Source organism: Capsicum annuum, unplaced genomic scaffold (assembly GCF_002878395.1).
Source record: "Capsicum annuum cultivar UCD-10X-F1 unplaced genomic scaffold, UCD10Xv1.1 ctg3537, whole genome shotgun sequence".
Lineage (NCBI taxonomy): Eukaryota > Viridiplantae > Streptophyta > Magnoliopsida > Solanales > Solanaceae > Capsicum > Capsicum annuum.
Window position 1 is genome coordinate 150,149 of NW_025842280.1, and position 57,723 is coordinate 207,871.

The following is a 57,723-nucleotide window of genomic DNA, read 5'->3' on the forward strand; positions in this document are numbered from 1 at the left end:
GTTGTTTTATTTTTTCTATTTCCTTTTTTCTATCTATTTCTTCATTTTCTTTTTCTATTCTTACCATATCTGTCAATTTATCTTTTAATTTTAATTCTTCTTTTTCTAACATTAAATATAAATGTTCACCTATTTTCTTATACCTTCTTCCTAGATTAGAAAATAGTATTTTTATTTTTAATCCTTCATGGTTTTCATCTATTATAAATTCTTCTTTGTTTATTTTTTATTTAATTGTTAATAGATCATGTTGGTATGTATATTCTAGACTATCTATTGTCCATTCTAAATTTGATATTTCTTCTTTTTGTGCATTTATTGAGTTTTTACTAACTCCGGTAATTGTGTTATATTGTAGTCTTTCTATCATTATTTTTAATTCTTGACATTTTTCAGATATTATTTTCTTTAATTCTTTATATTTTGGTAATTTTTGTACATTATTCATCTAAATAATATTTTAGGGAATATCTAAATCTAGTTTTATCAAATAAGTCATAATTAATAAATTAATCAAATATATCTAAATATATACTACTTACGTAACTTTAAACAGCATAGGCTCTGATACCAATTGTAGGGGGGTGTTTTTTTTTTTTTTAATTCAGCTTTTTACATATAAGTTTTAGTTAAATTGAAATTTCTATTTTTGATAGGAGATTAATTAGTTATTATATATTTTTTATAGAAAATAATTTTTTTAATGATAGTTTAATCTGTTTTTTGTTGTAATAGCATTATTTAAGTTAGAGTTGATAGTAAAAAAAATACCAGCTTTACTTCAAAAACAGAAAAAGAAAAAGAATTCTCAGCATCTTGCGTCTCTTATTCTATAAATCATTTGTGTTTTCATCCGCTAAGTTCTTGGCTGTCCTTGCTGTTTTATTTTTCTTTAATGGTATTAAAACCAACAATTGGTATCTAGAGCTATTTTTCTTAAGGAACCTATGAGTGAAGAGATGTATTCTAAAAATAGTTTTTAGGGAATGGCGCCATCCATTTTTTATGTTGAAAATTATCAATTATGAGCTGTGAGAATGAAAACTTAGTTGGAGGCTCTTGATCTTCAGGAAGTTATGGAAGAAGATTATAAAATTAATTCGCTGTCAAATAATCCCATCATTGCTCAAATCAAGAGTCACAAGAAAAAGAAAACCAAGAAGTCTAAGGCGAAGGCAACTTTGTTTGCTTCTGTTTAAACAATTAGTTTTACAAGAATTATGTCTCTTACATCACCAAAAGAAATTTGGAATTATCTAAAGAAAGAATATGCTAAAGATGAAAGAATTTGAGGAATGCAAGTATTGAGTTTAATAAGATTTGCGGTGAATGAAAGATTCCGAGATAGTCAAAGAGTACTTGGATATATTATTTGTCATTGTTAATAAGGTAAGATTACTAGGCACTGAATTTAAAGATTCAAGAATTGTTGAAAAATTTCTTGTTACAGTGCCTGCAAGTTATGAAACATGTATATATAACTACCTTGAAAAATACACAAAATATGTTCAAGATTATCCTGGCAGAGTTGTTAAATTCTTTTCAGGCATTGGAGCAAAGAAAACATATGAGGCAAGATGATATGGTTGAAGGAGCCTTAGTAGCCAGCCACAAAACTCAAAGTAGGGGTAAAAAATTTAAAAATTACCCATTTTGTGAGCATTATGGAAAAGTGGATCATCCACCATACAGATATTGGAAAAGATCAGACGCGAAGAGTAGAACGTGTAATCAGCTTGGCTTTGAAGTAGTGATTTGCAAAAACAAGTATGAGAATCATCAAGTAGATGTACATGTGGTCAATGAAGAAGAACACTATCTTTTTGTTGCAGCATGTATCTCAAGTAAGGTTTCAACAAATTTTTGACTGATTGATAGCGGTTGCACCAACCACATGACTTATAACAAAAGTTTGTTTAAAGAATTAAAGCCTACTGAAATATCCAAAGTTAGGATCGAAAATGATGATCAGATTCTTGTTGAAGAAAAAGAAACTGTAGTCATCAAAACAAGTTTAGGTAATAAAGCAATTTCAGATATTCTTTATGTATCTGGTATTGATCAAAATTTGTTGAGTATTTGTTAGTTGGTAAAAAAATGACACAAAGTATCCTTTGAAGATAAACATTCCTTCTTTAATTATGGTGCTAGAAAAGAAGTTTTACACATTAAGATAAGAGGTAAACATTTCTCGTCTAATCCCATGGAAGATATTTCTGTAGAACATAAAAAAGATCATAAGATGAAAAAATTAGAAGATGATCCTCTAATTGAAAAAGCACAAGCAATATATGAAACTACTAGGTTTAAATGAGCTTTCTATGTTCCTAAAGGAATTGAAACAATGGAGGAGTTATCTATATTTCAGAAAAATAACAGGCGTAAATTTAAATTCAAGATGCAAATGAAGCCGGAAGACATGTCAAAACGTTTTGATAGTCAAGAGTTGTATTCAAGATGAGAAGTGAATTTAGTTTACTACAAGCCAAAAGATGAATCTACAGATTTATTCACAAGGTCACTTTCGATTATCAAGTGTGGAGTTCTCAAGACAGAAGACCAAAATTTTGCAGTTTCTAAAGTAAAGACGAGTGTTAAAAGTTGCTTTAAAAAATAATGCACGTGACTTATTTTTTATTTTTCTCAAGCTATTTTACATATAACTCCTTGTCAAATTGAAATTCCTATTTTTGGTAGGAAACTAATTAGTTGTTATTTTTTGTAGAAAATATATTTTCTTTTATGGTAAGTTTAATCTATTTTTAGTTGTAATAGCACTATTTAAGTTAGAGTTCGTAATAAAAAAAATAAGCAGCTTTATTTCAGAAACAGAAAAAGAACAAGGCTTTTCTGCGTCTTGCGTCTCTTCTTCTATAGCTCATCTCTATTTTCAGCTGCTAAATTCTTGGCTCTCCTTACTGCTTTATTTTTCTTTTAATGGTATTTAAACCAATAGTGTCAATATTCACCAACATGAGGATGCTAATAATACCTATGTCCATATATATCTCCATCACGGTGTTAAGTCTCAAAACATAATCAAGGATCCTATGAAAAAAAACAGATATTAGATGTAACATAACCATAGGTGTAAGATGTGTTAGAACAATAATGATAATTGTACAAGAAATTCAAAATAAAACTTGTCTGGCTTAGAGGCACGATAATACGCTTCTTGAAGATGGTTGGAGTTTCTCCCACGAGCAAATGGAAGAACTAGTGACAACTTTATCATCGGGATTCAACTAAGCCATAAAATAAGTAGCATTCAAGAATGTTGCTCTTCTATTCTTGAATTGGTGATTTCACCATTTGATCAATGTCTCTCAAGTGTTTTTCAAGGGGAAAGTAGTTTTGAGTGCTTGTCTTTTCCAAACAAAAGAAACACTACTTATATGGTAAAATTTTCATGCAAGTGAGAAGTATTAATTAAGCAATAGTAATAGGTTCATGAACAAAAAATTGTCTTTCTTTCAAGTTTCAAGAACCTAAAATGTAAATGAATTTACAACTGTTAATGCATTTGTAACTCAAGATGCATTTGTTTCAATTGTAATTTTACATTCATTTTCTTTGTAACTAAAAATGCATTTGTTTCAATATTGATTGAAACATAAAAAACTTTTAACCGATACACTTATTCCAAAAATTTGATTGAAACATAAACTTCAGTAATAACAATTCCCCACTTATTTCAAGAAATTTTATCTTTAAGAAACAAAATTCTTTTGAGACATTAATCTAGCAACATGCATCAATAATGGTGTCTTTTAGACTTGAACCATTAGCTAGTGAAGACTTTCTAAATCATGAACTACTTAGTGAACAAATCTTGAACTAAGTGGTTCATTGAATGAAGTAGAAAAATACTCCACGCATATTGATATGTTCTGGTGAAAATCAAAATCCTTTGACACCTTACGGTTATGTGTCCCGAATCCTTTTAGCTAAGTGCTTTAAGATTTCCCTGTTAAAATCTTATTGAAGCGGCCTCAACTTCGCACTTAGTGAGGTGAATTCATCAAGAGTAACTTTGCATACTCCGACTAAGTAGTCTATGAATTTCATTAAGAGAAATTAATCTCATCCTCCTTTACAACAAAGTATCAATAAATCTATCAAGAGTGTTCCTAAACACTCCAACCGAAATCGGTGTATAGACTTAATAAGAGAATATAATCTCATTCTTTTCTTTTGTAGGAATACTATCAAATCTATCAAGAGTGTTATTATTTACTCCAATCAATATCAGTCTTATAGATTTATCAAGAGAAAAAATCTCAACTTATGCACATCTACTCACTCTTTAGGGAAAAAGGAAATTTTTTTGATGTGCTTCACAATTGTAACTTTACTTATTTTTTTCCTTTGTACCTAAGATTACATCATTAGGTAGGGTGACCATAAAGTACAATCAACCTACAACAGGCTTTATTCCCATCCCATTACAAGTTTGTACCACCAATTCCTTTTCTAACCCTTTAGACAAAGGATCTGCTAAATTGAGTTTAGACTTCACATATTGAAGTGATATTATGCCATCATCCAATAATATTATCACATGATTATGTTTGATATGAACTTGTCTTGAATTGCCATTGTAGAAATCACTTGAAGCCCAAAATATAGCAACTTTATTATCACAATATATAGTCAAAGGTGTTATTGGCCTACCCCATAATGGAATATCTATCAGCATACTCCGCATCTAATCAACTTCTTCTCCAAAAGAAGACATAACAATAAATTCTGACTCCATGGTTGAGTGAGTAATACATGTCTGCTTCTATGATCTTCAAGATATTGCTGCTCCAGCCAAAGTGAAAATCCAAGTAGTAGTAAATTTAGAGTCATTCAGATTAAAATTTCAAGTAGCATCACTATAGCCTTCAAGAACTACTGGAAAGGTAGAATAATGTAGGCCAACATTAATTGTACCTTTCAAATACCTTAAAACACGAATTAAGGCATTCCAATGCTCTACGCCAGGGATACCAGTAAACTTGTTCAAAGTTCCTACTGCATAACCAATATCTAGCCTGGTAAAATGCATGGCATACAGAAGACTCCCAACAATTTGAGAATAGTCAATTGATCAAGAATATTGCCAGAGTTTCATACTAGTTTGATGCTAGGATCAAATGGTGTAGGAGCAGGCTTGTCGTCAAAATGATCGAACCTCTTTAGAACCTCCTCAATATAACTTAATTGAGTAAGAGTCAAACCACTTGTTGATCTTACAATTTTTATGCCTAAAATTACATCAGCTTCTCCAAGATCTTTCATTTCAAATTGAGAAGTAAGAAAATATTTTGTTTCTTTGACTCTTTCAATATCAGTTCCAAAGATCAATATGTAATCTACATAAAGAGATATTATAACACCAGAATTTTCTTGAAATTTACTAAATATGCAGATATCTCCACCATTGATTAAGTAGCCATTAGAAATCATAACTTTTCTAAATTTATCATGCCATTATTTTGGAGCTTGTTTTAATCCATAAAAAGATTTAAGAAGTTTACAAACTTTATGTTCTTGACCAGGATTGACAAATCCTTCTGGTTGTTTCATCTAGACTTCTTCGTCTAGATCTCCATTCAGGAATGCAGTTTTCATATCCATCTGATGAATCACAAGACCATGAATTGTTGTTAGAGCAATCAAGAGATGAATAGAGTTCATCCGAGCTACAGGTGCAAAAGTATCAAAATAATCAATATCTTTCAATTGAGTAAATCCTTTAGCTACCAAATGGGCTTTGTACTTATCTAAAGTACCATCGGATTTCATTTTTTTCCCTAAAAATCCATCAACAACCAATTGGTTTACATCCAGGAGAAAGATCTGACAATATCCATGTATTATTAGATAATATAGAATGCATTTCATCATCAATGGATTTACGCCAAAATGGAGCATCATGTGAAGACATAGCTTCAGCATAACTTTAAAGATCCTTTTCAAACAAATAAGCTTGAAAATCAGGTCCAAAGTCTTTTGATTTGGCTTATCTTTAACCACGTCTTGGTTGACTTTTTTTCAATGGCTCAACTATTTTCCTTTTAAGAGGAGAAATAGGAGAACTTGAATCTTGTTCAAAAGAATCTTTTTTCTTGGGATATATATGCTAAAAAAAGTTAGCATGTAAAGATTCAATAATTGTGTGAGGACTTGGGGTATTAAGATTTAAAAATCCATAAGCCTTACTGGTTTGTGAATAACTAATAAACACACAATCTACTCCTCTATAGCCAATCTTGGTTAAATATTGATTTGGTAATCGAACATCAGCCAAGCAACCCCATACTTTAAAATAATTTATATTTGGTTTTCGATTATTCCAAAGTTCATATAGAGATGCATCATGATTCCTAGAAGTAATTCTATTCAAAATATAACATGCTTAAAGCAAGGCTTCAGTCCACAAATTTTTAGATATACCAGATCCATAAAGCATAGAATTAACCATTTCTATGAAAGTCCTATTTTTCCTTTCTGCTATACCATTTTTTTGTGGTGTATAGGACATGGTCAATTTTTTTTTCAATGCCTTATCTCTCATAAAAATCAATAAAATCTGACTTTAAGTACTCTCCACCTCTATCAAACCTAATTGACTTAATTTTCACACTCAATTTATTTTCAACTTCTGCTTTATATCTTTTGAAAGTCTCAAATGTTTCAGATTTTATTTTCAATGGAAAGAGATAAGTATATCTTGAGTAGTCATTAATAAAAGTGATAAAATACCTCTTTCCATGACGTGATAAATAATCCATCTCACAAATATCAGTGTAGATTAATTGCAAAAGTGTGGAAGTCCTTTCAACTATCTTAACGAACTTCTTCATAATCTTGCATTTACTATAAGTAAGACACTATCTTAGTAGTATGATTCTTTTCATAATCTTTTATTAACCCATTATTCACCATAAATTGAATTGATCTAAAATTCACATATCCCAGATGTTCATGCCATAAGTCCAGAGACTCCACAAGATAAGCAGAAATATTTTCATTTTCAATATTGATTTTAAACATTCCATTTGCAACATAACCATGCCATTTTTAGATAAAATAAACTTATTTGCCTCAAAAACCATTTTAAAACCATGCTTCGCAAGAAGCGTACTTGACACCAAGTTCGTTCAAATATCAGGAACATGCAATACGTCCATCAATGTAACTATATTTTCGGAAGTAAACTTCAGTTCAACAGTTCCTTTTCCCACAACTTTAGTAGAAGAGGAGTTTCCCATATATACAATTTTACTGTCCCCCACTAATTTATAAGTCTTGAAAGAATTTTGGTTACCTAATATGTGACGAGTTGCGCTGGTATCCATCCACCATTCCACTTGATCTTTCACTATAAATGCTTCTGTGACCATTGCCACAAGATCATCTTTTTTATTTTTATTTATTTTTTCTTTTTCCTTTTCAGCTTTGAGAATTCTACAATCACGCGCATAGTGACCAACTTTCTGACAATGATAGCATTCACCAAATTTAAAATTGGCACCATTATGCTTGAAATTTGTAGTCTTCTTTGCCTTTGAAAAATTCTTATTTTCTGGTTCCTTCTTGTTTGATTTTTCTTCAACCATATGATCTTTCATGACAGGTTCCTTCAAACAATTATTATTGCGCCATCGTGTCTCTTCTTCAATTTGCAAGTGTTGCAATAATTGTTCAAGAATCAAATATTTCTTTTTGTATAAGAGTTTGCTTCGGTACTCTTTCCAAGATGGAGGAAGTTTTGACACAATAGAACCAACATGAAAGTTTTCATCAAGAGCAATTCCAGATATAGCAATTTTATTAGCTATAAGTTGGAATTCTTGTACTTGTTCAGTGATTGACTTGTCATCCACCATTTTGAACTCCATATAATTTGAAATGAAAAATTTCTTAGAACTCGCCTCTTCTGCTAAATAAATAGCTTGAAGAGTGTCTCATATGTATTTAGCATATTTGTATTTAACATAATATTGATCATAATATTTGTTGGAAACTTCTCCAAGAATATAATTCTTGCACAAATAATCATCATATTATCATTTGGCAATTTATTCTTTAATTAAAGTATCCTCGTCAAATGCTACCTCAGAACCAGGAGCATTAGGACAAGGTTCTTCAAAAACATATGCCAACTTTAATCGTCTTAAAAAGAATTCCATCTTTCCACGCCATCTAGAAAAGTCTTTGCCATCAAATATTTCAAAATTAGGATTAAGCAAAGATGGAATACTATTTGATAGTGATGTAGAAGCCATAGACAACAATCTTCAAATTGTTAGAACAATAATGATAATTGTACAAGAAATTCAAAATAAAACTTGCTTGGCTTAGAGGCACGATAATATACTTCTTGAAGATAGTTGGAGTCTCTCCCACGAGCAAACGGAAGAACTAGTGACAACTCTATCTTCGGGATTCAACTAAGCCACAAAACAAGTAGCATTCAAGAATGTTGCTCTTCTATTCTTGAATTGGTGATTTCACCATTTGATCAATGTCTCTCAAGTGTTTTTCAAGGGGAAAGTAGTTTTGAGTGCTTGTCTTTTCCAAACAAAAGAAACACTATTTATATGGTAAAATTTTCATGCACGTGAAAAGTATTAATTAAGCAATAGTTAATAGGTTCATGAACAAAAAATTGTCTTTCTTTCAAGTTTCAAGAACCTAAAACGTAAATGAATTTACAATTGTTAATGCATTTGTAACTCAAGATGCATTTGTTTCAATTGTAATTTTACAGTCATTTTCTTTGTAACTAAAAATGCATTTGTTTCAATATTAATTGAGACATAAAAAACTTTTAACCGATGCACTTGTTCCAAAAAAAATTGATTGAAACATAAACTTCAGTAATAACAAGATGTACTATGGGTAAGTCTTAATTGACAGTGTGAATATTAGATGCACCACAACTGTAGGTGTAAGATGCACAATGGGTAAGTCTTAATTAATGGTGTACGTGGAGGGGATCTATATGCATCAAACAGAATCAGTAATCAATATGTCCATTTCAATATTCAGCAATGTAGGGATGCTAACACTACCAATGTCCACATCTCTTCCACCTATTAGTACTACCAACACGTTTCCCTCTTTGATCAGTAGAGGAAAGCCATCACTACTTATATCGAAAGTTTGCCTCTCTACAACTGCTGATGATGGCATGAAAGCTAATAGGAATCATGCTAGGCATTCAGGGAATTACAAGCCGCCCTTGTGGGATTTTCAATATGTTCAGTCCATTCACAATCATTATGCGGTACTTGTATCTAATAATTCTTGTCATTCAATCATATGCATAAAATATAATGGTAAAAGCAAACTTAGAACTATCAATAGTTTACTTTTCTTACCTGAACAATGATGATATTTAAGGTAGAAAAAGAGAACAATTGAGATAGTTGAGAAGTGTTTTGATAAATTTTGTTGGTGATTATTGTTGTAGGAAACTCACACACCTAATGATTTATGTATGAAACTTGAAAAATCAAAATACTTATTTAGATGTCTTTTCGAGTACTCTCCACTCTAAAATATACACTTTCCATTTCAGTTTGTTTGTTTTACTTTCTTGGTCAATTTTAAAACAATGTCCATTTTATTTTTTATTTTTGGGAAAAGGCATCATTTCCACCCCATACTATACAAGAAAAGTCTAAGCCACACCTAAATTATATAAGTGACCTATTACACACCTTAACTATATAAAAGTGATATTATTACCTCCCCGTGACCCCTTTTCTAAGGCGCGTGTGTCACACCCCTTTTTCGACTCCCGAAAGATATGGTTATAAATTAATGTTCGAAAGGGTTTTAATTATTAAGTGACAAGAAATAAAAATTTGCTTCGGAAAAGGATTATTTACATTTTTTACTCAGAGTCGCCACTTGGCATAATCTGGTGTGCCAAGTCACCATTAGATAATCCTTTCCAAAATCATTTGACTCTTTAAACTGGTTTGCGAACAGAGATTTCGGCTAAGAAATTTTGTTGACCGAGGGGAAGGTGTTAGGCACCTCTCGATCCCGTGGTTCAACCACGATCGCTTGATAGAGTGTATCAACTATTTTTTGGCACTAAGAAATGTATAAATCGCAAAAAAGCACGCAAAAAAATAAAAAAATAAAACAATCCGAAATGTAAAGTCCAGTCCAATTATTAAAATCCAAAATAAAAAGGGACTGAAAGTAAACCTACGGTAATCCTAAACAAATGCTCTACCCGACGCCTCGGGACATCACCATGAACGTACTCCGGGTACATGATACCTCTGGGAATTCCCCGGTGAATAAATATATACAGATACTTCGGGGCATTCCCCGGCCAAATTATACAATTGAATTAAATACGATAAACTAGAAAGCAACATTCACACGCACATTCCAACATCCAACCAAAACATCAATCTTAAATTCTTGCCTACCGGAACCTATATTGCCTATTCATTTCAACCTAAACACGATCCAATCATGTTCACAAACTTAAAATTTTATTTCGAATTAAACAGAACAACCGACAAACTAACATTAATCTAAAATCATTCTTTTTATCAATTTCTTGATCCCGTCCCGCTAATTTCATTTTTTATCAATCACATTACACATATAATCATCACATCAGAACTTCAACAAAAATCCACCGACCATGGTTGCACCAACATAATCAAGACAATTCAACAAATCAAGGTAAAGAAAAAGGGAGTTAAGAAAGTGGACCTTTTGATAATCAATTTCAGTTGAATAATGATGTTAAAGAAGCCCGAATTTCGAATCCCAACTAGAAGACCTCAATCGAAAAAACTCCCAAGCTCGGTATCGCCAAAATTAAAGCTCTAAATTGGTTGTGGGAAGCAGATTAAGACAAAAACGGGACCCCAAGACTCCAAACAATAGCAAACCGATGAACCACTGTATGTTTCGACATTTTTTTTGGCGACATAGTCATTAGAGTAAATAACTGGACGCGAACTCTACCTTATTTCAATGCGTGTCTCGATTTCCGGTGAATCTAAGCTTCAAATGAGCTTTTTGTGCATCGAATTTCACAATCAAAAGATGGAGCCCTAACCCGAACGTCGACTAACCGGATTTTGAACCAACAACGACGATAAGCCCGAACCTATTTTGCACCCCTAGCTACTGTTTCGACCGATTTTCGGTAGACTTCACCAAATTCGAACCAACCACGACAATAAGCGCGAACCTATGTCACACCCCTAGCTACTATTTTGACCAATTTTCGGCAGACTTCGCTGGATTCAGGTCTGGTTGGGCCAATTTCAGTCACAGATTGCTTTTCTGTTCGTCCCCTTTCTCTCAATTTCACTCTCTCAACGTCTCTCCCATCATTGTTTCTTTTGAGCTCCCTGTTCTTGTGGAGAAGAAGTTGTGTCTCTCCTGTATGTGTATCGTGTGTCAAAGAAAAAAAATTGGTTATCTCTATCATGTGTTAATGGCGTGGGTGTGAGTGATGATCGATATGTTTTTCTGTGAAGGAATCGTCTATGGCATGAATATTTTGTGAAAGAAAAAATGGACTCTCTGTTATTGTGAGGAAGAAAACGTCAAATTCATCATCGGCCCCTTTCTCCTCTTGTAGTGGTCTGATGTATATAGAATGTGAGGGGGTATGGTAGGGTAGTGGTGAGGTGGGGTAGAGTTTGTTAGGATAGGGTAGGTAGATGTTGTTTTTTAATTAGAGGGATAAGGGTTAGGTGTCTATTTTTGTTTGGGTAGGTTGCTAGTAAGACAAAATTAGTTAGGGGATTGTTATTTTTTGTCAATTTGTGGAGGGATTATCATATGGGTGAGGGTACACGGTAGGATAACATAAAATGGGTAAAAGTGAATAAAATTTGAACTTTAAGAGGACGAAATCACGTGTCTACATCATGCCCCCTTTGGATGTAAACACATGGTGTTTTCATACAAAGCAGTAGACAACGAGGCGGAATTTTGTCCTAACCTTTATTTAAAAGCACGGAGCAAGATGAAGGAGGAAAACCAGGTCTTGACTTAGGACATCCTACCCACCCTAGTTATGAGGGGATTAAGTGACGAATATCTCCAAAGATTGGAAGGAGATGGACTATACCGAGTTGGAGAGTCGAGTGAGGTTCCATCGAGGTTCCAGTCCGCGGCTCTATTATTACATCCAAAAATGAAAATTACAAGTTAAAACATAAATAAAATTACAAAAATCCTATCTATATAGCCTCTGTTGGCCCTTGACTCAACTTTTATCACCCTATTCTTTGGGCGGGCTCCTGACTTGCAATTTCTTCCAACTTGTTGCTTGGCTTTCAATTGCTTCGCTTTGTTGCTTGACTTTTCGTTTCTTCACCCTATTCTACAGGCGGGCTCCTGACTTGCTATTCCATCACTTTGTTGCTTGACTTTTCATTTTCTTCACTCTGTTCTCCAAGCGGGCTCCAGACTTGCTATTTCATTACCCTGTTCTTCAGGAGGGCTCCTGAAACCCAAAATTAAAACTAGAATAAAAATTATCCCAAACAAGAATTATAATAAAGCAGTATTTCATTTTTGAAAGCGTTGTCCCATTTTCCCAAGAGGGTCTTGAACAGAACGTAAAATCCCATTTTTCAGGAGGGTCCTAAATTGAAAGTAAATTCCCATTTTTCAGGAGGGTCTTGAACATAAAGTAAAATTCCATTTTTCAGGAGGGTCCTGAATAGCAAGTAAAATCCTATTTTTCAGGAGGGTCCTGAACAAAAATTAAAATTCCATTTTTCAGGAGGGTCCAGAGGGTCCTGAACATAAAGTAAAATCCCATTTTTCAGGAGGGTCCTGAACACAAAGTAAAATGCCATTTTTCAGGAGGGTCCTGAACATAAATTAAAATCTCACGGATGTGCATTTCCAATGGTAGCTGAATTAAGTGAAGGGAATTCGCCCCAATTTCAACAAAGAAAATTTGTCAGTTAAAAACTTAGTGGTGGCTTGCAGCTCTTGGCTTCTCAGGTATCTGCCCCAACACTCATTCTTTTCATCTTTATTCTAAATCGCTAACACCTGCCCTATCTTGCCGCATCATCGACTCGGATCCAGATTGAGGAAAGTGAGTTCTAACTCTAACAATGGGATTCTATTTTACCATGCCTCTGTGGTGCACCCTTTTCCCAAATCTGAATGCTTCCACGAATACAACAGTCTGTCGGTTGATAGACTTCCTTTGCTTCATGTTGAATTACGATAATATTTCTTTCCTGTGTTGTTCCTTGGCTTTTCCTCGTATAATTGGAAAGACTGGTAGTAAATTTTAAAATCCTTTCTCGCTTGTTTTGACACAGACTTGACTTAAAATGTAAAGAAATGATGGTGACTTTTATTTTGATAAATGACATAAAAGACAAAAAGCATGAATATGTAAATGAAAGAAAAGGGTAATGTCCTATATTAAAAAAAGAAAACTTATCTGAATACGACAACCAACTCCAATGAGTATGACATGCATTTTGGATTGAGCTGCCTGATCTTCCTATCCAAACTCCCCATTTGTTGTTGATTTTATGCCTTTGCCGCTGAGCCGCTTCTTCAAATCCATTGGACTCATACATCACATTCGATTGACGACATCTTGAAAGACTTTCACCAACAAATCTCTTTCTTTTTACTTTTCACTTTTCTCTTGAACTCTCCATCGCCTTACGGTACTCGTGGGGGTTTTCACCATTAAAACTCTCTCATTTTTATTTCTCTACACTCACCATCGCCTTATGGTGCCTGCAAGGTTTTTCACCAATAAGACTCTCTCATTTTCATTTCTCTCAACTCATCATCGCCTTATGATGCCCACGGGGGTTTTTACTAATAAGACTCTCCCATTTTTGTATTTCTTTCCTGATTTCTTATGCTGAGGGAGACAAGTGGTACCTCACAATGTATCATCATATCCATTGTATGCTTAGCCTTAAAATTATCAAAAATTGATCTGACGGACTTTCTTTGCATGTAACTTGGCTTTTGGTTAAGGTTAGAAAAGATGGTAAGGGGCTCAAACGATACTTGAAGTGGGGGTGGGACTTACAACCTTTGGAATCGACTCAAACAACACATTAATTCATGCCCCAGCTTTGTTGACTGGGTGAATCTTAAATCTTTATTTGGTTGGACTGAGCCCAAAATAAGGCAGCCTACGTATCTTACTCCCGAGAGAGGAGAATTAGGTCGGACGTAGTTCCATCAACTTGTTCTTTGTTTTGATTTTTTTTTATTATTATTTCCTCGACATTTATCTTTGACTCCATTTTTATTCCAAAAGAGGGATATGAAAGAAAATTAAAACGAAGCTCAAACGGGTAAACAAAGGATGACACAATGTTTGGATAGAAGAATAAAATGCCTTCATCATATCAATCTTCAAAATGCAAGTACTAAACATGCAATAAAATCAACAAAGGATCAAATATCATACATAATATCTTTTGACCATATCAGCATTGATAGCCATTTCTGCCATTTTGCCTTCAGTATCTGTCAAATATAAGGCTCCATTGGGCAACACTTTCTTCACAACAAAGGGACCTTGCCAGTTAGGGGAGAACTTGCCTTTCGCTTCAACCTAATGAGGAAGGATACGTCTCAATACCAACTGACCAACTTCAAAATTCCTGGGATGGACCTTTTTGTTATATGCTCGAGCCACTGGCCATGACACACAAACGCTAGCCTTTTTTCCTCAATCAAACTCAAATGTTCCAGTCGGGTTTTTACCCATTGTCATCATCAATCTCTGCTTCTACAATGACTTAAAGAGAGGGAATTTCAACTTCTGTAGGGATGACTGCTTCTGTCCCACACACCAATAAATATGGAGTTGCCTCTGTTGAAGTGCGAACAATGGTGCGATAACCTAGCAATGCAAACGATAACTTTTTATGCCACTGTCTAGACCCTTGTACCATTTTTTGTAGTATTTTTTTTATATTCTTATTGGTGGCTTCTACAGCAACATTGGCCTTTGGGCGATATGGAGTAGAATTTTGATGTGCGATCTTAAACTGTTGACATACTTCTTGCATTAAATGACTATTGAGATTGGCAGCATTGTCTGTAATGATCATCTTAGGAATTCTAAATCTACAAAAGATATTGGCATAAACAAAGTCCACCACAGCCTTCTTTGTCACTGACTTGAAATTTACTGCTTCTACCCACTTTGTGAAGTAGTCAATGGCTACCAAAATGAATCTATGCGCATTTGATTCCTTTGACTCAATTGGTCCAATCACATCCATTCCCCAAGCCACGAACGGCCATGGAGCGGCCATTGCATGCAACTCAACAGGAGGAGAATGTATCAGATCACCATGTACCTGACATTGATGACACTTTCGAACAAATTGAATAGAATCCCTTTCCATAGTAAGCCAGTAATAACCTGCTCGAAGAATCTTCTTTGACAAGACATGATCATTCATGTGCGAACCGCATACTCCAGAGTGTATTTTAACCATGATTGCCGAGGCTTCTCTTGCATCTACACACCTCAAAAGTCCTAGATCTGGGGTTCTCTTATATAAGATTCCCCTACTTAAGAAAAATCCACTAGCCAAACGCCTAATAGCCCTCTTTTGATCATTGGTGGTATATGCTGGGTATTCTCCAGACTGCATGTATCGCTTGATATCTAAGAACCAGGGCTCTCCATCGAGCTCTTCTTCAACCGCATTACAGTAAGCATGCTGATCACGACTCTGTATATGCATCGAATCGATGTAGGCTTTATCAAGATGTTGGAGCATTGAAGACAGAGTGGCTAAAGCATCTGTAATTTCATTATGAATCCTTGGAATATGCCTAAATTTTACTAACACAAACCGTTGACATAGCTCCTGCAAGCATTGTCGATACGGGATGAGCTTTAAATCTTGTGTCTCCCAATCGCCTTTAATTTGATGGATAAGCAAATACGAATCTCCCAATATCCATAATTCTTGGACTCCCATATCAACAGCTAACCTCAAACCAAGAATACAGGCTTCATACTCTGCCATATTGTTAGTACAGTGGAATCAAAGTTGTGCTGTTATCGGGAAATATTGTCCCGATTCATTGATAAGAACCACACCTATTCTGACTCCTTTCATATTGACAGCTCCATCGAAGAACAACCTCCAACCTAGATCAGCATCTATAATGACTTCATCGACACACGACACTTCTTGGTCAGGAAAATATGTCTTTAATGGCTCGTACTCTTCATCGATAGGATTCTCAACAAGATGATCTACCAAGTCTTGGGCTTTCATAGCGGTTCGAGTCATACATACAATGTCGAACTCGGTAAGCAATATTTGCCACTTTGCCAATCGAACTATCGGCATAGGCTTCTGAAAGATATACTTCAAAGGATCTATGCGGAAGATAAGATAAGTAGTATAGGATGAGAGATAATGCTTCAACTTCTGTGCTACCCAAGTTAGGGCACAACACGTCCTTTCAAGAAGAGTATACCTGGCCTCATATGCAGTGAACTTCTTACTAAGATAATAAATAACCTGCTCCTTTTTGCCTGTGATATCATGTTGACCCAGGACACAACTGAAAGAATTGTCCATGATTGATAAATATAAGATCAAAGGACTACTAGGCTCCAGGGGTACCAGCATGGGCGAATTTGACAAATATCTTTTAATTCGATCGAACGCTTCCAGACATTCTTCAGTCCATTTTACCACAGCACTCTTTTTCAACAATTTGAATATGGGCTCACAGGTGGTTGTGAGTTGAGCAATAAACCTGCTAATGTAGTTCAGTCTACCAAGCAAAGTCATCACCTCCGTTCTATTCTTGAGAGGGGGCAAATCCTGAATGGCTTTGATTTTTGAGGGATCCAATTCAATTCCCCGACGGCTGACTACAAACCCCAACAACTTATTTTGCCGGGTTGAGTTTGAGATTATACCTGCGAAGCCTTTCAAAGAACTTTCTTAAATCTTTAACATGGAAGACATAACTTTTTGACTTAATAATCACATCATCCACGTAGACCTCAATCTCCTTATGCATCATATCTTGAAACATAGTGGTCATGACTCTCATGTATGTTGCTCCAGCATTCTTCAAACCGAATGGCATCACTCGATAATAATAAGTCCCCCATGGTGTGATAAAAGACGTCTTCTCTGCGTCGTCATCATCTATGATGATCTGGTGATATCCGGCATAGCAATCCATAAAAGAGGCAACCTCGTGTTTAGCATAATTGTCTAGCAAAATATGGATGTTGGGCAGTGGAAAATCATCTTTTGGACTTGCTCTGTTTAAATCACGGTAATGAACACACACTCGAATTTTGCCATCTTTCTTTGGTACGGGAACAACATTGGATAACCACATGGGATAGCGAGCTACTCGAATTACTTTGGATTCAAGTTGTTTCATGATTTCCTCTTTAATTTTAATACTTACATCCGTTTTAAACTTCCTCAAATTCTATTTGACAGGAGGGAACGCGGGATCAGTTGGCAATTTGTGAGCCACTAATTCAGTGCTTAAACCAGGCATATCATCATAAGACCATGCAAAAACATCCTTATAATTAATTAATGCTTGAATCATTCCATCTCTTAGCTGTGGCAAAGCATGTACACTAATTTTAATTTCCCTAACATCTTCTTGATCCCCTAGATTTATTGGCTCAGTCTCATTCAAATTAGGATTCGGTTTGTCTTCAAACTGTTCCAACTCTTGGCTTATTTCTTCTAGTGCTTCTTCTTCATCATATTCCCCATCCCGCTTCATTACATCCTGATTAGTTTGGAATTTAAGGTCAGGCTAAAAATTCTGCATGCATCTCATGCCATTAGAATCAGCATAAAGAGAACTGTGTTAAAAAAGAAAAACAAAATATATTAGACACGAAACAAAAGGGACATTACATTTCATTAAATAAAAAGACAGAAGGGTTTAAACATATACGCCAACATAACATAAACAAACTAAAATCCAAATTACAACCCTGAAATAGTTCGGATAAATAGAAAGAAAAATAAAATAAACTACCAAAACTCCCTCCTGACGGGGAGAGGATTGACTTTCCAATTATTGAGCCGGATAGCTGGACCTATGAATTGGACGTCTGCCATACTAGTACCTTCTCCTGCTTCGACCATATCAACTTCAATAAAAAGGTTCTGGAAGTCATCAACCAATTCAACTTCAAATTCCACATGCTTCGTGACACAGCTCTTAATAAATGATTCACTGAGTAGTGGCATTGGGCGAGGGCGTGACCGTGTTTTCTTTTTCCTTCCCTTGACTTTCTTCAAATCTTCAGCTGTAGGCTTAAATCCCAGACCAAACGTGCCCACGTTCTCACTCGAACATATGGGATGAACTATACCGTGTAGAGACGCTCCCAAACCCTTTCCTGGCTCAAATCCATATTTCCAATGTTCACTCACCATTATAATAGAAGCGAAAGACAATTACAGTCCCGGTATAGCCTGCCATTCAAGGATATGATTCACTGGCGCTGTATCAAAAATTTGATAGACGAATGTCTCCTTTACGTTATTTGCTTCAATAAGAGACAAGGGAGAATCTTCGTAGGCTGACAAATCTCCTTCACCATGAATAACTACTTCTTGCCTATCATGCTCAAACTTAATCATTTGGTGCAGTGTAGATGCAACCGCCTTGGTCTTGTGGATCCACGACCTTCCCAGCAACAGATTGTAAGAGGAGTCTACATTCAATACTTGAAACTCTATGGTGAACTCAACAGGCCCTATGGTCAACATTAGTTTTATTTCGCCAATGGAATTTGATTTTGCACCATCGAAAGCCTTAACACATACATTGTTGGGCCTGATCCTGTCAACACCAATATTCAACTTTTGTAAAGTAGAAATAGGGCAAATATTTGTACCTGAACCTCTATCAATCATAACAGGAGTGACGTAGAAATCTTCATACATCACTATAATGTAAAGGCCCCAGTTATGCCCTATACCTTCAACAGGCAATTCATCTTCAGAAAAGCTGATCCGATTGACCTTAAAGATTTTTCCAACAATTTTCTCAAGTTGGTTGATTGTAATCTCCCTTGGAACATATGCTTTATTTAATACCTTCAGTAAAACATCACGGTGTTTCTTGGAGTGCAACAGCAAAGATAAAAGGGAAATTTGAGTAGAGGTTTTCTTCAACTGGTCTAATATTGAATACTCTGGCAATTTTATCTTTTTTAAAAATTCTTCAGCTTCTTCTTCGGTGATAGGATTTTTGATGGATGATGGTCCACTCACCGTTGGCTTGGACTTTCTTAAGTTTTTAGGCATGAAGCATCTTCCTGACATAGTCAAACCCCCTACCTCATCTACATCTTCCACAACTTCATTCCCGTGATAGTTTATCACAGTCCGCCCATAATTCTAGGGAACCCTTTTCGTATCAACTATCGGATGTTGGGTCATCGGTTTGAGGATAATAGGCGCTGTCAGTGCTCCTTTCACCGTCAAGATGGGCTGACTCAGAGCTCCCACCACTGTCAACTTAGGTTTATCCTGACTTAAATCAACATACCTTCTGGCACCCTGTACTGTGATCAGGGGTTTCTTTGTTCTTTCTTGGGCTTTATCTTCTCTCATTCCTTCCTGGCTCAATGACATTGCTTTCAAAGACTCCACTACATTCACTGATTTCTCCTCAGTGGTTTGTATCTTGACAATAGGCTTATAACCCCTCGAAGACTCTTTTCCATCATATATCAATTCTAACATATTGGGTTCAGCATAGGTTCGCAGCAGATTCTGGTTAATGTTTGGACCCTCTGGGGCCTGGACCAGCATCTAATTTATGTCAATTAAATCTTGGACAACTCTCTTTAAATGCCAGCATTTCTCGATATCATGTCCTGGCATATCAGAATAGTATGCACACCTTAAAGAATAATCGAGATTCCTCGGCAGTGGATTTGAAAGCCTTCCTTGAATTGGGCTCAAAACCTTCAACTTTCTGAACCTATCAAACAAACTAGCATATGACTCCCCAAGAGGTGTGAATTGATTTTTGACCGCCTTTTCTTTTTATACTCGGGCCTAGGCTGAAAACTGGGTCTGGAGGGGTTTTGGTAATTTGGTGAAGCGAATGGGCGATTTTGTGGAGCTTGCGCACGCCACTATGGGTAAGAAGGGGTTTGGGCATATGGTTGCGCACTATACACTAGGTACGGGGGTGGTGAAATGGAATATAAAGGGTTTCGTGGAGGGTAGTAATGGTGGGGAGGAATATATGGAGCTTGGGCATTGACTTGGGCTTGGGATTGCGGATAGGGGCGAGGTGGTCTTTTGGGATAGGAATGGGTTTTAGCTATGACAGTCGCCACATCCTCTTTCTTCTTTTTACCTCTAAATATGCCAGATCCACCTTGAATTACTTGTGTGGTGGATTTTAATGCGACAAAACTCACTATTCGGCTGGTCTTAATCCCGTCCTCTATCATCTCCCCCATTTTAAGGACTTCAATAAAAGATTTTCCCATTGCCGAAAATAAATGTTGAAAATACGTCTCATCCTATGCCTGAATGAAAACTTTTACCAACTTTCTTTCATTGGAGGCTTTACCCTGGCAGCCTGTTCACGCCACCTTATCGCGTATTCCCTAAAACCTTCAGTGCTCTTTTTCTTCATGTTGACCAAGGATTTTTTGTCCAGGATCAGGTCGATGTTATACTAAAAATGTTGAACAAATTCATAAGCCAAGTCATCCCAGCTGTTCCATTTATCAATATCTCGATCGATAAACCATTCTGAGGCCAGATTAGAAAGACTCTCGCCAAAGAAGGCCACGAGCAACTCTTCCTTTCCTCTTGCAGCCCTCAAGTGGTTGTAATAACGTCTCAAGTGTGCAATGGAATCACTGTGTCCTACATACTTCTTGAACTTAGGCATCTTAAAACCGAGGGGAAGGTTGATTTCTAGGAACATGCAAAGATCTTTATAAGAAACACTCCTATAATCTCCGATTCCTTGCAAATTCCTCATAGCCTATTCTAAAATTTTCAATTTTTGGGCTATGATATCTTGTTCCTCCATTGCGATAGGTTTCTTCGTATCAAATGGAAATGGAAGCGGTTGAATGTACCCATACAGTTCATTCATTTGCAAAGTAGGCTCTGGAGCATAATACTGACTATCTGAAACCTTCAGTATTGGCTCACTGGAAGACCTAGGAAGCCTCATTGTGGGACGCACAACATATATGGGAGTTTCATGTGGTGGCGGAGCCACGAATATTGATGTGATCGGTGGCACTGGCTGAGCAGCTGGTCTTGATTGGGGAGCTGCCAAGGGCACACCAGAACTACCAGGATAATAATGTCGCGGAGTGAATCCTGGCGCATGCTCAGGTCACTCAGTAGGAGCAAAGAATTATGCCTGAGAGAGCAGTGGACAGTTAGAGATATTCCCAAGACCTTCAGGGAGCGGAGGAGGAGGCATTCCGCTGGCCCATACCCGGTGTAAATCTATCAATTATTGCCTGAGCCTTACTACCTCATTATTGTGTTCAGAACTTTCTTCCCTGTGATTCTGATCCGGGTCAATGAGCGAATTTTCAATCTCCCTGCTAGCCATGGCGAGCTTTGCTTTGGATCTAGTGAAGTATGGGTGACTAGCTAGAGTGCTGCAAACCTACCACTATTATCTGAAAGAACATGCTCATCAAAGACGACATCCGTTAGGATTAGGGCACACAATAAACATGGGAATCACATTGGTAAAATTGTCCTAAATTCATGTTCATTTCTACCAGCTTTTGAGGGTAATGAGGTCATTTTAACATCATCCTGATTTTTTCTACACTTATTTTTTATCTTTTTTTTATCTACACTTATTATTATTATTATTATATTATATATTTTTTTCGTATCCATGTCTGTTCTTCTCTTTTCTCTCGTTATCTACCTTTATTTTATCATTCTTTATGGCTTTTGTTTTTCTTTAAAAGAGGAAAAATAATAAAAAACAATGAAATAAAATGATTAGATCGAACCCAAAAGTAGGTTGCCTACGTATCATGTTGTACATGAATCAGATCTTGCGTAGTTCTGGCAGCACGTACATAAACATTACCCACTTTTTTTTTTTTGCAAAACGAAAATAAACAAATCAAGGAAAGACGTAACATCAAAACATTTTTGAAGAAAGAAAACAACAAAAATGTACAAAAGTTTGGGACCACTTTAAAACTAAACAACAAATACAAAATAAAATTATAGACCCCTAAGACGACATAGGTGAAATTACTAATAAAGACTCTAATACCAAAATTTGATAGGAGTAGAAGATTCCCAACCCTTGGGATTTTTGACGCAAATATATGTCGATGGGACGGACCACATCCATGACTCCAATTTGCCGAACAGAAGTACTGAGCGAAATCAGTTTACTTGGCAAACAACTCTAGATTACGGGGCGAGAGACCTAGGCTAATACTAAGACAAACACCAACACAAAGATTACTGAACTCACTGAGGGTTTCCTACGTATCCTAACCCGAGGGAAGGGAATCAGGTATGCGTAGTTCATCCAGATTGGATAATTAGCGATTAACTAATAAATTGACCCTAACTTAAGAGACACAACCAAAACAAACGAAAATAAAACTTTTGGATTTTCAGCTAGACATTTTAACTAAGACTGACACCACCAATTATGAAGAATAAATATTTTTGGTATTTTTGTTTTTGACAAATAAGTAGAAAAGGCAAACATTTTTTTTTTGAATTTACGGTACCTTGAGAAGACAAATGCAAAACGTAAAAAAAATCTTTTTGGGTTTTTGGATCGTGAGGAACAAAAGCCACAAAGAATTCTAAAATAAACTACAACATTCCCTTTTTTCTTTCATTCTTTTCGACTCACTTTTTCTATTTTTTTCTTTTTCGTTTTTTCCTATGCACCTTACTCCTAACAAATTTTTATTATTATTATTATTATTATTATTATTATTATTTTCTCAAAAATCGGTCCGTCAAATGACCACGTTACCCTTAAAAATGCAACAGTTAGCACGTAGAGATGCTTTAGAGGTGAGTCTCCTACAAAGGGCCATGTGGGTCCCGCTAGGTCTTAGTATGATGCACATAAGCATGACCTAAAGGCTGACCTACGTTGTGGTTCACTAACAAGGCTGTTCGGGGGAGCGTATGGTCGATAGTGGCTGCTTTGCTTTCCACCTACTCCATAACACTGACGGCTCCCCCCCTAAAATAAGGGTGACTCAACTAGAGGTTGTGTACAACACATGTACTATAGACTTGTTGCAGAAAGAAGGCCGGGGGGTGGACTCATAATGACAGATATAAAGCGGTAACACATAGGATAAATACTATAAACAAAAAGTACGAAAACGCACAAAAGTGAAAATAATACCAACAATAATCACAAACAATGCTTATACACTTATAATGCCAAACAAAGCCGATACGACTCAAAAATAAGCTCGAATTCTCAACCCTCCCCAGCAGAGTCGCAGAGCTATCACACCCCTTTTTCAACTCCCGAAAGATATGGTTATATATTAATGTTCGAAAGAGTTTTAATTATCAAGTAACAAGAAATAAAAATTTGCTTCGGAAAAGGATTATTTACATTTTTTACTCAGAGTCACCACTTGGCATAATCTGGTGTGCCAAGTCACCGTTAGATAATCCTTTCCAAAGCCATTTGACTCTTTAAACTGGTTTGCGAACAAAGATTCCGGCTAAGGAATTCTGTTGACCGAGAGGAAGGTGTTAGGCACCTCTCGATCCCGTGGTTCAACCACGGTCGCTTGATAGAGTGTATCGACTATTTTTTGGCACTAAGAAATGTATAAACCGCACAAAAGCACGCAAAATAATCAAACAAAACAAAACCATCCAAAATGTAAAGTCCAGTCCAATTATTACAATCCAAAATAAAAAGGGACTGGCATTAAACCTACGCTAATCCTAAACTAATGCTCTAATCGACGCCTCGGGCCTTCACCACAAACGTCCTCCGGGTACATGATACCTCGGGGAATTCCCCGGTGAATAAATATATACAGATACTTCGGGGCATTCCCCAGCCAAATTATACAATTGAATTAAATATGATAAACTAGAAAGAAACATTCATACGCACATTCCAAGATCCAACCAAAACATCAATCTTAAATTCCTGCCTACCCGAACCTATGTTGCCTATCCATTTCAACCTAAACACGATCCAATCATGTTCACAAACTTAAAATTTTATTCCAGATTAAACAGAACAACCGACAAACTAACATTAATCTAAAATCATTCTTTTTATCAATTTCTCAATCCCACCCCGCTAACTTCATTTTTTATCAATCACATTATGCATATAATCATCACATCAGAACTTCAACAAAAATCCACCGACCATGGTTGCACCAACATAATCAAGACAATTCAACCAATCAAGGTAAAGAAAAAGGGAGTTAAGAAAGTGGACCTTTTGATAATCAATTTCAGTTGAATAATGATATTAAAGAAGCCCAAATTTTGAATCCCGAATAGAAGACCTCAATCGAAAAAACTCCCAAGCTCGGTATCGCCAAAATTGAAGCTCTAAATTGGTTGTGGGAAGCAGATTAAGACAAAAACAGGACCCCAAGACTCAAAACAATAGCAAACCAATGAACCACTATATGTTTCGACATTTTTTTTGGTGACACAGTAATCGGAGTAAATAACTGGACGTGAACTCTACCTCATTTCAATGCGTGTCTCAATTTTCGATGAATCTAAGCTTCAAATGAGCTTTTTGTGCTTCGAATTTCACAATCGAAAGATGGAGCCCCAACCCGAACGTCGACTAACCGTATTTCGAACCAACAAAGATGATAAGCCCGAACCTATTTTGCACCCCTAGCTACTGTTTCGACCGATTTTCAGCAGACTTTGCCGGATTTGAACCAACAACGATGATAAGCCCGAACCTATTTCACACCCCTAGCTACTGTTTCGACAAATTTCTAGTATACTTCGCCGGATTTGAGTCTGGTTGGGATGATTTTGGTCATAGATTGCTTCTCTGTTCATCCCTTTTCTCTCGATTTCACTCTCTCAACGTCTCTCCCATCGCTATTTTTTTTAGCTCCCTATTCTTGTGGAGAAAAAGTTGTGTCTCTCCTGTATGTGTATCATGTGTCGAAGAAAAGAAAATGGGTTGTCTCTATCGTGTGTTAATGGCGTAGGTATGAGTGACGATCGATATATTTTTCTGTGAAGGAATCGTCTATGGCGTGAATATTTTGTGAAAGAAAAAATGGACTCTCTATTATTGTGAGGAAGAAAACATCAAATTCATCATCCGCCCCTTTCTTCTCTTGTAGTGGTCCGATGTATATAGAATGTAAGGTGGTATGGTAGGGTAGTGGTGAGGTGGGATAGAGTTTGTTAGGATAGGGTAGGTGGGTGTTGTTTTTTAATTGGAGGGATAAGAGTTAGGTGTCTATTTTTTCTGGGTAGGTTGCTAGTAAGAAAAAATTAGTTAGAGGATTGTTATTTTTTGTCATTTTATGGAGGGATTATCATACGGGTGAGGGTACACGGTAGGATAACATAAAATGAGTAAAAGTGAATAAAATTTGAACTTTAAGAGGACGAAATCACGTGTCTACAGCGTGTGTGACACTTATTTTAGGCGCGTCCAGCCTATTAAATAACAAAAGTAAATGGTTAAAAACATTAAGGAAAAAGGCATCGTTTCCACCCCAAACTATAGTTGAAAAGTCGAATCCACACCTAAACTATATAAGTGACCTATTACACACCTTAACTATAAAAAGTGATACTTTTTAATGACGTGGTGCTAACGTGGCAGCGCGTGTAAAACACTACACCACATGCAAGTGGTGGTAGCCTGACAGGGTGTAAATAGTTTCACTTTTTTATAGTTTAGGTGTCTAATAGGTCACTAGTATAGTTTAGGTGTGGCTTCGACTTTTCGGTTATAGTTTGGGGTGGAAACGATGCCTTTTCCCTTTATTTTTTTACATATGAAATTTTTGAAACTACAAGATTAATGAACATTTTCGTGAACTCTACATATCTTTAATTAGTTTAAGATGATAAGATTCATAAGTTTGTTTTACATTCTTAAGTTTCCTGTAATGTTAATACCAGAAAAACAAGTTAAAACGAAAGCATCCAGTAATGTTAATACCAGACAAACAAATTGAAACGAGGAGTATGTATATATAGCCCCCCAATATATCATTAAAAAGATTACCTATATATATCAAGCTGATCAGTTGTAAATGTGTTGTATAGGGAGAGAATTATACGAAACATTTTAATGAACTAAAGAAGGAAATAAAGAATTTGATGATGATGATGATTGAGGGATCAACAGAATTTAAAAAGTTGGAGCTAATTGAACATATACAAAGGCTCGGAGTGAGTTATCATTTCAAAGATGAAATTATACAAATTGTGAGAAACATAAACCAGTACACTCCAGGAGATTCATTATACTCCACAAATCTAAAATTTAGACTCTTGAGACAACATGGATTTCCAATCTCTCAAGGTGTGTAGCCCTTTCTTTGCCAAACTAATTTCAATTCCTTATGCTTTGTCATTTTTTTTTGTAGTATTCCTTTTTTTTTTAATTTTTGTTATTTCTTTTTTTTTTGAACTACTTTTATGTGATTTTCATCGACCTGATGATCTATCTGAAACAGCCTTTCTACCTTCAGGTTAGGGGTAATTAAGTTTTGCATAGACCTAGCCTCTCCAGACTCCACTTAATGGGATTACACCAACTATGTTGATGTTATAATTTCAATTCTTTCTCTGACTACAATTTACTAGTTTCTTCTTGTCTTTTGATTAGACATATTGAATGATTTCAAGGATGAGAATGGCAATTTGAACCAACAAAGTATTTTTAAAGACACAAAAGGTCTGTTACAATTATATGAAGCTTCATTTCTCTCTACGAAACATAGATCTATTTCACAAGTTATCCATAGATCTATTTCACAAGTTATCCGCACCCCCTACAAATGGTATCAGAGCTCAGTTATTTAAAAAATATAGTAGTAGCATACATGTTTGAATTTAGATTGGATTGGATTAATTATGAGAAGACCATTTAAAAACAGAGAAGCTTTTAGAAAAATTAAAGAATCTTTAATTAGTAATTATTCATAATATATAAGTCTAAATAAAACAAAATAAAACCCACAAAGATTAGCCTACCTAATTACCTTAATATCTAGTATTGAAGCAAAATTAATAATACATTTAAAATCTAGAAGAATGAGACACATACCACCTAATTATGATAAAATCAGATTTAGATATCCACCAAAATATTATAAATATGGTTTAAATGAATAAAGTACAAAAATACAAAGAACTAAAATACAAATTATTTCTAAAAAACGTAAAGAATTAAAAATAAGAATAGAAAGACTACATTATAATATATTTGCCGGAGTTAGTGAAAACTCAATAAATGCACAAAAAGATGAAATATCAAAATTAGAATCACAAATAGATAGTTTAGAATATATATATCAACATGAACTATTTACAATAAAATGAACAAAGAAAATTTATAATAGATGAAAAAATATATGAAAATCATGAAGGATTAAAAATAAAAATAGTATTTTCTAATCTAGGAAGAAGATATAAGAAAATAGGTGAACATTTATATCTAATGTTAGAAAAAAAAGAATTAAAATTAGAAGATAAATTGACAGCTATGGTAAGAATAGAAAGAGAAAATGAAGAAATAGATAGAAAAAATAAAACAACAAACTACAGAAGAAATACAAAAAATAGAAGAAACTAAAAATAGTAAGATTGCTGAATTAGAAAAAGAACTACAAATGTTAAAAGATTTGTATGAAGAAAGACAAAAAGAAAAGGAAGAAAAAGATAAAGAACAAAAATTACTAAACGAGATAAATCAATTTAAAGAAAAATTAAAAATAAAAATAAAGAAATAAAAAACAAGGAATAAGAAATAAATAATATAGATGTTGAACAGACAGATAATTATAATTCAGAACATAGTGAAACATATACAGAAATATTAAAAAATACAAAGATTTAGAAATCAATGAAAAACAAGAAGTAATTAATGAAGAAAACTTAGAAAATATCAACACAGAAATCAATACTCTTGATAAAAAAAAGAAGATGAAAATATAATACCTAGAACATCAGAAATAAGAAAACCTACATATTATAAGAATAAGTTTAAAAGATATAATCTAAAGAATGAATATGACAAATGGACACCAAAACAAATAGTTAATAAAAATTATAACTTTTTAGACTTGACTGTGTAATAGATACAGAAAAAATAATATAATTATGGATAGAATATATGACAAAACAATTATTAGATAATAATATAAACATAACAGATGCACCAGAATATATAGAAAGAACACTAATAGGAACAATGAAATTATGTTTTTCAAATTTAACTAAAAATAGCAAGAAGATATTAAGAACTAATAAACCTACAGAAGGAACATCATCAACAACAACTAAACTAACACCTATAGAATTATTAAAAAAATATGAAACCACTATAAAAGATGAATTTGGTAGTATGACAACAATAGAAGAAGAACAAAATGAAGAAAAAGATACAAATAAGAATTTAATGTTAAAATTAGCAATATGTAATATGTGTTATATAGATGAATATACTTGCGCATTTAAAGAATATTATTACAAAGGAAAATATAATATAGAAGAAAGTAAAGAAATAAGAAAATTATATTTTAATAAATTACACAAACCATTTAGTTCAAAAATAATAAAGAGTTGGGAAGAAGCAAAAATAGTAGATACTCTAGGAGCAAGAATAAAATTTTTACAACAATGGTATAGAAACTTATGTGAAAAATATAGAGAAGAATTAAAAATAGAAAAAACATTGATAAGAAATTTAACATGTTGCAAAGATAAAATAGCACCCCAATTCAGATGCGAAGAAAGATATTATAAGAAAAGAAAAAGACATAAGAAATATAAAAAATCAAAATATAAATACAAGAAACCAAGAAAAAGATTTTATGTAAAAAATTATAAATATAAAAGGCCATATAGAAAAAAGAAATCTATAAAAGAATGTACTTGCTATAATTGTGGAAAATTAGGACATTTAGCTAGAGATTGTAAATTACCTAAAAATCCAAAAAATAAACAAATATCAGAAATAAAAATAGAAAATACAGAATATATGCAGATAGATTATATAGATTATGAATTAGAAAGTGAGGCTAGTATATATGAAATTTTAGAAAATGAAACAGATAATGAAATAGATAGTGAAATAGATGAATCAAATGACTAAAGAAGATATAAAAATAATAACAAAGGAAGAATATTTAAATGATGAAGGAACAGACCAAAAAATAATATTTGACTGTAACATATTTAATGAAATGAAAGGAAAAGAATTAGACTAAAGTGTAGAAAAAATATTTAAAATATATATTTACTAGGAAAAAAGAAGAATATTATGTAGTAAGTCAAAAGAAACATGTAATAGAATGTAGATATGCAAAAAGTAAAGCTAGTATACCACTAGTAACAAAAAGAATAATTAATAAAGAGATAAACGATATAAAAAGTAGAAACCCAATAAAATATGTACACCTTGGAGGTACAGAGATATTAATAAAAACATGTTTTAGAGAAGGAATAGATACACCAATAGAATTATATTTAGCAGATGATAGAATTATAAAACCTATAGAAAAAAGCATAACAACTGCCATAAAAGGAAATTTAATATACCAAAAATTTAAATTTATAATAAGTGCAAATTATTCAGTAGCAGTAACAGATAAAAATATAGATAAATCATTAGTATTATATTGGAAAATATCTGAAATAGAATTAACCCCAGGAAGTAAAATATTTATAGCAAGATGCAAAAATTTATATGTATTAACAACAAAACATAAAATAATAGAAAAAAATAAGATTAACAAAATACGAATAGAAAGTCCATTCGAACAAATTGTAAAAACAATAGATAATAATGATTATAGCTATAGAGACATAGATATAGAAGAAAATTTAGAAATAATAAACGATAGAATAAGTACAACGAAAAGAATAGCTGATGAAAAACCAGAATCATCAAGCTCATCAAAAAGAACAAGTTATGAAACAAATTCAACAAATAATTTAAACCAATATTACATAATAGGAAAGGTAAATGAAAAAGAATATTTAATACTCTTAATACAGTACAAGAAGAAAATTATATAGCAAAATATCTAGTAAAAAATGAAGAAATAAAAACTGATAATGATATATGCCCAGATCTACCAAGAAGTTTAATAAATAGTAAAAATATAGCAGAAAAAATAATAATAATAGGAATTAGAAAAATAAAAATAGAATTTGAAGTAAAGGAAGAAATGCAAAAAGCAGACATAATATTAGGAATAAAATGACTAGAACAAGTAAAACCATATAATATAGAACATACACAATTAACCTTAACATATAACAGAGAGAAGTTATTCTTAAAAAGAGCCTTAACATAAAATGAAAATATATGTATTAATGAAGATAGTAGTAGAAGGATATTACAGCAGATATTATACGCCTATGATAGATACAAGAGCAGAAGCTAATTTATGTAGATATAATTGCTTACCAGAAAGCAAATGGGATAAATTAAAAACACCAATAATAGTTAAAGGATTTAATAATGAAGGAAGCTTAATTACTTATAAAGCTAGGAATGTAAAAATACAAGTATGAGATAAGATATTAACAATAGAAGAAATTTATAATTATGAACTAACATCAACAGATATACTTTTAGGGATGCCGTTTTTAGATAAATATACCCACATATAATAACTAGAACAGATTGGTGGTTTACAACACCATGTAAACAGAAAGTAAGAGCAAAAAGAGTTAATAATAAAATAAGAAAGAAAACTGATTGAATAAAAGGAAGTGAAAAAATTATACAAAAGTTAGAAAATATAAAAACATACTGAAGATACAATAGAACTAGTCGTATTTTCGATAAATAAAACAGAAATAACTATATTTTCAATAAAAAGGATAGAAATAATTAAGAAAAAATTCGAACAATTATATAGTGAAGATTCATTAAAAGGATGGGAAAAATATAAAACTACTATAAAAATTGAATTAATAGATAAAAATAGCATAATAACCTAGAAACCATTAACATATAATTTTGACTATTTAAAAGAATTTAAAATTCATATAGATGAATTATTAGAAAAATAATACATACAAAAAAGTAATAGTAAACATAATAGTCCAGCATTTATAGTAAATAAACATAGTGAACAAAAAAGAGGAAAAAGTAGAATGGTTATTGACTATAGAAATTTAAATGCAAAGACTATGACATATAATTATCCAATACCAAATAAGATATTAAAAATAAGATACAGGGATATAATTATTTTAGTAAATTCAATTGTAAATCAGGATTTTACCATTTAAAGTTAGAAGAAGAATCGAAAGAATTAACCGTATTTGCAGTACCACAAGGATTTTATGAATGGAACGTATTGCCATTTGGATATAAAAATGCACCAGGTAGATATCAACATTTTATAGATAGTTATTTTAAACAGTTATCTAATTGTATAGTATACATAGATGATATATTATTATATACAAAAACTAAAGAAAAACATTTAAAATTATTAGGACAATTTACAGATATAATAGAAAAATCGGGAATAAGTGTAAGTGAAAAGAAAGCTGAAATTCTGAAAAATCAGATAGGATTTTTAGGAATACAAATAGATAAGAGTGGAGTAAAAATGCAACAACATATAGTACAAAAAATAATAAATTCGAAAGAAGAATTAGATACAAAAAAGAAATTACGATCATTTTTAGGATTAGTAAACCAAATAAGGGAATATATTCCAAAATTAGTAGAAACTTTAAAACCACTACAGAAAAAATTAAAAAAGGATGTAGAATATAACTATAATGAAGAAGATAAAAAACAAGTTCAGAAAATAAAATTACTTTGTAAAGAATTACCAAAACTACAATTTCCAGATGAAAATAGAAAATTTATATATATAGTAGAAGCAGATACTAGTGAATGTAGTGATGGAAGAGTACTTAAATATAGATATGAAGCAGAAAAATTAGAACACCATTGTAGATACTACTCAGGTACATTCAATGAAACAGAAATAAAATGGGAAATAAATAGGAAAGAATTATGTTCATTATATAAATTTTTGTTAGCATTTGAGCCATATATTGTATATAACAAGTTTATTGTACAAACGGATAATGCACAGGTACGCTGGTGGTTAACAAACAAAATACAAAATTCAGTTATAGCAAAAGAGATTCGGAGACTAGTCTTGAATATATTAAATTTCACATTTATAATTGAAGTAATTAGTACTAACAAAAATGTTATTGCAGATTACATATCAAGACAAAGCTACACAGACTGATATGATAAAAGAGGATACTCTAGAAAAGATATTCAACACCCTAACTACGCTTTCAATGAAAGTAGACAGTATGGGTAACGAAATAGAAAAGCTAACTCAGCAGTGTGCAGAGCTATGTCGATCGGAAGACATTAAAGTTCCGGAGCTAGAAGGAGACGATGGGACACTCCATAAAACCTATAACGTTTATCAATCTACTTCTGTAGGTACAAGCAAAGGAGTTAGGAAAAACACAAATATGAACCTAAACAAGCTATTTGATAAACCATATATACCAAATACATCAAAAGATCCCATGTTTATACCCCCACAAATTACCACATACCGAGATAGTTTAAACAAAGACAAAAAGATTTACAACTACACAGCCCAGACATATATAGAAAATATATACAATGTACAAGCCTTTTAAATACTAACCCCAGAGCTATAAACATCCAAGAACCAGATACAAACTATATAACCCAAAGATTAACCTGATATAATAAGCTAATTGCTTTACCTAAAATCAAACCAAGTCTAGTTAAAACTTGCTATGAATATGGACTACTCAGTACTGTATATACCTCTGAAGGAAATGAGATATCCACTATACTGGAAATATATGAAGCATTTAGCATTTTTAAAAGAATAACCAAAGGTACCCTATTTTTTATAAAAATTTACACGGCACCAGCAGAGATATTATATGATGAAGTTAAAAAACCCATACAAGTTGTAAAGATAGGAATGACACGAGATATGATTATACCACAAGATATTATTCCATAACTAGAAATACCTAGAATTGAGATACCAAAATTTTATGCGAATAAGAGGATTATCGGACTATCTACAATTTTCCAAGAGCTAGCAAACACATATCGCAACCAAAATCCCATATGGAGTTATTATTCAAAAAATCATGTACTAATATATTCAAATTCAAAGGAATTATGAGAAACAGATATGGAAACTATTAGGCAATGGATTCTGACATTGCTCAAACCAGAGACAGAACCTATCGCGAGAGCTATCAGAGAAAAATTTATTTCATAAGAATTATTAACTAGATATTGCAAGACAATTGGACATAAATATCCAGATCATAAATGTTCAAAATGTAATGTAGGAGATAATGATATCCCAGAAGTTCAGCTAGAATAGAAGAAAAATCAACCAAGAAGATAAGAACGCCAGCTGGAAGATACAAGATAAGAAGCAATAATGGAGATATGGAAAAGCAGAAAATACGACAACGAGAAGATATCAGCGGAGTAATAATAAAAGACAAGCTATTAAATTGTGAAAGCGACATGTAAACTTTCACAATTTGCTTTACGTAAATTATTGAAACCTTTTGTATATGTTTTTGACTATTATTAGTCTAGGAATTAATTACTTTTGTCTTATTAGGAGACTTTTTGTAAAGTAAAGTAGATTAGGTAGATAATTTTAGAAACGTGTAAAAAATAGGAATACTCTTGTGAAGTTTCAGTCTATAAATAAGATGAACTGAAGGCTTGTGTTGAAGCAAAAACTCTCTCTTGTCCACAACAAATATTTTGCTTAATTATTAAAAAACAGGTATATTTCAATGGCAAAAGCTATGGAGGAACAAACCTTAGAAATGTCAAACCTACCCGAATAGGTATATTTATTTATGATTATGAATAGCTAAATTCATAATTCCCAACAATCATGGTATGATAAAATAAATTTATGTTAGTTACTTTATAGTATAATTATTCGAAGAATAATTTGTTAAGAAGTTTATTAACAAAGTGGAAAAGGAGAAAAATCCCTAAGAACTATGTCATCCTAAAGGTGAAACCAATGAGGCAAGAAGCTGTGGTGGGGAGTAACCAGAGTAGAGGCGTTATTTAAGGGAAAAATATCCAGATTACCATGCTAATAGTGACCGAAGAACATGTTATTTAAGAATAATCTAGTATATAGTAATCTAAGATGACCATATTTTGTTATGTACATGATTAAAGGGAATATTTTGAAAAGAGCAATTTTATGAAAATGAATAATTATTTATCTGATGTAATGGTAGATAAATTTAAAATACTTATTTTGTATGTGATTAAGGATATAGGAATAATAGATATAAGGAAAATCATATTAGAAAAAATATTAGGTAAAGATTATATAGCTAGAATAAATTACATACCACACTTACCTAATTACTCTTATAAATACCTATATACACATTAACTATGATAAACTATGTATATTTAAAATTTTGGAAAATAGATATAAAATATATACAATTTCTTAGTAAAAATAGAAAAGAGTTAATAAGATTAAAACAAACAACTACAAAATATTATAATAAAATATTTAGTCAATTTTAAATGATAGATAATTTTAAAGTCTCAATCTTATATATACTTAGAGATATAGAAATTATATATATTAAGAGAATAATATTAGAAAAAGTATTAGACTATGAAATTGAAACTATAAATTGGATAGCACAGTTATATCTGGATAATTACCCAGATGGATATTATTCAGATTAAGAAATGTTAGAATAGATTAGAAAAACTAGAGAAAATCAAGATAATATAAATAAAGAAATTAATTATAGAAACCGAATTAGAAAAATAATGGAGAATCTAAAAGCAAAATTAATATGGATATAAGAAACCTTAGAAAATTTAGGAAAAAGTACATGTGATAGTTTATATAATTTAAAAAACTCGCTACGAGAAGAACAACACAAGATAATAAATAACATTGAAAATCTAGAATTAGATATACATTACAGTACAATTAGGATAATTATTATACAGAAATCTGTAACTCTGCAATTACTACAGGATAAAATGATAGACTACGAATATTTAAAATATTGGAGACAGAATATGGATGAAGTAATATTATTAGAAAAACTTACGAAAGATAATCTAATTGGATTTTTATCACCCCCCAAGATATGAATATCGATAAAACTAACATAAATAGACTTAAAATAAAAATATATAGAGAAGTTAAGAAATATCCACACACAAAGAAAAATAGATCCATTATACATATAATAGATCTATTTCACAAGTTATCCATAGATCTATTTCACAAGTTATCCGCACCCCCCTACAAATGGTATCTGCCAATACATTCACAATGTCACATCTAAAGAATTATTTGATTAGTAATCAAAATGGTCATGAAGACAATGTGACAGTGCCATTACTCAGCCATGTGCTGGAACTTTCTTTGCATTGGATGATGTTGAGAGCTGACACCAGTTGGTATCTGTAACACCCCACAAAAATCGTCCATGCGTTAGCTCATGGTAACATGCTCTTAGAGTTAAATGACTAGAATTGTATCAAAGAAACTTAGTCTCATTTTTTACTTCAAAAGTAAGTAAAGTTTAAACCATATATAATTTTTTCTAATTTTGACTTTTTATCATGTGGGAGATTGAATGAGATTTTCGTCGATATAAGATTCGTCTAAATCCGATACCCGAATAAGAAGTTAGGACTAATTTAAGTTCTAGTCATAAAACACCGTCATTTTGGTGCTTGGCGCGTCACGGAGGGGGCCTATTTAGAAATTTTCAAATTCCAGTAGCATAGCGCGATTGTAGCGCGTCACGCTGAAGTTTCAGGTCCCAACAACTGGGACAACGCAATGGCTCTGCGTCACGGTGATCTTAAGAATCCCACTCATCAATTTCCAGTGAGCCACCATGATTGTGGCGCATTGCGGTGGTCCATGAAATTGAGCTCCCAGTTATATTTTTATTTTGCCTCATTAAGGGTATATTGGGTATTTTCACCCCCTTATCAGCCTAAACATAGGATTTAATCCCAAAGACACCAGAATACATTCACAATCATCCAAATTACTCAAGAACACTCTCTAGGGTTTCAAACTAAAAACCCAAATAACTCAAGATTTAACCATGGGTTTTCAAGATTGATTGAAGATTTGGAATCCCCAAATCGTAGGCTTCACAAATCATTCATCAAATCCCTAAATTGAGGTATGTGGGATTTATCCTAAAAACTACATGGGCTTGTAAACACTAGAACATGATTTAAAGGTTATCATGCATAGATTTAGAAAGGGGTTTTGAAATACATGATTTTATTTCACATTATGAATGTTTAATTGTATTGTTATTTTGGTCTTTAGGCCTTTAACCCTTAAATTGATTTACACGTATATGTATATACATGAAAATTTTAGATTGAAGATTGTTTGAGAGCACAACTTATGAAATCCCTCTCTTGTGATGACTTTAAGTTTATGATCTTAAGGTGAAGGATTTGAAATGCATGATTCATGTCTTGAAAATAGTTCACTCAAATACCATATTATTTTGAGCATGATTTAGATATTTAAGAGAGGGAGTTTCTTGATGTAATTATATTTTGTTAAAAGAGAAAGATTTACATGAGATTAAGATCTTTGTTATGACCACCTTGCATGATTGAAAATTTGACAAAGAGAGTTGCATACATGTGTTTACATGAGTTTTAGAGAAAGAGTTCTTTGAAATAATTTATTGATATGGTGGCTTCGAATTTATGTTTTGAAATACAGAGATTATAATATGCTAATAATGGCTCAGAGATGTGACTTGCAAGTCAATGGTATGACGATACCATAAGTATGTATGCCATAACAAAGTATGTTTTCAAAATATATTTTTAGAGAATGTATGTTTTAAAGAGTTAAAACTGGGCTTAAAGAGGGTTAGGTGGTTACTCGAAGAAGGTTTGAGTTCAAGTAACTCTTAGCCTAAAATCGTGATTTGCTGATTTGGGTATATTATTTTTACACTGGCAATGGTCGTAGGGCGTAGCAGAGTCAGAGTCTCCAACATTTGTGGCGCACTTGGGTTGGGGGCTTCCCCGCCGAGTCAATGGTGGATTCCATATATCCCATAGAATTTTAGATTTTTAGGGTATACACCTAGCGCAGAAGTAAAATGAAGAGTGTCACAGAGTTCAGATGATTTTACAGTGTCTTTAAAAAATATCCATGAGATTTCTTACTATCTTATATATTTATGAACTATTTTAAATTTCTCTCATATATGTTGAATATAAACTAGTATTTTGGATCTGCTCTGTGTACCAGTATATCTGTATTGACCCTGTACCTTCTAGGTTCGGAGGCTCAGTCTAAGGGTTCAGCTAATCTGTAGAGTATTCCAGAGAGAAGTGATCGAATCAATGGTGAGCCTTCTATGTTCCAGAAGGTCTGTTATTTCAGATTATGTTATTCCATTGGTTTGGTCTACTGGGGTCCTTGTCCTAGTTTTCAGAATAGTTTTGAGATGTAGTAGAGATTTTGTAGATTGGGTTAGATCTTATTCAGATGTTTTGAATTGTAACTTTCATTCTCATGTCTTGAAACTCAGAGTTAATGACCAAGTTTCCATTTCAGATTGTATTTCCTCATATTCTCTTATTATATGAATGTTGTACATGACTACCAGATAGAGTAGGATGTTCGGGTCTTTATGGTTCGAGATGTTTGTCATGGCCAAGCCCTAGTTCGGGTTGTGACAAACTTGGTATCAGAGAACGGTTAATGGTCCCAGGGTGTCTGCGAAATCGCGTCAGGTAAAATCTTATTTATGGGTGTGTAGCGCGCCATACTTATAAGCAGGAGGCTACTAGGAGTTTAGGAATATTTCTCTTCTTTGTGGTTTAGTTCGTGCTTCAGAGTCTGAGTTTTCCCTTAATCGATGGTCTCTTGTGTTTCAGAAAAACAATCATGCCTCCCCGTCGTACTATTAATCAGGCTCCAGAGATTGATGCTACTCCGTGAGTCCCACCTTCTCAGACCAGCCCACTTAGGGCACCCAGAGCTCCCCGAACGGGGACTAACGTACTCAACCTCACGCGAGAGAGGTATCTAATGTAGAATTCAGACAGTCTATTTACACGCTTTCCTATTTAGTAGCTACACAGACTCAACAATCGAAAGATATCGGGTCTGCATCTACAATTTCTGAGGCTACAAGAGTGGGCCAGTTCATGAGGATGAACCCGCCAAAGTTTACTGGTACCAAGGTAGAAGAGGATCCACAAGACTTTATGGACGAGATGGAGAAGATCTTTAAGGTGATGCATATAGATGAGGTAGAGGAGGTTGAGTTAGCGGCTTACCAGCTCAAGGATATACCGAACCAATGGTATAATGAGTGGGAATATTCAAAGAGTGAGCATGCTGAGCCCACAGTTTGGGTCGAGTTCGTAGAAGCCTTCCTTGATCAACTCTTTCCTCTCGAGCTGAGAGAGGCCAAAGCTGAAGAGTTTATGAATATAAAGTAGTGTAAGATGAGTGTCCATGAGTACACTCTGAGGTTCAACCAACTAGTCCATTATGCTCCAGAAATGACTAGTAACATGAGATCCCGAATGAGGAAATTTACATCTGGCCTTTCAGATGACTTAGTGCGTGAATGTCAGAGAGCAATGTTGAATCGGGACATGGGTTTTGCCAAGCTATCAGTCCACATGCAGCAAGTTGAGTAAAAAAAGAAGAAAATCTCTAAATCTAGGGAGAAGGATAGATAGTAAAGAGAGCCAAAATAGCAGACCAGAGCTACAGTCAGCAGCAAGTGAGAATTGGTGTAACAAATGGCAGAAGAAGAAGAATTGGGATAATGTGCAGTTTGCAGCCAGTGCCCCAGTGACTAGACCCCCAGCCGAACAGCGCACTTAGGATTTTCAGTATAGGAAGGGGCCGAGGATGCAGGGTTCACAGTCTCAAAGAAGTGTAGCTCAGGTCTCTCAGACATACCCGCGCTGTGAGAAATATAGGAGGAATCATCCAAGGAGATGTCAGTTTGGTTCTATGGTGTGTTATTCGTGCGATCAGCTAGGACATATCCAGAGAGAATGTCCATAAATAAAGGGTAATATTGGTGGAGCCAAGTCACAGGCTAATTCTTCTACACCACCACCATCTCAGAAGGGTGCCACTTCAGCTGCCAGAAATGGACGCAACCGGTTGTACGCCTTGACCAATCGCCAAGAGGTAGAGGCCTCACCGAATGTAGTCACTGGTACGTTGCAAATCTTTTCCCGTGATGTTTATGTGCTACTTGATCCTGGGTCTACCCTGTCTTATGTGACTCCTTATGTGGCTGTTGGTTTTAGGTTTAAGCCTGATATAATTGCCAAATCTTTTTCTGTTTCCACTCCAGTGGGAGACTCTGTTGTGGCTAGGAGGGTGTATAAAAATTTTATGGTGACTGTTTGTAGGTGAAATACTAGGACAGACCTTGTAGACTTAGACATGGTTGATTTTGATGCTGTCTTGGGGATGGATTGGCTTCATTCGTATTTTGCCATACTAAATTGTAGAACCTGAAAGGTTACTTCCTCTTTCCTGAATGAACCAATAATAGAATGAGAGGAACATTCTTTAGCACCTAGAAGGAAGTTCATCTCTTGTCTCAGATCCCGTAAACTCATTTCTGAGGGCTGTTTGTATCATCTTATTTGGGTTAAAGATTCGAATACCGAAAGCCCTTCTCTTCAATTCATCCCTGTGGTGAATGAGTTCCCAGAAGTTTTTCCAGATGATCTCCTAGGAATACCACTTGATAGGGAGGTATCATCTCTATTCCGCCATATAAAATGGCTCTTGTAGAATCAAAAGAGTTGAAAGGGAAACTAGAAGATTTTCTAGATGAAGGTTTTATATATCCTAGTGTTTTCCCTGGGGTGCACCTGTACTCTTCATGCAAAAGAAAGATGGTTCCCTGCGTATGTGTATAGATTATCGTCAGCTGAATAAGGTCATTGTTAAAAATAAATATCCTCTTCCTAGAATTGATGATCTTTTTTACCAGCTTCAGGGTGCTAATTATTTTAAAAAATAGACCTTCATTTGGGATACCATCAATTGAAGGTTAGAGATTCAAATATTCCTAAAATAGCTTTTCGAACCCGATACGATCATTATGAATTCTTAGTCATATACTTTGGGTTGACTAATTCCCCTACGGCTTTCATGGACCTTATGAATAGGGTATTTCGCCAGTTTCTAGATTTGTTTGTTATAGTTTTTATTGATGATATTCTAATTTATTCCAAGAGTGAGGAGGACCATGCCAATCACCTCCGAATCATCCTTCAGACTCTCGAAGATTATAAGTTGTATGCTAAATTTTCCAAGTGCAAATTCTGGATTAATGCTATTGCTTTCTTGGGGCATATCGTGTCAAGTGATGGGATTAAGGTTGATCCTCAGAAGATTAAGGCAGTGATAAAATAGCCTAGACCCACGACTCCAATCGATATTCAGAGCTTCTTGGGTTTGACAGGGTATTACAGAAGATTTGTAGAGAGTTTTTCTTCCATAGCTGTACCACTTACTAAGTTGACTCAGAAAAAGGTAAAGTTCGTGTGGTCTGACTCCTGTGAGAATAGTTTTAAGAAGTTAAAAGATAAGTTGACAAATACTCCTATTTTGAATCTTTCGGAAGGTACAAAAGGGTTTATTGTGTACTGTGATGCGTCCTGTGTGAGACTTGGGTGTGTACTTATATAGCATGGTAAAGTGGTGTCTTATGCATCTAGGCAGTTAAAAGTGCATGAGCGAAATTAGCCCACCCATGACTTGGAGTTAGAAGTTGTGGTGTTTGCACTCAAAATATGGAGGCATTATCTTTATGGGGTACATGTTGATATATTTACTGACCACAAGAGTTTGTAGTATGTTTTATCATAGAAAGAATTAAACCTCAGGCAACGACGTTGGTTAGAACTTTTATAGGATCATGACATGAGCCCGCACTACCATTCCGACGCCCTCAGTAGGTTATCTATGGGTATTCTTTTGCATGTTGAAAAGGGAAAAAGGGAGATGGTGTAGGATATTCACCGACTTACAAATCTAGAAGTGTGACTCTTGGATTTCAAAGATGGGGGAGTGGTTGTTCATGAGGTAGCTAAATCTTCCCTTTGTGCTGAAGTTAAAGAGAAGCAGGTTGAAGATCTCATCTTGATGCAGATCAAGAAAGATGTGGGTCAATAGAAGGTAATGTCTTTTGAAATTGGTGGTGATGGAGTTTTGAGATATTAGGGCAGACTATGTGTGCCAGATGTAGACGGGTTACGAAAGAGGATCCTTGATGAAGCTCACACTTCGAGGTATGTTCTTCACCCAGGCTCTACTAAGATGTATCATAATTTGAAAGCTATTTACTGGTGGAATAATATGAAGCGTGATGTGGCTAATTTTATTGCCAAGTGTTTGAATTGTCAACAAGTAAAAGTAGAGCATATGAGGCTAGGTGGTACTTCCTAAGAGATAGACTTGCCTTTGTAGAAATAAGAGATGATCAATATGGACTTCATCATGGGACTTCCGAGGTTCGGAAGCCAGTATGATTCAATTTGGGTGATTGTTGATCGACTGACCAAGTCAACCCACTTTTTTCCCGTTAGAACTAACTATTCGGAAGATGACTATGCCAAGATGTACATTGAGGAGATAGTCTGTTTGCATGGAGCACCTGTATCCATTATATCTGACTGAGGTACGCAATTATCTTCGTATTTTTGGAGGTATTTTCAGAGGGGTTTAGGTACCCAAGTGAACCTAAGTAATGCATTCCACCCTCAGACTAATACGCAACCTGAGTGCACTATTTAGACTCTTGAGGATATGTTAAGGGCCTACATAATTGACTTTAAGGGGGCTTGGGTTGATCACTTACCATTGATAGAGTTCGCATATAATAACAGTTACCATGCCAGTATTAAGATGGCTCTTTTTAAGGTATTGTATGGAAGAAGATGTAGGTTGCCAATACGGTGGTATGAAGTGGGTGAGACTCAATTGTTTGGGCCTGATCTTGTTCATCAGGCAATGGAGGACATGAAAATTATTAGAGAATGACTTAAGACAACCCAGAGTTGATAGAAGTCCTACGCCAATGTTAGGAGAAGATACTTAGAGTTTGAGGTTGGTGATTGGGTGCTTCTCAAAGTTTCTCCTATGAAGAGAGTCATGCATTTCGAAAAGAGAGGTAAGTTGACTCCTCGCTATATAGGGCCATACCAAATTTCGAAAAGAGAGGTAAGTTGAGTCCTCGCTATAACACCCCACAAAAATCATTTGTGAGTTAGCTCGTGGTAACTTGCTCTTAGAGTTAAATGACTAGAATTGTGTTAAAGAAACTTAGTCTCAATTTGAATTCCAAAGTGAGTAAATTTTAGACCATATATAATTTCCCTAATTTTGAATTTTTATCATGTCGGAAATTGAATGAGCTTTCTGTTGATATAAGATTCACCCAAATCTGATACTCGGGCAAAAAGTTATGGCTAATTTAAGTTCTAGTCGTAAAACACTATCATTTTGGTGCTTGGCGCATCGCGGAGGGGGCCTGTTTAGAAATTGTCAAATTCCAGTAGCATAGAGCGATCGTTGTGCATCGCGCTGAAGTTTCAGGTCCCAACCATTAGGACAACGTGATGGCTCCGCGTCGCGGTGACCTTAAGAATCTCACTAGTCAATTTCCAGTGAGCCACCATGATTGTGGCGCGTCGCGGTGGCCCATGAAATCGGGCTCCTAGTTATATTTTTATTCCGCCTCATTAAGGGTATATTGGGTATTTTCCACCCCTTATCAGCCTAAACACGGAATTTAATCCCAAAGACACCAAAATACATTCACAATCATCCAAATTACTCAAGAACACTCTCTAGGGTTTCAAACTAAAAACCCAAATAACTCAAGATTTAACCGTGGGTTTTCAAGATTGATTGAAGATTTGGAATCCCCAAATCGTAGGCTTCAAGAATCATTCATCAAATTCCTAAATTGAGGTATGTGGGGTTTATCCTAAAAACTACATGGGCTTGTAAACACTAGAACATGATTTTAAGGTTATCATGCATAAATTTAGAAAGGGATTTTGAAATACATGATTTTATTTCGCATTATGAATGTTTAATTGTATTATTGATTTGGTCTTTAGGCCTTTATCCCTTAAATTGATTTACACGTATATGTATATGTATCAAAAATTTAGTTTGAAATTGTTTGAGAGCACAACTTATGAAATCCCTCTCTTGTGATGACTTTAAGTTTATGATCTTAAGGTGAAGGATTTGAAATGCATGATTTATGACTTGAAAATAGTTTACTCAAATGCCATATTATTTTGAGCATGATTTAGAGATTTAAGAGAGAGAGTTTCTTGAAGTAATTATATTTTGTTAAAAGAGAAAGATTTGCATGAGATTAAGAGCTTTGACATGACCACCTTGCATCATTGAAAATTTGACAAAGAGAGTTGCATACATGTGTTTACATGAGTTTTAGAGAAAGAGTTCTTTGAAATGATTTATTGATATGGTGGTCCCGAATTTATGTTTTAAAATACAAAGATTGTAATATACTAATAATGGCTCAGAGATGTGACTTGCAAGTTAATGGTATGACGATACCATAAGTACGTATGCCATAATAGAGTATGTTTTCAAAATATATTTTCAGAGAATGCATGTTTTAAAAAGTTAAAACTGGGCTTAAAGAGGGTTAGGTGGTTACCCGAAGAAGGTTTGAGTTTAAGTAACTCTTAGCCTAAAACCGTGATTTGCCGATCCGAGTATATTATTTTTACGCTGACGACAGCCGTGTGGCGTAGCAAAGTCAGAGACTCCAACCCTTGCGGCACACTTGGATTGGGGGCTTCCCCGCCGAGTCAATGGCGGATTCCATATATCCCATGGAATTTTAGATTTTTAGGGTATACCACCTAGCGTAGAAGTAAAATGAAGAGTGTCACAGAGTTCAGATGATTTTACAGAGTCTTTCGAAAATGCCCATGAGATTTTTTACTATCGGGAGTTAATTATATATCTCGATGAACTCAAAATAGAAAAAAAAAATATCGAAAGTTAATTATGTATCTTTACAAAGGAAAAATGTAATCTTCATCTGATGTATTATGTATCTAGAAAGACTCAAAATTGAAGAAAAAAAATATCAGGATCTACTTATGTATCTTTACAAAGGAAACAATGTATCTTCGTTGGATGTATTAGAAGCTAATTATGTATTTCAACAAATTCAAAATTGAAATTTTTAATAATTACGCAAAATATAAAAAACTATCGAGATTTATGTTATTTGTCAATTAATTATTACAAACCATTTATTTCCCCATGTGTTGTTTGACATTTTCTCCCTTTGAACACCAAAATTTTTGGAAAATATAATCACCACAAAAAGTCAAGTCATTGGTCATGATAATGAGAAAATTCTTTATATATGTCACACGTAATGATAGTAATTTTTTATTTATTGATTATACGATGTAATTTATTTGAAATATTTACTTGTAACTTGTACGAAGAAGTTATCTTGAAATCAAATAAAAGGGCACGAAAAAGTCATCCGATAATTCTAACGCAGTTAGAAATATGCATCTTAGTAATCGACATTCTAGAAGCAACGAATTTTTCCTTTTTATTAAGTTAGCGTGGCTCTTGTGTCAAGTGAAAATCAGAGATGAAGCGCCATAAAATGTTTAAACTAATACTTCTAATATAAAAATAAATATATAAGAAAAACCAGTAGATGCAGTAACTCTATATTCATAACTTTAATATATAATGCATTCGCCATTCGTTCAGTGCTAAAAAATTTAAAAATTGAAACTCATACAATATATGAAACTAATTCTTCTATTTATTTTTAAAAGTCAATCTCCTTGAAACGTTTACTTGTAAGTATATGTTTATGAACTGTTTTAAATTGCTCTTAAATATGTTGAATATAAACTAGTATTTTGGATCTGCTCTACGTACCAGTACATCTGTATTGGCACCCTACTTCCCAGGTTCGGAGGCTCAGTCCAAGGGTCCGGCTAATCAGTAGAGTATTCCATAGAGAAGTGATCGGATCAGTGGTGAGCCTTCTTTGTTCCAGATGACCTGTTATTTCAGATTATGTCATTCCGTTGGTTTCGTCTACTCGGGTCCTTGTCCAGTTTTCAGAATGGTTTTGAGATATAGTAGAGATTTTGCAGACTGGGTCAGATCTTATTCAGATGTTTTGAATTGTAACTTTCATTCTCATGTCTTGAAACTCAGAGTTAATGATCATGTTTCCGTATCAGATCGTATTTCCGCATATTCTCTTATTATATGAATGTTGTGCATGACTACCAGATAGAGTAGGATGTTCGGGCCTTCATGGTTCGGGATGTCCGTCATGGCCAGGCCCTAGTTCGGACCTTGACAGTATCTAAACATTTATGAGAAAATGCCAAATGCTAATCCTCTTTCGCATGAGCTTGCTAAGTTGGACTTCAACATTGTTCAAGCAACATACCAACAAGATTTAAGAGATCTACCAAGGTGAGATATGTATAAATTTATACTTCCATTGACATGTTTAATACCACAAAATTAAAAGACATTTTTGGTACATATTCAATATCTTTATAGTATTAGCTCTCAAGATTTCAAGTATTCCTTACTTTCTTAAATTCTGTGTCACATCAAAACAGGACAACCAAATTGAAACAAACAAAATTACTACTTATATTATGTGAGAGTTAGCGAATTAGTACCCAATAATTAGAGTATGATTCCATTTGGACATATAATGTTTTACTTTTGCAACCGTTTCTTCAAATTAAATGCATGTCCAACATTTTTTTCATGTAATTAAGGAGGTGGAAGAGCTCATGCCTGGCAGAAAAATTGCCATTTGTAAGGGATAGAATTGTTTAAGCTTTCTTATGGTCAGTGGGGACAATATTTGAGCCTCAACACAGCTACACTCGAAAAATGTTGGCAAAAGTGATTGATTTTGTTACTTTAATAGATGATATTTATGATGTCTATGGCATACTTGATGAGTTGGAACTCTTCACTCATGCTGTTGAAAGGTCTGTTACTTGAGCCTTTACCAAATTAAAAGCTTTATGTTTAGTAAAGAAAAATTATAGTTACGCGCTATGAACTCTAAGTACTTTTTTTTTTTTTAAAAAAAAAATACTAACTTTTAATCCGTGGATTTTCAATTCTCTAAAAATTAGTACTACTAAATTCACTCTTTATTAACAATCTCACAACGTAAAAAAGTACTATAAGCCATCATAATAGTTAATAATTCAAAAACATTTAACTATTAATCAAAGAAAAACTCTTTAATTTGTTATTCAAAATTTGAACATCGCCACATTAAATTTTGATACCTATTTATTCTTTTTCTTCATTTGATTCTTAAATAAAATATACTGTGTGGCTATTTTCAGGATGTAGGTAAAAACAATAGATCAACTTCCAGATTAAATGAAAGTATGTTATCTTGCACTCTACAACCATATCACAGATATTGCATACGATGTTCTCAAAGAGCAAGGGATCAACATCATACCCTACCTTAAAAACGCAGTAAAAACTCTTCTTTTTACGTTTTATCAATTTCCCTGTTTTCATCTCTAATTTCTATATAGAAAGAGAGGCAAATGTACTCCTCAATGTTGGGTTTTAGAGCGAACACATTCTTCATTGTAAAAATGATGCTCATATACCGCGGTGTCTAACAAATGGTGTATATTTACCATTTGTTAGATGACATATATGCACCAATTTTTTGGGGTATATTCACTTCAATCGTAAAGTAAAGGAGTATATTTTTCTCTTTTCACTTCTCTCTCTATACACATATATTTGATACATGCATACATGTTATTAACTAGTGGGTAGACATGTGCAAAGCTTTCGTAAGAGAAGCAAGATGGTACTGCAACAAATATACGCCAAGTCTGGAAGAATACATGGATAATGCATGGATTTCAGTTGGAATTGCAGTGATATTACTCAATGCATTCTTCTGTGTCACAAATCCAATTACCAAAGAGGCATTAGAACCGTAGGCAACTATCCTGACATAATTCGTTGGTCAGCTACGATTATTCGTCTTGCCGATGATTTAGGGACATCATCGCTATGTTTTTAATCCTTATAACTTGTACTCCCTCTGTCTCAAAATATTTGTCACAATTATTCTATCAGTTCTGAAATTTCTGTATTATAGATGAGAGCAAATTGTTTACCTTACTTTATTGGAGCAACCAATTCCATTTTTTTACGGGCATTTAAATGTAATTGTTCTTATTTCAGTATGAAATGGAAAGAGGTGATGTTCCCAAGTCAATTCAATGTTTCATGAACAAACATAAGGGTGTTTCTGAAGAAGAAGCAAGAGAACACATCAATAGTATGATAAAGGAGACATGGAAACTGATCAATACAACTCAATGGGATAATTCGTTATTCTCCAACACATTCATTGGATGTGCAATAAATATTGCAAGAGCGGGACAGACCGTTTACCATCATGGAGATGCCATGGAATTCAAAATTCTGAGATTAAAAATTGCGTTTCTGAATTATTTTTTCAGCCCATTAGAATTTCAATTCCATAAAGTCCTACTGTTTGGTTTTTATATATGTATAGTTATAATGAGTCTTATAGTATCTTCTTTAGAAAAAAATAAAATACACACTGTAAAAATATCGATGGAAGGGCCACAACAACAATATTTTACGATTCTTTTTTTTTCATATGCGCTAGCGTAACTTTTATTTTCTCCCTCTTTTTGTTAGCTGGATAACAAGTGCTTCTATTAAACTGTACACATACAAATTCTCGAGAGAATCCTGGAAACAATCAGCATCCATAGCTGATATTTGAGAGAAAACATAGAAAGCAATTGAGAGGATGAATTGGAGAAATGGAAACAATTCTAATTTCCTTTTAAGTATAGTAGGCTATACAAAAGTCCTAAGCTAAGATGACAAGTGTATTTAGCCTGTCATTTCGTCTGAAAATATCTATCCAATCAAGAGAAAATATCATAACTAACTAATCTCTCTCAGCTAACTAACTAGGGATAGTTCGATATTTAGACACTTTGAAAAACTTATTTTTACATTTAGTCACAAGTCTTGGAAAATTAGGTGTTTAGACACATTTATTGTTAGGGTTTTTACTCTGATTTTCTTACCATATTTAAGTTTTATTTTTTCTTAGAAGGAAAATAAAAGTTACCATAATTACTTTTACTTTTTCTGAAAGAAAAAAATACAATTCTTTTCCATATTTGGCTAACCTCTTTCTTGGAGGAAAGGTTTTGGACATCTATAAATAGAAGAACCCCCTTCTCATACAATAACACAATAACATCCACAATGTAGTCGTTAAAAGAATCTAGTTTAGGGGGAGATTTCTCCAATAGATTTATGCTTTTTCATAGGTTTTATTTTATTTTAATATTGTTCTTAATATGTAGGTCGTTTGACCGAATCATATTAATAATATGTCTTTTTAATATATGTTTTTATTTGTCATCTGAATTATCACCGTTGGTTTGCAAACTTTAAGCTTCCGCATGACTCCCTCTCGATTTCGAACACAACAAATGGTATCAGAGCTTACGGTTCAATGGTCCAATGGTGTGGTGAGACAGGATTAAATAGGTTCAAAGCGGTTTCAAAATCAAGTTGCAACAATTTGGGCGATAATGAAGATTTTTGTCGAACTACATGTGGAGAACAAGTTTCAACCATATTTTCAACAAGCCTGCTGCTGCATCTTTAAAAATGAAAATAAAATATTACTTTTAAACCAATTTTTAACCATGATATTTTAAACCTTATTTTTAACCATGGCAAGCAACAGTTATGAAGATTATATCAAGAACGAAGTTCATGCACATGATATGAAGAGAAGACGGATCAAGTAAAAAAAATCAAGCCAAAAAGGGGAGATTTGTTAGGGTTTTTGCCCTAATTTTCTTACCATATTTAAGTTTTATTTTTTCTTAGAAGGAAAATATAAGTTACCATAATTACTTTTACTTTTCCTTAAAGAAAAAAAATATAATTCTTTTCCATATTTGGCTAACCTCTTTCTTGGAAGAAAGGTTTTGAACATCTATAAATAGAAGAGTCCCCTTCTCATACAATAACACAATAACATCCACAATGTAGTCGTTAAAAGAGTCTAGTTTAGGGGGAGATTTCTTCCATAGGTTTATGTTTTTTCATAGATTTTATTCCTTTTTAATATTGTTCTTATTATGTAGGTCGTTTGACCGAATCATATTAATAATATGTCTTTTTAATATATGTTTTTATTTGTCATCTAAATTATCACCGTTGGTTTGCAAACTTTAAGCTTCTGCATGACGCCCTCTCGATTTCAAACCCAACATTTATGACATCATCCATTCTTACATACAAACCTACCACACGAGTTTTAAACTTTACACTTTAGTCCCCTACCTCATCCATTTAATATTTAATATTTTTCACCTTTTTTTATATTTCAACCATTTTTTCATATTTCTAATTTTAATTTAGAAAATTGTCCAAGAAGGCACCAATAGAAGCTCCCCTTTTCACCAATAATTTTTGATTCCGATCATTTTTTCGGCCACTTTTTCGATGAAAAATTGTTTATCACAACTGAAAATATCCATTCTTCATCATTGCCTCCATTGTTGTTCCATCCTTTTTGAAAAAAAAAGTCCAAAATAAATAATTTTCACCATTTCTACTAGCTCAAAAAGCTTTCCAAATCTGCTCAATACCTCGTCATTAGATATATTTCAGTAGTTTAGAAGTCCTAGACATACATTTTTCCATCCCAGAGCTAGCTGGGCAACAATTATATCAAAAAATCAGTCGATTCGCATCGTTGTACTAACATATTCATACCAGTGATCGACCAATCATCGACCATCTATAGACTTAAAATTTATTCTATTATCGATTTGTGTGGTCTATTATGGTAGTAGCAAAGGTAGTTGTCATGGATGGTAATTATATGGGTGCGTGGGAGGAGGGTTCCAACTGTTGGAGGTGGAAATCAGCTATAAAGGAGACAGTGCCCATCTCGCTGCATCACAAGGGATCGTACGACGACATGGTTCGAAGTGTAATTGAGAGCGGAGAATTAAAATGCGAGCCAAAGAACATTATGATTAGCTATGTAATGAATGGGCGGGGTAAAATACATCCCACATTCATAAATAATGATCGTCATGTGTCGTTATACAAGTTAGATGTCGTTGCTGATGGATCTAGGCCATTATTGAGAATAAATATCGTTCCGGGGTCTTTGATAATACTGCCACCACAACCGACAATTGACGAATATGATTTATTTGAAGATGAGAGTTTTGATACTCATCCAATGGATTTGGAAGATGATTCAATGGAATTGAAAGATCCAATCCTCTCTGAAGAAGGGAGAGAAGAGTGCAAATTGGGAGCACAAACCAACCACACCTTCTCTGATGGAACTACTTTTCAGGTAAATCAAATATTTAGCAATAAAAAAGAGCTAAAATTGTTGCTGAACGTAGCAGTTGTGAGAAATTCTTTTGATTATGCTATGTTGAAGAGCTGCAGTAAATTTCTCAAGGTGAAATGTATTTGTCCTAGCTGCAGGTGGATGTTACGAGCGAAGAAGTATGAATACACAGACAGATTCGTCATCTATAAATATGTCATTGATCACAGTTGTGGCGTCGAATACGCCACCCGCTGCCATAGAAAAATCATATCTAAAGTCATTGCATCACTATGTATGAACATATATAGCGAAGAAAAGGATCCGGACACTAGCGAGACTCGGAAGATCATTTTCAAGAACTTAAAAAGTAGACCAAGCTATTGGAAATGTTGGCGGGGGGTGTGATTGCCAAGGAAATAGTTTGAGGGACAGCGGAGCACGGGTATTCCTGCTTGCCCGCTTTTTCGTACATTATTGACGCTGTTAATGTTGGCACTACCTATTCCATCATGGTGAACAAGGTCGATTGTAGGTTTATATACTACTTTTTATCGTTAGGACCTTACATTAGGGGATTTGCCCACATGAAGAAGGTTATTGCAGCGACGACACTCATTTATACGGCAAGTACGAGGGCGTGCTGTAAAGTGCGGTTGCACAGGATATGGAGAACCATATTTATCCCATTGCCTTTTGCGTCATTGACAAGGAGAACGATGCATCTTGGATGTTCTTCTTTGAGAAGATGAAGTCTATTGTGGTCGATGGATCAAATTTATGCTTTATCTCCGATAGGCACAAAAGAATCACCAATGGCATCACGAAGGCGTATAACCATGCTCATCATGGGTACTGCATGAGGCACCTAGGTGAAAATCTCCTGGTAAATCATCACTGCGGAGAACACCTCTATCTATTCTATAATATGGCAAAGACATACTCTCCCGAGGAGTTTAGTGACCATTTTGTGGAATTCAACAACTACTGTTTCGAGGCAACCTTTTTCCTCGAGCATGAGGTTGGTTTTGAGAAATAGAGCAGGGCATATTTCCCTGACAATAGGTTTGACGTGATGACCTCAAATATTGCCGAGTTGGTGAATGCTATGTTGATTGACTAAAGGGAGTACCCCGTGGCATCCATATTCAATTCGATTGCCAAGAGGTTTGATGAAATATTCAGAGAGAGGCATGCCTACGGCCTTAAATGTAAGGATAATAAATTTGTTTTGGCCGCCGAAAAGATCTTAAGAGACAATATGAGTGAGGGCGAATCCTTCTATATGGAGAACATAAGCGGGGATGACAGGCAATACACTGTTTTTGGAAGTGGCTGTACGGCCAAAGTTGACCTACTGGAAAGGTCGTGTTCTTGCAGGAAGTTTGACCTGGTCAAAATACCATGCGTTCATGCGATGGCTGATTTGCGATCGAAGCATGGTGAAGATTATGGCTTGAGAGTCTATGATTACTCTTTGCCTCTGTATAAAGTGGAAGAGTACCTCCTTGTGTATTCGAAATCAATTAATGTTGTCCCTTTGGAGTCCAAATGGCGCGTGCCACAAGAATTGCTAGACGTGAAAATTATTCCACCTCTCGTGGTCACCAAGCTCGAAAGGAAGAAAATAAAATGTGTTAAAGGCGTGGACGAGACTTTCAAGTCAAAGAGAAGGAACAAGTGTTCACTGTGCAAGAGACCCGGGCACGAAAGAACCACTTGTAAGAAAAATAAATCGTAGTTAGTCTTGCATGAATTTGTGCTTTTGTAAGTCATGGCAGTGTATATATTTTGACAACCCTTCAGTTGTCTGATTAATGCCAGATTTATCGACTGCACTCTTAGTCTATTATCGATCTTTTTAAAGTATTGCATATATTATGTGTCCGGTCTATTTATTTTATTCTTTATTTAACACATGGTTTATATCGATCCTAAATAAGGTCTATTAAAAACCCTAAATATTCAAAAGGACAGATGCGAGCAGTCGAGCATTTATTACACATCAAAAAAGTTGTTGCACGTCTAATCAGACTTTGCGTCGATTGGGTATATGCTACCTCTCTTCGATTTCCACCATTCACACGTCTACCAACGAAAGGGCGGAAAGACCAAAGGGTTCTATTTTGATCTATATAAACACCCATCTACAGCACCCAAAATTCATCTTCATCAACTCAAAATTAGATTAAATCGACGACAAGATGCCAGACATTTCTTTAAGACCCAAAAAGAGGATCAACCGTAACTACTACCTTCTCCTCCTCCGTAACGACTTCAACCGCCTCTTTTATGGACTGGGGCAGGACAAGGAGCATGTCCACTGTGAACTCCGGCGGATTGCCCATTTTTTAAGAGGGATTGTGGAGCGGCTCAACATAGAGCCGGAGGAGATGATTACCCCCCACTATCCCCTTAGTTTTAAGTTTTTATGTCTTTTTTTTCTTTGTTTTAATGTCATTGCAATGGGAAGCTTTCATATTTAGGTTTATGTTAGATGAAAGCTTTTATATTTTTGCACTTTTTGTTTGGGTTTTTCTGTAAATATGGGTCTACCATTGCAATGATGAATTAAATAATGAAATATGTTGTTTTTTTCTGTATCTATCTTCCTTTAAATTTCTACAATTTTAGCCTCGTTTAAATTTTTGTGCAATTTCGTCTGTTTGAACATGAATCAAACAGTTGTGAATTAATGGAAAATTATTTTTTGTTTCCTGCATTTTGTGGCACTGTAATTCTTGTTTAGTTTTTGTTTAATTCTTGTTTAGTTTTTGTTTCTGGTTTAATTCTTGTTTCCTGCATTTTTTTGTACTGTAATTTTACCATTTTTGTCCTTTTTACAATTTTTGCGTGAGATCAAGGTAGAAGATGAACGGGACAGTTGTCAGACGTTTAGGCTAATTCATATACGTCAATGGAAAGCTAATCTGATCTATCCACGATTATGTTAATTCATACAAAATTAAATGTATGATCGATGAAGTTTATTCGATACTTATCTCAATGTCTATGCTCGACATAATAAATAATCGATGCATTAAATAATACCAGTCCATCGATTGTATTCAGTAAATGTCATAGACTGTAAGCCTTGTCAATGATATACAGTATTGATTTATTGCCATTAGTAGCATATTTGAAAAAAACAGAAATAATTAATCAATAAAATAATAAATAATTAGATTTGATACAATTAAAGAAGCTTGAACAAGTCATGTGATAGTATGAGAGTCTGAATAAATTGGATGAGGTGATCAATGATGTGTGAGGATGAGTAGTGGATGAACAAATGAATTCCTCACAACATACTTCTCCTTTGTTGAACATTGCCCTAAGGATGTTGGTTATTCAACCACAACTCATCACCTTACATCTTGTTTCAGCACTTTCAGTTTATGTGGACTTTCATACGATCACATGACTTGTTTAGGCTCGTTCGATTGCATAAAATTCAATTACTTATTATTTTGTTAATTAAATAATCCTTTTCAAAATATATGCTAGTCATGGTTTATAAATGTGCGTCATAGTCTAGTTAATGTATTAATGAAGTTGTACTAAATCTATGCTAGACTAGGATTAGTTTTGTACTCGACCTAATATAGTCTATAATAGACTCGTAACTACCTCCATAAATAAATAACTAGAGTATGATATTTATTCATAGACCATAACTAGCACATATTTTGAGAAGGATTAATTAATTAATAGAATAATCAATAATTGAATTTTATGCAATCGAATGAGCCTAGCGGAAGCTTTAGCGCACCGGACTGCCCTTTTTTGTTGCCAAAATCAATAGAGGATGTGCAGACTGCAGTACCAGAAAAATTCAATAAGCCAACACCATTATCTGTAGCATTTTCTTCCACTACTGTGTTGGTAGTTAAATTTGGTGCAAAAGACTCATAAGTTGCCCATGTTAATCCTTTGAAATGCTGGAATTTGATTAGCCACCAATTTGTGATTGATCCTTCTCACAAGAATAGATTATGTCATTTGTCATGCCATGCACATTAGCCATAACTCTTTTACCCTTGGAGTTATGAAAGTTAAAATCATTGTTATTTTTGTAACTCTGATTGTAGTTGTTGTAGGATCTTGGCTTGGAAATTTGGTTAGTATGCTTTTTGGATTGCCATGTAGTTTATAAAAACTATCTTTGGTATCACCTAGAATCTAGCGAAAGTCACAAACTATGCAGTTTCTACTACTGCTACTACCAATATAATAGTTACCACCTGCATGATTGTTGGTTCCTCTAGAATGGCTACTGCTACTGGCATAGTTTTTACTACCACCGGAACAACTATTGTTACGAAAATTTGTTAGAAATGATCGACCTATTGAGTTCTTTCTAGGAATGTAGGCATTAACATTCAAAGAGGTTGATTCCATTGCAATGTGACTAGTAAGCTTGAATTCTCTTTGTTTTTCCTCTTGGATTAGTCGTAAAAAGGCTTGGGACATGGAAGGGAGTGGGTTCATCATGAGGATATTACTTCTCAAAACTGTATATATCTCATTAAACCCCATTAAATACTGAATTAAATGCCTATCTTGTTCGGCTTTATACATATTTTCCTTAGTTCCACAAACACAATCACAACTACATTGTTCCTTCGAGCTCAAAGTACTTAATTCATCCTATATATTTTTCATCCTTTTATAATACAGTGATATATAAGATTCCCTAGCTTAAGTCATTAATTTTCTTTTGAATTTGGTATAATTTGGTTCCATTATCCTGATCGTACTAATCCTCAAGCTTTTTCCACAACTCAGCTGAATTATTGACATACTCAACACTATCTGAGATCTCTTTGGCTAACAATTCAATATCTATGGTCACCATATCATCACACCTCTACCATTGGCGGTATTGAGGTGAATTCGCACCTGGCCTCTTACAGCTACCATCGATAAACCCTAGCTTGTTCTTCACTAACAAAGCATGCAAAACACCTCTTCTCTAATTTTGATACCCTGCTCCATCAAGGTGAGTCGGAACTAATATCATTCTAGGGTTATCCGAAGGATTCACACAATTCCTTATTCACGTCCCTTACACTGCCAGTACCAGCATCAGTAGTGTAAAGACCCTTAAAATCTCATCATTTTATTTTTTACTCTCCCATGTTCGAAATATCAATTTTTGACTTGAAATTATATTTAGGGATATTAAAAAGGATGTTCGGGAAACGTTTTAGAATTTTCAAAAGAGGTTTGGGGTCATTTTGGGATTTTGAGGCAGTGAGGGTCCGCAATAACACCGTGTCATAGATGTTCCCCTCCACGATATTGGTGTGTCAAGGAGGATAACCTCTACGATATTGGCGTCGAATAGAGGATAACCTCCGCGATATTGACGTGCCACACCAAGGTGTAATTTTTGTCCAATTTTGTTTTTATTCAATTGAGATGAGGGGCTTTTGATGTTTTACCCCTTGTACAACCTTTAAACATAAAATAGTCCCAATCCCATTAATTTTCAAAGATCAAATTTTTCTATTTCACTCTCAAGCACAAAAATCAAGTACATTCAACGACTTCACTGTAAATTCATCATCTGGGCTCCAAACTTCAAATTAACTTCAAATTCTTGTCTGTTGCAGACATGTATCTCTTTTCTAAATTGATATTATGTAAACACATGTATTTATATACTAGTTTAGTATACGTGCTTTGCATGTGTGTCTCATATTAATTAATAAAATTTTATATAAAAAGAATAAAAATATTTAAAATACAACAATCGTTAAAATAAATGTTATAACATTTCTTCGTTGTTATATCATGCTCACTCCCAACTAGATAATTATCGTTATGCTCATCCCTAAACTTGATGACTATCGTTCTTCTTCACCAATTGCAAGTACTCGAGCTGCTTGATGTTTGTGTTATTAATTAATGTCTTCTTCATCTTCTCTTCAATCATAGATACTATCAATATTTCACAAAAAAAATTCTCAATTAACAATTATCTATCAAGAATACATCATAATTTATTATTATAAACTTCAATAACATAGAAGAATTGTAGAAAACTTATATTATATCAAATCACAAGAAAAGGAAATCATAAATTTGTATTTTTTCTAAATTTGATCCAATATCACATGAATATGTAATTAAGAAGAAATCCTAGAATATAGATCAAACATACAACTTTAACAAAAATTCTTTCTATAGTAGGTTAATATGTTGGCATAACAAACATTATTAAAAAACTAAATCTAACTCCCACGTTAAAAATTGGATTTATAGACTTAACAATCGATTTGTGTTACATTATTTGTAGCAAAAAAAAATTCATAATTCATTACTACTATTTACTATTTTTTTCGTAGATAATTCATGTTTATTTAACAATGAGACAACTTATTTAGTATAATTTTTATTTTCTACTCTTTCATCCTTGTTATGTTAAATTTATATCTATTGTTTTGACATTTATATCTACTATAATCGATTTGACTTTATCTATTATTCCTTTTACCACTTATACATATTTAAAAGTTTTGTCAATTTAAAAGATTAATGTACATAATTTTTTTATATATGTATTAATTCATTTAAAATTTTAATTTGACTCTTTTGATCTTAACTCTTTTTGAATATTTTTAATTTATTTTCTAAAATTATTATTTTATTTTTTATGTAAAAATTCTGTATTGATGATATAAATTTATGTATATATTCAGATATAAATTAAATCTACATGTAATTTACTAAAGTATGATTATATTGCACACACACACACACACACACATATATATATATATATATAATTCCTAAATCTAAAACAAAGTAAAAATGGATGAGGTTAAAAATTTCATGTCCTATGTGCAAGAAACATTCAAAACTTAATAGAAAGTGAATTAAAAAGGGAAGGAGATGTACC

At 34.0% G+C, this 57,723-nt stretch overlaps 1 protein-coding gene and 1 pseudogene across 1 annotated transcript; both read left to right on the forward strand.

The window, feature by feature from the left end:
* Nucleotides 1–8,974: 8,974 nt before the first annotated feature.
* LOC107862030 lies at nucleotides 8,975–47,943 on the forward strand (annotated as a pseudogene).
* Nucleotides 47,944–51,483: 3,540 nt separating this feature from the next.
* On the forward strand, nucleotides 51,484–52,557 carry LOC124891436. Its single transcript, XM_047403176.1, has 2 exons — nucleotides 51,484–51,668; nucleotides 51,942–52,557. Exons 1-2 carry the CDS (start codon nucleotides 51,484–51,486, stop codon nucleotides 52,555–52,557), a joined length of 801 nt encoding a protein of 266 aa, XP_047259132.1.
* The last annotated feature ends 5,166 nt before the right edge of the window (nucleotides 52,558–57,723 follow it).

Excerpts from the sequence above, each read along its gene's own strand:
- LOC124891436 (XM_047403176.1), top strand. The coding sequence starts at position 51,484 with ATGGAGAACCATATTTATCCCATTGCCTTTTGCGTCATTGACAAGGAG. Across the intron at positions 51,669-51,941 it reads TATAACCATGCTCATCATGG|GGAGTACCCCGTGGCATCCA; the intron begins GTACTGCATGAG and ends GATTGACTAAAG.